This window comes from Nyctereutes procyonoides, unplaced genomic scaffold, assembly GCF_905146905.1.
Source record: "Nyctereutes procyonoides isolate TBG_1078 unplaced genomic scaffold, NYPRO_anot_genome, whole genome shotgun sequence".
NCBI lineage: Eukaryota > Metazoa > Chordata > Mammalia > Carnivora > Canidae > Nyctereutes > Nyctereutes procyonoides.
Genome location: NW_026575052.1, coordinates 70,497,645 through 70,569,733, shown reverse-complemented (window position 1 = coordinate 70,569,733; position 72,089 = coordinate 70,497,645).

Sequence of the window (72,089 nt, the reverse complement as noted above, 5' to 3'; positions counted from 1 at the left end):
GCTCAACAGTTTAGCACCGCCTTCGGCCTGGGGCATGATCCTGGAGACCTGGGATCGAGTCCAACACCTGGCTTCCTGCATGGTGCCTGCTTCTCCCTCTGCCTGTGTCTCTGCCCCCCCCTTAATAAATTAATAAAATCTTAAAAAAGACAAATAAATTTGTGATTAATTAATTAGCAAAGTAAAGTATTAGGTTTTTATAATTACTTTACAATATTCAATCTCCCAATATGGCACGAGTATTTGTTAATAAGCTTGTTATTAATTTATAAATTAAATAAACAAGTTATAAAAACATAATCCTTTGCTTGTTTTGTTTCTTCTAGTAAAGGCCACATAGCCAAGAAAATAAAAATTTTATGAAATAATTGATGAAGGGGAAATTTTCAACATGTATAACCAAGAAATAGTTAACAAACGTTTAATGAACTAAAATGACTAATACATTTAATGACTAATACATTTGAGAACCTGTTGTGTTTACTTATTTATTTAAAAGATTTTAGGGACACTAGGTGGCTCAGTGGTTGAGCGTCTGCCTTTGGCTCAGGGCATGATCCTGGGGTCCTGGGATCAAATCTCACATAGGGCTCCCCTTGGGGAACCTGCTTCTCCCTCTGCCTGTGTCTCTGCCTCTCTCTCTGTGTCTCTCATGAATAAATAAATAAAATCTTTTTTTTTTAATTTTAAAGACAGAGAGAGAGCACAAGCAAGGGGAGCAGCAGAGGGAGAGGGAGAAGCAGACTCCCCGCTGAGCAGGGAACCAGATATGGGGCTCAATCCCAGGACCTCAGGATCATGACCTGAGCCTAAGGCAGATGCTTAGCCAGTTGAGCTCCCCAAGCGCTTCTATAACTTGTAGTATTTAAATGTAACTTTTGATAAATGGTCTTGAGTATAACCGTGTTTTCCAAATCTGCCTTCTGTCATATCATCAGTCTCATGTCTTCTTATATTCAAAAAACAAGAGTTAATTACCAATCTGCTTTCATGGTCCATTAGAAATGCTCCACACCCAGATTACACAGTGACTAATTTTAGATTTCTTTAACTGGGAATTGTAGCTCAAATTCAGTTTCCATGTTGGCTCTGTTCTCATGTAATAACTTCCAGCAGAGCCAAATCACAAAATACTTACTAACTTCAAGTGTTAGAATCCACGTTCATCTTTGCCTTGTTAACTTTTTAAGGATCTTTTTATTTATTGTTCCAAGAATGTCAGGTTCTTTGGTTTCCTGCTTTCTTAAATTGCCATATGTCTCTAAAGAGGTTGTGTGTGTGTGTGTGTGTGTGTGCTTAAAAAATCAGAATTAGCACAAAGGAATGATAGATTTGTCCTCTTTGAATTCATCAAACTTCCGACTTAGTGGATTGCAAAGCCAGAATATGAAACCAGCAAGGCAACTATTCTCTCTTTTGGATGATCCAGCTTTATATAAACTCTGACCTCCCTCCATCTCATTCAATTGGCATTAAGTGAGCAGAAGACAGGTAGTTTTCATGAGTGTTCCTAGAAGCAAAGGTGTCTGCAGAACTGTGGAGAAGTGTCAGCCTGAGAGCCCGTCAGACCTCTAAGGAGTGATTTATCAGAATAAAAATGAAATAGGCTCTAAGAGAGGAGAAGTTTCCATAATATATAAGGCACCCAGGCAGATCAGGTAGGGGAATGAGGTACCAGAGCGAGGATTCTGCTATAAGCATATGGGGAATGTCTATTCTTTTGCTTTTCCTTCTGGGAATGCCATCTTTCTGGACAGAATGTGCAGCCATGGGTCAGACATGTTCCATAGGCTAGGCCAACTAGAGACTATCCTGAGGCATTTTGAACATGGGACCAATAAGAACGAGTCTGACATGTTCTTGGGCGTGAAACCTGGGGGATTTGTGGTACTTCTTGCTGCTCTGTGGAGAAAATCAGCCCAAGAAGCCAAGATACAGAGACACAGGTTAGGGGGAGGGTCTGAACCAAACTTCTTGGAATATGCTTTTTTTGCCTCAGTTACTTTGACTTGGGTTTCTGTCACTTGCAACCTGGAGAATATGCTGAAAGGTAAGGGAGAAAAGTAGGTTCTAGTGCCCTGAGAATCAGATAGATAATGATCAGAAGAACCTGCCTAGACCTGGTGTTGACCAAAACAGTACCAAGATACCTAATACTAGTTTTGGATTGGAATTGATGCTAGCTAGGTCAGCATTGCCGCCTGTTAAGTTCACAACCCCATTGAGTAAAATGGCCCAAAATACCCTTTCCTAAACCCAAAGGTCCTGTGCAGCCATGTTTGGTTATCAGGTGACTTATACATCCTCATCCTCATCGAAACCCTCACTCTTACCTCCTTAGACAAATTCAAATGTGAAAGTGTAGTGTTTATGAAATAACACAAATCCCCAAGTGAACTTTAGAAGACTAAGAAACCCATCCAGAGAATATGGAGGGGAGGACTTTCCTCTGTTCTGGGTGCATCTTTAATGTAGAGTGGTAGACATCAGCGAAAGCCAGCGTCTGCTCATGTTCAATCTGGTCTTGATTCCCCACCCACTCCTCATTCTTCATAGTCTCTTTGAGTCAATTTCCTTACTCTCATGATTAGTCCCCACCATTGTGCTTGCTGATGGCTCCTGAATTTGTATTTTTACTAGTGAATTCTTTCTTGAACTGAAGATCTGCATACCTCATTGTGTTTTGGACATTTCTTCTCAGTTCCCTGGGAATGTCCAAGTCAATGCATCTAACAGGTAAACTTTTCCTAAATTTTTCATATTCCCTGTGGCAGAGAGTGGTATCACTATCTACCTGGGTGCTTAAGCCAGAAACATATGAATCATTGGTGACTCCTGCTTTTTACCCCTATAATTTATCAGTCAGTATGGTTTTTCCACACCATCTCTTTATTATTACTCAAATGCCTCTCCTTCTCTCCACCCTCACCACTATGTCCTCAGTCAAGATCCTTATTATTTCTTGTGTGGCTTATTATAACAGCTTCTTAACTATTATTGCAGCCTTGATTATTCACCATTTGATACCATTCTTCTTTCTGGAGTTAACTTTCTCAGTTTGAAGGTCTCGTAGTGTATTTAAAAAATCTTTCATGACCCCTGTAGACAAAGGACCGTAAGTTCTTCTGCATGGCTTTTCCTCTTCCTCCAACATGATCTTTAGCCAGTTGTTTCCCATTATTCCCAGCCATGTGAGTTGCACCCCGAATGGGCCACACTCCGGCTTGCCTCAGTGAGCAGACTGCTCCTTCTGTGACTACTGATTCCACCCCATCCTAGGTCAGCCACTCCCTTCTGGGGAAAGGTTTTCTTCACCTCCTTACTCTGTAGATGGCTCCACCATACATTTATCACAGTGTCATGCTATCATCTGCTTACTTCCATGTCTTCCCAAATGTGCTGTAAAACTCCTTGAAGCTAAAAGCAGCACCTGGCTATTGAATGCATAAACAAATAGGGTCTTTTAACCAACCGATGAGTTCAAAGATGAATAAAACCATGAAGCATTTACTAATTATTCTGTTTGGAGTTTACCCTCTGGGCAGCATCAATTCTGAAGCAATAAATAAGAAAAATGAAGATGGCAGTGCTATATTAGTATTGATGAAAGGCTGCAAAGGAGGATCCTCCTGCCATTATCTGCCCACTTCTAGCAGAACAGATTGGTGGGTGAGAAAGATGGAATATGGTAACTTGAACTGACATAAGCTGGGGTGGGAGGAAGGCAGTCATTTCATTCTGATGGAGTAAAACCTGCATAGAGACTCTGCTCCATTGTTTACCTTTAAGCAGCTCTAATGAACATTGGCAGGTGTCTGAGTGAACAACTTGGAAAGCTTCTGAATGTCCCCCCAAAAAGATTGGAAAGCTTTTCTAGAAGCAAGCCAGAAGAGGTGCTATGTGGGATCCTTTGAGGACTCCAACAGAAAAGTAGATTTCATATGGATTTTTGTTGCTCCCAACTCAAAGGAGTTGGCCAGGTAGTTATTTTCAATCTGTTTTCTGTTGTTTTATCTATTTAGGCTTTTTCTGTCTTGATAACAGACATATATTTTAGCAAAATGGCATTTGCCTTTCTTTGTGGGTCAACATAACTATTTGTAGGATTTTTCTCCTGGGACCCCAAGCCAGCTCAACTACCTGAAGGAGATACCACAGTCTTTACCCTCCACAAAGGGGAGCTAGAGACACACTTGAGGGACGTGAATCAAGAGATCTATCATACTGGTCAAACAACGAATTTCAGAAACATTTATTTGGCATCAACTCAAAAGTTGCTTCAGAATTTCTATTAAAAAGGGGATTAGGGGCACAACTTGTTAGTAAAGGGGAATGGGAAGGGGTTGAAGGAGATGTGGAGATTATGGAATGGCAGGGTAAAGCTAAATCCCTCTGGAGCCCCCTGTTTGTGTTACTATGGTAACTATTTTCTTAGTAAATTGTGCTGGACATTGTGGGAAATTAAAAAAAAAAATCTTGATTACAATGATCCTTGCCCTGAAGGAAATTAGAGTTCAGCCAGGAGAGACAGAAAAACTAACAGGTTTAAGCCAGGAACACATGGCTCATTCAGCCGGTAGAATGTGCCACTCTTCTTCATCTCCAGGTTGTGAATTCAAGCCCCACTTTGGGTGTGGAGCCTACTGAAAAAAAAAAAATAATTAAAAAAAGAAGCTATTAACCCAGAATAATTTTCTAGAGGCCAGTTTGTGCAGCTAATTGACTGGAAATTCTGGGCTTAATGGCACCATTTAAATCCTTCCTGGTCCCAGATGCAATTTGGTACCACTTGGTGGTTGGTCATGGTGTCTGTCCGCTGGTTAAATATCAATAGGGATGATTCTGGGTCATGGGTGTGGCTGGACTTTCCAGAGATCTCTGAGTCACTCAGTACCCCTTTTTTCAACCCAGTGTGGAGAGTTTGGGCTGAGAGATTACTGGGGATACAGGATGCTCCTCTCACAGCCTTATCTCCTAAAACAGGGTTGCTACAATCTCTAAACTCGGTCTTACCTCCTCGTCTCATCTATTTTCCTTTCAGAAAGTGAGAGTTTCACCTGCCCTGTTTGAAAAGTGGGATTGGGACAGCCCGGGTGGCTCAGTGGTTTAGTGCTGCCTTTGGCCCAGGATGTGATCCTGGAGACTTGGGATCGAGTCCCACGTCGGGCTCCCTGCATGGAGCCTGCTTCTCCCTCTGCCTGTGTCTCTGCCTCTCTCCCTCTGTCTGTCTCTCATGAATAAATAAGTAAATAAAATATTAAAAAAAAAAAGAAAGAAAAGTGGGATTGGGTACAGATGAAGACACTTGCCATTTTTCAATTGCATTATATCTGAATTCTCATTATCCTGGGACATGATTCTCAAGGGGATTTTCTATAATAATGTTCTCTCTGAGTTGAAGGAAATCAGAGTCCTGCCCTGAGGAGAAAGAATTTATATATAATTAGTGCATATATGTGTAGATATGGGGTGGTTATTATTCATGATAACGAAGGATTGTTGAATCTTTACTATATGTCAGGCATTGTTCTAAGCAATTTGTTCATGTTGTCTCATTTATTCCTTACAGTGGCCCAGTGAAGTCTGACCTGTTACCATCTCCATTTTAGAGATGTGGAAATTTGGGTATAGATAAACCAATTTGCCCAAGAGCATATAGCCACTCAGTGGAGGTATAAACTCAGCCAGTCTTACTCTGGATACCATGTTTTTAACCACAAAGTTATTTTGAAGGGAAACAGTACAGGTTGTCTTGTTTTATTTTGCTTTAAAACTAGCTCAAACTCACAGCTTAGCTCAAATTCACAGCTGGACAATAATAATTAAAATCTGAGCAGCGAGCTTTGTTATAAACGGGAAGAGTACCACTGGGGGTAGGAGAGCCCTGCAAACACTTGGAATTTTAATTTCCCATTTCCAAAGAAATTCTTATTTGATTTTTAAGTCCAGCCTCTTATCTCTTCACAGAAACATTTGGCAACCATCCTTGTTTTTTTTCTCTCCCTAAAAATTGCAGCTTTTCTCTCTTAATTTCTTCTTCTTTCCATTTAGGTATGCCCATGTTTACTGCATCTTGGGGGAAAAAAACCATTGAGTGAACCATCCCCTTGGCTGCTTCCTCTAGCTTTTTAGAAAGACCTGTTTCTTCCTTTCACTCTCCCTCTACTTCCTTAATGTTTGACTCCTGAAGCTCCTGGTAATCTCTTTTTACTTATTTAAGGTTTATTTATTTATTCATTTGAGAGAGAGAGAGAGAGAGAGAGAGAGCAAGTGGGGGAGGGGCAGAAGGAAAGGGTGAATCTCAAGCAGACTCTGTGTTGAGCAGGGAGCCTGATGGGGGTGGGGAGGGGGCTCCGTCTCAGGACCCTGAGATCAGGACTTGAGCTGAAACCAACAGCCCAATGCCCAACCGACTTAGCCACCCAGGCGCCCCATCCAGGTAATCTCTTTTTGAAGTTCAAAGGCATTTGCCATTTACATTGCTCCTGTCTTTTTCAGCTTCTGTATTACCACAAGATCCAGCTCTTCTGCTTCTTTTTTTTCTTTTCCTTTTTTTCATCTCTCATCTTTCTCCTACCCACCTCCCTGTGGGTTTGCCCAATGGGTATTTCTTAGAATGTTGGTATCCTTTGTATGGTTCTTCCTTTTGGAAAGGTCAAGGTCATCCTTTTTCAAAGTTTCACCTTTTCCTTTTATATTGGCTACTTTATATCTGTCTCTACCTTAGTTATTTCCTCTTACCCAAGTGTATTTATTTCCAAGGGCTTCCTGAAAATTTCCATGTAAGGATTCCACTGCCACCATTAGGCTCAAAGTGAACAGGACTTAGTTCATAATATTTCCCATGTGAGTTCTCATGAGAACAATGTAATAGAAAACACTTATGCAGCATGTTCACTATACACTAGCCTGGCACCACTCCAGTTATCATCCTGACTTCACAGATGAAGGAACTTAGGCCTAGAGATTTAAAGCAATATTCCCTCAATTGACATCACATGGCTACAAAGTGGAGGAGCCAAGATTCACTCCAGCCAACACTTGGTATTTCTATGCCATGTTTTCTGATTTCCCACAGTCAAAATTGTATTCATCAATGTTCTTTTCTTCCAGCCCAATTCTTAGCTTTTTGCTTTTCTTTCAAGATGTTTCTGGTGTCTATGTAAGTCAGGATCTGCAAAGGCACACACAGCCTATTCAGAAAGAAACAAACAAAACCCAGTGGTATGGTTAAGGAAACCAGCAAGGGATGGGGAGCTCCCAGGTGTTAACACACTGGGATGCTGTCACCACCTCTAGTCTTGAAAGAGCAAGAGGGTTAAACAATGTTGTGGGAGTCCAGAGAAATCTAAATCTATGCAAGTGGGACCACCTGCCAGTAAAGCATGGGGCTGTGATAGGAATGGAGAGAATAAATACCCCAACTCTCTCTCTTAATGGCCTCTGATTTTTCACTTGTGCTTAATTAAGTACCTCATGCCTGGATCATTGTTGCTACCTTCTCAATGATCTAACCTCATTTTCCTCCATTCTATCCTGCTGCCTTATCACCAGATGAGACTCTCTAAGATGCCACATTCACTATGTGATTTTTCTTCTCAGAACTTTCAAAGGCTTGTCATTGCTTCTTATTCTATTATCAACAGTCCTCCAAATCCTGAGTCTAATCCCTCTTTCAAATGTTCTGTTCTGCATTTTGCTAACATTTTGCTCCAAATGGCTTCCTTATTCCTCTCCTCCTTTCTATAAACATACCACTCTCATACCTGCAGCAAATGCTATGGTTCATATCATTCTTTAGGCCTGAAATGCATTTTTTGGTCTTGTATCCAAACGCTATACATCCTTCAAGACTCACCTCTTCTGTAAAAATTTATGTCTGCTCCTGTGTACATGGGTTCCTCTATCTTCCCAAGTTTCTGCTGAACTGTGGATAACACCTTACCAAGTAAGTCTTTTCTAGATGTTTCATAAACATGTGCCTTGTCTCCCCAAACTGATGGATAAAGATCCCAAAATCAAGAGCACAGTTAATGGTTTATTGGTGTGACTCTCATTTTCTAAGCTATACTAGTTTGGAGGGGTACAATTAAAGCAATGTGGGGGATGGTAAACATGCCAACAGACAGCAATCTATTCTCTAAGCCCCTTACTGTACAACTGGTGTAACCCTAGCTTTTAAGTCCCTCCCCATCCTGGCGGGGTCCTGGGTACCCTCATTTGCTTCTAGAAGCGCTTCAGAGTAAATGCCCAGGGGCATCTCTGCTGTTCTCTTTCTTTGCTTCTGTAGGACTGCAGCCTATAGAAAATTGATCTGTACTCTGTAGGTATCTTTCAACTTTCCTTTTTGTGACTTTTCATTTTCATATGGTTGGCATTCTTCTTATTCTTTTGGCATAAACCATTCTGCTTGCCAAAAGTTGCCTGTTGGGATGGGGTTATTTGGTTCATAAGCCAAGAGAATTCCAATCTACTGACCCCTAGCTCGTATTTCTGGCTAAAACTGATCCGTGTCAACTCTTCCACAATATAGGGCAATGCCTGGAAGATAATCTCATTTCTAATGTTTGCTCAGGAATCTCAGTGCTGGAGCTGCCTGTGAGCTCTTTCCGGCCAAGAGCTCTCTCCTTAGAACAGTGTGGCATGCTTGAACATAGCTGAGTTCCTTTAATGACCATTAACAACTTGTTCTCACAGGACCCTGTCCATCTGTCATCTACTGTGATGTCTATATATTGATTTTTTTTCTCTTTGCTTTTCCAATCTCATACTGTAAGACTCTAGAATTTCTTTTGTTGCTACTAGGAAGCTTAAAACTTGACCTTTTGTTTTATTTTTATTTTTAAAATGTTTCAAAGATTATTTATTTATTCATGAGAGACACACAGAGAGAGGCAGAGACATAGGCACAGGGAGAAGCAGGCTCCCTGCAGGGAGCCTGGTGTGGGACTCCATCCTGGGACTCCAGGATCACACCCTGAGCCGAAGGCAGGTGCTCAACCACTGAGCCGCCCCGGTGTCCCAAAACTTGACCTTTTAATAGTTAAGTAAAGGCAGGATGAGTTAGTGAATATAAATGGACTTATTCATTGGTCATTGGGATGGATTCTCTGACCTTATATTAGAAGATTTTCTCATAAAATTTTTTTTCTATCCCATATTTTTCAATGAATGTTCCCTAAGGTGATAGGTTCTCTGATAGCTTAATCAAAACTAGAATAGTTTTTTTTCTTTAAAAATGAACCCTAAGAAAGGCCATATTATTTCAAAGGAAGGAAGAATTTGCATAGTGAAATCTATTCATAATGGATATATATTGGGTTCATCTGAATGACATAGGTACAGTTAAAAAAATTACTTGCGTGCCCATTAATTTTGGAGCAAAGAAACACAATGCTCAACCTTCTCTAATCTACTGTGGTTTGTAATTAGGTGATGAAAAGCAGTCTCTTCCAGATTCAGCAGCTGCTAGCTATCTAGATGTTTCTTTCCATCAAGTAAAAGCTATATTGCTTTTTTGGAGATGATCACAGAAATGAAAAACATCACCAGACTAGCTAAATCAAGACATAGGGAATGGAGGAGAAAAAAAAAAGAGAGAGAACCATTTAGAAAAGCAATTGAGTCCATACAAGAACATTCCTTTTGAAGATTTTGACATCCTGAAGGAACTTATCTGTCTACCTCAACTCTGATAAAATTGCATGATGTGCAAGAGGAAGCTAGAGCTAGAGGAGGACAGAGGAGGGGGTCTGGGCTGTTCCCTTTTGCAAACACAAAAACCTTCTTTTGTTAGAATGGAGACGAAAAAAAAAAAAAAACCAGAAGCTGAACTTGGTGGGTTTGAGGACTTGCAAATGCAGCCAGCTGAAACTTTGTAAACATTTAGCATAAAACTCATTTTTAATCTCATAAACTTAATTTTTTCCCCTAGCATATGGGATGCATAAAAAGGAAATAAAACTTTAGTAAATTGAGCCTTACTTGTGCTTTATAAAAAAGAAATTGAATTGCTCTAATGGCAGCTGCAGCTGGCATTCAGCTTCGAACAACCAGTGTAAATCTAGTTTTTAGTGCTTGATTTAGTAAACACTCAGCTGCAAACAGGCTTCTAAAACAACTCTGAATGCAGGGTTTTCCGTAAAGGCAGTTATGTAACCTCTGTGTGTTATGCCTTTAAAATATGTGAAGAATAGCAGAAACCCTGATTGAGATATCTGACAATTATCCTTTACTCTATATTTAAATCTGCATAGAGTTTGCTACTCATTATACACAGCACTAGCACAAATGGATTCTAATAGGCCATAAATTTCAATGTATGTGTAATTCTCATTAATAATGTAAAAAAAGTAGAGTGCTAATAACCAGCTCGGACGCCAGAGTTGAGTTGGCCTCCTCATTTGGTTATCTTATCTCCAAGTGATAATCACAGCCTGTGTTCGATTTTGCCCTTCGCTGAGCCTTGTCATGCTCCCACACGTTGAGAAGCCGCAAGAAACCCCGTTTCGTATTCTGTTTAGCAAAGGCTGCACGTGCCCGGCTTGCAATTTTTGCTAAAAATAGAGAGAAAATCTTGTCCCTGACAAACAAGATGAAACATCCAACTGGTTTTAAATCGACGCACAAATAGCTGTTAGGATTCTAATGCCAGTTTATCCTAAATATTTCTTAGTGACCTGGGTTTAGTGGAGAGTTTTGTGTTTCGCTTGTTGTTTTTCCAATCACTCCCTATATTCACTGGTAGACAAAATGAGGGTTGGCACCTTATGGCATTTCTACTAAAGGAATCTTTTATAATAATTCTGACTCGGATGGTCAAGGTTAACCCTGGGAACAATTTGGAATTAGGATAAATTGGTGCCTCTTTCTTCCTTCCTAAATGTCTTACAGTATCTCAGGCTTATTTTTAGCTGGCTGCCAACCAACCCTGTCTAAGGATCTTTCTATTTCTCAGGAGGCATTTCCAATTTTAAAAGAGACCCTTGAATGTAGAGACGTCCTTGGGCCCCAGATTCGTGTTGTTTGCAAGCCAAGATCTGGGGTTAATCTTCTGGGCAGAGGGCAGGTTGTTCTAAGGCTGGCTCTGGGCTTTAGAGAAGGAAATTCACATACACCCTCTTTCTTTTTCCCACCATCTGGTCGTTTGGCTGCCAGCAACTGGAGCTATTAAACAAATGGAGACTTTATGAAATTTGAAAACAAGACTGCCACACAGCATGGTAGGTGGAGAGAGTCACGAGCTGCTGGTTCTACTCCTGGCTCTGCTGTTACCAGCTGAGTGACCTTACGGAAGTCACTCAAACTCTCTGAGCTTCTGCCTTTTCCTACCTTTCAGGACTGTGGCAGGGCTAAAGAAAAATATGAGAAAGTAGTTTGGAAAGCTCCAGAGTACTACACAACTCCGAAGGACTTGGATTATTCAAGGCAGCGATGGTTACATATCAGTGAGGAGTATCTTACTCCTCAGGAGAGGGTAATCGTCATCTGTACCATCGTGTTTCAGAGAAAGTATGTGAGCCCATAGCAGATCCTGTTACGACTGTGGGTGAAATTCGGGATCCTGGAGAAGATTTGATCCCTTGACTATTCAAACAACTAAAAAGGATAAATGTACTACAGAAGTCAAGTGAAAATATTAAGGGGAAAACAGATGGGCTATTCTGGATGTAATCTGTTTCCACCTCTCCCCAGCCAGGACAGGCATTCAAATAATATCACATCTCTTTCTAATATTCAGGATTAGTCCAACATTTTTGTGGTTCTAAAAAAAATTTTAATTTTTGAATTTAAAATCAATAATTCACAGGCATGTAGTTTAAAAAGTTGAATAGTAATTACAAAATTCACTTTCCTGACTTGCTCTTTTTCCCTTCCCTAGTCCCCTGCCCCCAAGGCAATAGCTTTTAATTCTTTTAAAGCTCCCCTGACCTTTACAACTTTCCCAAGTTCTATAAATGACCCATATATCGCTATTTCTTTGTCAATTTTAGACATTATCTATTGAATTCCTGCCACGAAAGACAGAGCTTGCTCTTGATGCTGCTGTCATTTTGCTTCTCCTTTCTCAACTTCCCATCATATTTCTATTACAATTTTGGTTAAATTAGTATTAAGATTATTCTAATATTCCTTATAACTGAGCATGGTCACATGCCATGGTTATTTTTCCTTCCTTCCTTTATTATTTTCATAAAGTTAATAATGCTTGTCTTTCCTTTGCTGAGTTTTCTTTGTGTCTATTTTTAATTATTTCTGTTTCTTCTAACAGCCTATTAGTGAAACTCTCCACAAAGGTCTAACACAACACACGCAATAGCTAACCTATCAGTTCCTATCTGTGGTTTTTGAGACATTGCCACTTTGCGCCTCCAGTCTGGCTGGACTGTGGTCATCTCTGCATTACATTTGTTCCCATTCCAAACTGGGTGGACTTTCTGAACTCCCATCTTGCTCTTTTTTCCCCCTTTTCTTATTTTTTATTAAAGGACATCCTCTAGTAGTTTCATCTGGTAGGTGTTATAGGAGCAGAGGAAGTCAGGATAACAGCCTTTGCCATGCCAATCTCTCGAATCACACTATTTCATTCATTCTTTATACTTGTGTCCAGTATTCATGAGAAATCTCTCTACCATTGTCTTGAATATTGTTCTTTTTATCTCTCCTGTTTTGAAGGGACTTTTTCTTGTATCTTATATCTTCTTCCTCCATGTCCTCTCTCACTCTGGTGAGGGTATCAATTGCTGCCTGAGATAGTATGTGTGAAAAGCAAATTTTTTGAGATATTACACTTCTAAAACTATTCTTTACCTCACCTATAATTTATGGCTGAGTATTGAATTCTAAGTTAGAAGTTATTTCCTTCAGAATTTTGAAGGCACTGCTCACTGTCTTCTGGATTCCAATGTTGGTGTTGGCAAGTACAAAGCCCATGCAGTTCTTGGTCCACAGTGTTCTGAACTGATGTGCCTTAGGGCCAGTCTATTTCTTCCCCCATGCTGGCTATGAAGTGGGCCTCTCAGTCTGGAAACTGATGTCCTTAGTTCTGGGAAATTTTGCTTCTAACTTCCTCTTCTCTGTGTTCTCCATTCTTTCTGGTAATGTGATAATTCTAATGTTGGGGATCTTCTTTTTTTTTTTTTAAGATTTTATTTATTAGAGACAGAGAGAGAGAGAGAGAGAGAGAGAGAGAGAGAGAGAGAGGCACAGGGAGAAGCAGGCTCCATGCAGGGAGCCTGACATGCGACTGGATCCCGGGTGTCCAGGATCACGCCCTGGGCTGAAGGCGGCGCTAAACCGCTAAGCCACCGGGGCTGCCTGGGAGATTGCTTCCTAATTGTCTTATGTCTCTAGCTGTCCTGTTTATCTTTTCCCCTGTTGTCTCTGTTTTCTAAGTCATTCAGATTTTTAAGAATTTGTACCATGTTTTTAATTTTGAAGAACACTTTTTGTTTTCTGAATGCTCCTTTTTACAGGATTCTGTTCTCACTTCAGGAATGTGGTATCTTTTCTTGTTCTTCTGAGGATACTAGTTGCAGTTTTGTTTCCAAGCCATTCCTCCTCTTAGATTGTTTCAGCTTTCTCCAAGTTGCTCTTTTGTTTGCTTTGATCTTTATCTTCCACATTTGAGGGCTTTCCTATGTGTCTTCCCTTGTTTGTCTGCTCATGATCAAGATGAGAGAACTAAAACTCTGAATAGAAACTCTACAAGTGTGCTTGGGGCTTGTGAACTTTGACCGTGACCATGGGGTCATCTTCACTTGGGTCATTTGTAGGGGAGCTCTCAGTGTTAATATTTTGAAGTCTTTCTCCTTTCCTCTTTTGTCATTTTGCTAGTCTTAGTGAATTTTTTCTCCTGAAATTTCTAGCTTTATGTAGCATCAGGCACTGCAGTATCTTATTATAATGCTGTGCCTTTGAATAACTTTTGTTGTTAACTAAGACATTGTGAATCTTGTTCCTTTTGTCTTTTACTGACCTTGTGAGCTACTTAACCATAAAATGTGGTTTATTGCATAGTGTCTCTTGGTATTATAGTCTTTCTGAAAAGAAGATTTTTCAATTGCAAATAAGACAAACAATGATGTCTTTAAAACACAAGAAGTATTTCCCAGTCTCCTTACTTGAAACACATGATTTTCATCAGCTGTTTTTCTCTCCTTAGCAGCAACCATTTGGAAAATGACAGACTCAACTCACACCACCAACATGCACTCTTCCCACTGTCTGCCTTCCTTCCAAGCCAACAGACACACTCCTACCTGCAAAGGAAATCTAATCAATGATCATCCTCCAATTGTCAGACCCTACCAGTGGCACATTCATCAGCATATGCATTACAGATGTCATAGGGTGTACCCAAATTGAGACAGATGCCTTGTCTCTCTAGCTATTAAGAAGATCTCTGATATTAGACCTTGAGCTTCTCTGTCTCCCCCAACCTTTCCCCATCTTTAAAAAGCCCATAATGACATTAATTTTCAGGATGGTCATGAGTGTTAAAACAAATGATCAGGCTGGAGGCTTTTTTTGGTCACTACTTTAGACCAATCTCAGCACCTGGGGCTTTTCAAGGAGGGTTTTGAGGGTCTTGAAGCATGCTTACTATGCAGGTGGCACCCAGTGCCCTAATACACAGACTTCAGGCTTAAAACACAATACTTCAAGGTATTTCCTTCTGAGGATGATTTTGTTCCTTATGAAAATTTTGTTGCAAAAAAGAAAGCCAGGTTATGATGAATAATTGCATTTGATTTTTAGTATTGTTGTAAGGGACAAATGGAAACAAAGTGCTGTGTTCATTCTCTTCCTTCTTTTCAACTACAGGGTCTGTCAGATGGACTCTAATGAATGGTTTTACACTAGACTGCAAATTCCTTGTCTGCAAAATGAGGTAAATGACACTTCACAATGTTGAAGAGACAGTTCAGTGAAACTATGATCTTAAAGTATCTGGTACATAGTTGGTGCTCAATTAATATTAGTTCCCCTCTCTTCTGTTTAAACACTTTTTTGATCTTATTATATTTATTTTAAAATATACTTGCTATATTTAAATGTGTATTTGTTACAAAATAATATCAAACAATTCTTTTTCATAATCTTCTATATGTCCTTGTGGGCTTTTATACCTTGGCCTGAGTCAGTCTTTCAAGGAGGTGCAAGTTACAGGCTTCCATGGGTAACCACCACTGTGATTCAGAATGGTTGCTCACTGACCCCGATGAGAGCACTGCGTGGGGCCAAGCAGTTCTGTTATGAATGCATGCATGTTGTGATTAAGTTTTCTTTTATTTTTTATTTTTTATTTTTTTTGTGATTAAGTTTTCTTTCCAAGATAACATCGATCTACTTAGTAGTTTAGTCAAAATGGAACCTCATAGTCCTTGTAGCAGCATTCACTCCATCTTTCTGTGTATTCGTAATATCTATTATTCTACCTCTCTATACATTTGTTTCCAACTTCATATATTTACCATAATATATGGATTTGATTCATTATGAACTTTTGAGAAACACTTTGTGTTAAATGTCTAATTATTTGAACTTTTAAATGAGATCCTTTATTAAAATCCAGCTATATTATATCCGTAGGACCTATGCTAGCCATGGAAACTTCAGCCAACTTGCTATGCATTTATCTAACAGTACTGGGATGGATGGGCAATATAGTTATAAGGATCATATGGAGTTGCAATTTGAATTTTTAAGTGGGTCCCCACTTAACTGTCTGCTAAAGACCTCTGCCACACTTTTTTTTTTTTTAAGAAAAAGAATCATAGGATATTTGAGACAGAGTTTCTAGTACAGCTTTTTCTTAAGGAAGTTCATTGATTATCAAAGGGTAGAAAAAAGGAGGTTGCCAAAAGGTCGGAAAAAAATGCCACTGCCTGTGTGTGGTCCTGTATGGATTGCATTTCCAAGCAGAGTGTTAGAATCTCCCCAGGCCTTGATGGAAACAGGGTCTGCCAGGAGCAAGAGAAGGTGGTGGGTGACCTTTAGGAAACTCCTTTGTAGAAAGCTCTCATCCTGGGATCCCTGGGTGGCTCAGCGGTTTAGCGCCTGCCTTTGGCCAGGGCGTGATCCTGGAGATCCAGGATTGAGTCACACATCAGGCTCCCTGCATGGAGCCTGATTCTCCCTCTGCCTGTGTCTCTGCTTCTCTCTCTCTCTGTCTCTCATGAATAAATAAAATCTTAAAAAAAAGAAAGCTCTCTGTTGGCAATTTGAACACCAATAAAAAATAAATTTATTATTAAAAAAAAAAAAGCTCTCATCCTTAGGAAGATGAAGGTCTTTGTGACTATGCCTTGTGCAAAGTTTTTGGTAACTCCTAGTATTCAGCAACTGTTACACTTAGAAATACAGTAACCACCAGTCCATAAATACTGGTTAAATACCAGTAAGAAAATGTGTGGAACAGAAAAGTAGAGTATCTAGCAGTAAAAAGCAAGTCTCAGGGTTAAAAGGACAGATTTCAGTACCATCACTTTACTAGTTGGGGGGGGGGTCCTGTATAAATTTTTTTATCCTCATTTTTTAACCTAAAAAATGAAGATAATAATAGTTTTCAATTTATTGGGTAATGACTATCAAATGAAATAATGATTTCACATTACTTTACATAGTGTCAATATATATTAAGATTTTTTTTTAAATTTTATTTATTTATTCATGAGAGACACACAGGGAGAGAGAGAGAGGCAGAGACACAGGCAGAGGGAGAAGCAGGCTCCATGCAGGGAGCCCAATGTGGGACTCAATCCCGGGTCTCCAGGATCACACCCTGGGCTGAAGGCGGTGCTAAACCACTGAGACACCTGTGCTGCCCATATATTAAGTTTTAAATAAAAATCCAAACAAGTGTTTTTTTTTGTAGTTTTAATTATTACATAAACATTTCATTAGACATTCATTCAGATACCTATGTATGTGAATTCATGAAGATATAGAAACCATTTTTACATAAATGGGATCAAATCATACATGCTATTCCATTATCTGATTTACTCACTTACCTATATAAGATTTTCCAAGTCAAAAATAAAAACCTCTATCATCTTTTAAAATGGGTATAATGTATTTTATTTAATGTATTTATCATAGTTTATATAACCATTTTCTTACATGTAACCTCAATTTGTGCCCATATTTTTTAATTAAAAATTTTGGAAAGGAAATCCTTAAGGGTGCTTTTTTTTTTAAATACATGTTAAAATACATGTTCTCTATAAGGTAAGTTCCAAAAAGCAAGATAACAGGATCCTTAAAACACTCTGATTTTAATTGAATTGATCCACTTTGAAAAAGTTGGTCATCTATACTTGAGGCCGATCCAAATTGTGGATTTGATTATTTTCTCAAAATGTTCCTCCCTAACATATCACACATTCGTGTTTCATTTATTTTTTATTATATAAGTAATACATAATTTTGGGGTAAAAATCTATATAAATACAGCAAAACTATTTACAATGCCAATCCCCTTATAAACAAACCACTGCTATTAGTTTCTATACCAGTAAATGAAGTTACTATATATAGACATACCATGGTCTAACCACGTTTCAAATTATGGACATATAGAACATTTCCAAATTTTTCACTTTTGCAAGTAAGATGCCAGTTAATATCTTTATACATGCTTGTTATGTGTGACTATGTCTCTAAAACAGATGAGAGTGGAATTATAGGGCCAAATGTACACATGAATAAAGCTTTAATAAAATGGTGCAAAATAACCTTCCAATGAGTTTTACAAATCCTTATGTATGAAAATAGTCATCTCCCCACTCCTTTGTCAATAGGATGGCATCAGTTTAAAATAATTTTTGCCAATTTGATGGGTGAATAAAAATGCCATTTTAAACATATTTTAAACTAATAAATCAAATGATTTTCAAAGTTCGGTGTTCTTTCCACAGCTATTACTAATTTTCTATTGGGTTTCTTATTGACTGTTGCTTGTTTTATATGTATTTTTATATACCTATGAAGATGAGTGTGTCCACAGAGCAGTTCCTGCTCTTTTATATATGTTGCAAATATTTTTTCTAGTTTATAGTCTGATTTTTAGCTTTGTTTATATGATCTTTTCTTGTATGGTGTTTGTGTGTATGAATGCTTTGTCTAGTACAAGATAATAAACACATTTTTCCTTGAATTTTAACTTTGTATATTTTAATAGCTTAGATATAAATCACATATCATGCAATTCTCTTGTTTAAAGTATACCATTCAGGGGTGCCTGGCTAGCTCAGTAGGAAAAGCATGTGACTCTTAATCTCAGGGTGGTGAATTCAAGCCCCATGTTGACTGTAGAGATACTTAAATAAAAACCTAAAAAAAAAAAACTTAAAAAAAAAAGAAGTATACCATTCAGTAGTTCCTGGCATACTCATAGAATTGTGCATCATTACCACAACCAGTTTTAGAGCATTTTCATCAATCCAAAAAGAAACCCCATTTCCATCCCCTCATCACTCCTTTGTCTTCTCAACCAAGGCAAACGCTAATTTGTTTTTTGTTCCTGTATTGTTACCTCTTCTGGACATGTATAAGTGGAGTCATGTTATATGCGGTCTTTTGTGACTGGCTTCTTTCATTTAACATAATGTTCTCACGTTCTAGCATAATGTTCTCAAAAACTTGAGAACATTAACATAATGTGTTATGTTGTAGCTTTATGTTTTTAGAGTTAGATCTTAAATCCATCTGGAATTTATTGATTTTTATAAGTTGAGTAAAAAATCATATATATTACTGATCTTTTAAAAAAGCATAGCCAGTTGTAACAATATTTAAGATTCAGTCCATCCTTTTGACACTAATCCAAAGTGTCTCCCCACCCACGTGTATGGACTGGTGTCCGAACTCTTTATTCTTGTGCCTTTAATACATGACTTTAAGGGCTGTAGCTTTACAATATAGTTTTGCTACCTAGTAGGACAAGTCTTCCCTCATTTTCCTTTTCCCAAAATTTTCTTGGTTTTATTTTTCCACATTTTCCCTTCTCTTGAAATTTTGGAATAAGCTTGTTGTGTTTCATCAAAATCCTACTTAAATTGTGATCAAAACATCATTTATATAGTATGAGTAGATCAATTTCTGAAGAAATTTCATCTTTATAATATTGGGGCTTCCTATATTTTAATGGAATTTATAGCTATATTTTTTATTTGTTAGAGGGAATAGAGATATTCCACCTGGAATTAACTTTTCAATTTGTTATTGATATCTAGGAAGGTCACTGTGGTAGGAGCTGCAGAGGGAAGAGGAGAGTTTGATAAAAAGATAATGAGATCTGCTTTGATGCATTCTTCCTGAAAATGTTGATGAGAAATGAAGATGCACACACCAAATGTTGCACCACTTATTTTGGTGACTTTTAAAGAATGGCAATGGGAAGACAGATGACCCATGAGACCTTTTGAAGGAGAATTTGGCATTTGGACCAAGAATGTTTGAAACGATTAGATTTGAAAAGAGCAGAGCTTCTACCCTAGAGTTGCAAATTTCTTTTTTAATAAAGAGGAAACAAGGCACAATCAACTGTTTAATTTGACTTAGTTCATGTTGAGAGGCTATTGGAATAAATAATTCTTGAGCTCATGGATGGCCATACTCTCTACAGCCTGCCCTTCTCTAAGATCTGGTTGCAGATTATTCCATTATCCTAGGTTTCAGCATGGCTCTAGGTGACTTGAATTTTCTAGGCAACCCATGTGGTTAAACTGAAGATGAAAGTGGCCAGTTTCTCTTCTCTGTATACACAAACTCTTGTAAGATACCTGATTTCCCAGTTTTTCCTCCAACATCTCAGGAAACCCTCAGAGGCATCTCGGTGGATTTCTAAGCATTGTCTTCTTAGGTTTCTTACGGAACCTGACATCTCTCCCTCTCTGCCTTGGTGACTTGATGCACTGTTCCCTCATGCCTGCCGTTGATGGGTAACTCATAGCCATGTCCCATTTTTTTGTGTCCAGCACAGGGTCATGCTGCCTTTAAGTTGAGCCACACTGACTTTTGACATCCTGTTTCAAATATGCTGAAGCAAATTCAGCAAAGCTCTGCTGCATTCTCTACCAAAATGGGGAGACTCTTTCCTTTCTCTAAACACCATGTAACATTCTTTCCTAGCCAGAGAAGAGCTGTCTCAGGCTCTCAATAAATACCTTTCTGTACTGGATTGGGTAGCTGGATGTGCTAAATGACTGAATTGTGCCCAACATCTCCTTCTTCTCCAGTTGTCTAATTTTGTGTGGGGCCTAGACCTTGAACCAAGCTTATGTATCAGCATCTTCAGTTTTGGTTTCATGCATACATAGACCTCTGGTGTCCCACCTCCAGGGCCTTTCAATAAGACCAGACCATCTGAGTCCTAGGATGACTATAGTTTAGGTTCAAGCTGGAACCCCTTCTGCTCATCTAAGGAAATGATTCAGAATCATGCATTAAGTTTGAATCATCCTAGTAGGCTTGTGTCCATCTGCTCATACTTGTAAAGAAAGAGACAAATTGTGGTTTTGGACATATGGCTTTTGCTACTAAACCTTATTGTCTTCTCTTAATGGTGAAAGTGATACATTGTTTAAAGCTAAGGAATTATATAGCATGTGACTAAATGTACAATTAAATACTATAAAGGTTATATTGATAATTTGATGCTCAAACTAATGGAATAAGCATGAAGGCAGGAATGGATGGAACATGAAGAAAATTGTGGACATAAACCAAAAAAAGCCAAGTTTATTCCTTGATTCATCCTTTTTTTTGGGGGGGGGCGGGGGTTAAGAGTGGCAGGAAGTTGTTGGAGAGGGTGCCTGGATGGTCATTCCTCTTCTCAACCAGCAATGAGCCTTTTGGTAACTACTTTCCCAGTATTTGTCTCTGTCTTTACTTCAAAAGGATGAAGAGGTGTGGTGCCCTCAGCTGCCCAAGCCTGCAGGACCTGCTGTGGATGACACTCATTATGACTTCTCTGGTTTGGATTTATCTGACAACATAAGATGTAATTTTAGAGAGTACCACCTTGATGATTTTAAAGAGTTGTAAGAGTTGTGCAATAGTAGGAAGAGATAGAAAGGTGAGTGTCAGACATAGACCTGAGAAGCATGCTGCTCTGATTCAACCTCTGCTTTTAGGCAGGACTTCCAGTTGGTTGTCCATTCCAGTCTAATGTATATCTCAAAGACTCCTGTGGTTACATATCCCCATGTCTCACAGGCATTTTTATTTAGGAAGTGTTTTCTGGGCAGCCCCGGTGGCGTAGTGGTTTAGCGCCGCCTGCAGCCCAGGGTGTGATCCTGGAGACCCTGGAGCAAGTCCCACATCAGGCTCTCTGCATGGAGCCTGCTTCTCCCTCTGCCTGTGTCTCTGCCTCTCATTCTCTCTCTGTGTCTCTATGAATAAATAAATAAAACCAAAAAAAAAAAAAAAGGAAGAGTTTTCTGACTTTTGAAGCCTAAGTCATATATTCTTGTTCCATCTACAGGAAGATGACAAACAGTTATTGAGTCTTCCCTGCTCCAAATTGTATGTGGAATGGAATGTAAAGTATAGAAGCACTAACGTCAGACAGACCTAAGTTTAAGCCCTGGCTTCACCACTTACTAGCTGTGTGACCTTGGACAAGTCATTTAACCTTTCCGAATCCTGCTTTTTGTAGCTCTACAGTGGAGATCTAAGGCCCATCTCAATGAATAGTTAAATGAATTAAATGAAATGATAGGTGTGAACATGGCTGGCATGCATTATGTGTTCGACAAATGTCCTTGACCTCTATGCTATTTTCAGATATGCCCTATGTCCAAGAAATTATTTTGCATTGATTCTGCTGCTTATGTAGCAGGTGACATCAGCAAGGAAAGAGTTCATTACAATTAAGGAAGTCTTTGGAAATCAAGTTACAGCCTGAAGATTGGACTGATATCCAGAAGATGGAATTATTTTGCAACCTAAGATTAGTTCAGTGAAAAAGATTAATGAGTCACATTATAGAATCAGCTCAAGCTAATGACAAATGAAAATGTTCTGGTTTTTAGCTGGAGTTGATTTAATAATATTTGTGCAATAACAGCATTAAATTCAAAGTCTGTTCTAGTGAATTGGCCTTTACCCAGAGCTTTCCTCTCAGAGGTGAGGTCATTCTCCTCATCTGATTGATTGCTTTGGGGGCAGCCCCCTTGATGGTGCAGTTCCAGGGCTGACAAGAAACCCTCCAATTCTCAGACACCTTGATCTTTCTCCTCTTTCCTGTTGATGTAACTATGAGGTGATCGAAGCTTTTATTTACCTATTTCCATGAATTAAGTCATCTGCAAGAATCATAGATGAAGCAAGAATCAGGAATTAATACCTTAATTGGTATTAATTTTTCCGATTAACCCTGGCAGAAAGTACAGTTCCAGGGTAAGTTGTTTTGGGGGAAAAAGGTCAGAGCGGAGACCCAAGACCCTTGGGAAGAAGTGGGTAACATACAGGGGCTGAGCAACTACCAGTGATGGGTTATATATTACTCCAAGCTGCCAGAACACTGTTTATGTTTTAGTTTGTATTTGGGTCAATTATGCCTTGTTTTGACATTACTGTTTCATATTTCTGTCATTCCCACTAGGCTATAAAAATCTTCAAGGGAAGGGAGCTTCCCTTTCATATCTGACTTTCCCTCAGAATGCCTTCCTTGTGTCTAGCAGGCATTCAGTAAATGCCTGTTGAATGAATAAGTAAGTCAGTGGAAGTAAAGGGAATATTCAAAGTGAAGTGAAGAGGCATTGAAGAAAATCTGTTCTTTTTCCTTTTTTTAACCTCGGGCTGAATGTCATAATTCTCTGTTCATTTGTTGCTTCAGGTAAACTATCCTTTTGTGAAGTTTTTTTCCATTTTCTGCCTGCATTTAGGTCTCTCTGCCCCCTTCCTTTTCATCTTCCGGCCCATCACCTCCAATATATCTGAGCAGGCTCACCTTGCATGTGAATTCTATGGCTTTCTCTGCTGCTTTCTTCTCATTGAAATCCTAGAGTCCACTCTGATGGTGTTCACACTGACCAGGAAGAAATCCACCGTTTGACCCTAAAATCACACAAGCAGGAAATATTCAGGGATCATCATGCTTATGAAGTGTTTTATTTTTAAGTTCAAATTACAGTACAGAAATCAATTAATTCACTAACAGAAGCAACCAAATATCGAACACACCAGCTATATGCCAAGACGAGAAATAGTGTTGCCCAAGATATATACTGCGGGGGACTATTGAAAGCTCCTGGATGAGTAAAAATTCTGTTGCCCTGATCAATTTTTTAAAATTTTAAAATATTGGAATGGTTTTCTATTACAGAAAAATTCATTTCAATGTTTCTTTTATTGAAATGGATTGTGTTGGTTCATTCTTTTTTTTTTCCCTATGAAAGAACAATATATTCAGAAACTTTTTATATTTAAAATCTTTATCATGGGGTAATTGTATATTTCCATGCAGTTTTTAAGAAATAATACAGAGAGACCCATGTACCTTTCATGCAGTTTCACCCAAAGGTAACATTTTTGCAAAACTACAATACAGTATCACAACAGGGGATTGACATTGATGTAGTCAAGACAGAGAATATTTCCATCACCACTAAGATCCTTCATATTGTTTTTTATAGCTATGTCCCCCTCCCACCATGCACACCCCCTTCTTAATCCCTGGCAACGACTAATCTGCTCTCCAGCTCTATATGTTTGTCAGTTTCAAGATGGTTATATAAATGGTATCATACAGTCTGTAACCTTTTGGGATTGGCACTTTTCACTCAACATGATTCTCCAGAGATTCATTCACGTTGCTGTGTGTATCAGTAGTTCACTCCTCTTTAGTGCTATGGCATGGTTATATTGAAGTTTGTTTAACCGTCCATCTGTTTCTAGTTTGGGTCTATTACAAATAAATCAACTGTAAATATTTGTGTATAGGTTTTGCTGTGAGCCAAAGTTTGCATTTCTCTGGGATAAATGCTCAGGAATGTTGATTACTGGCTTGTATGGTAGTTGCATGGTTCATTTTTAGTTTTGCTTTTTTTTTTTTTAAAGAAACTACCAAACCATTTTCCAAAATGGCTATACCATTTTACATTCCTACTAACAATGTGTGAGTAATCAATTTCTTAGCTTTTGTGGCAGCATTTGGTGTTATTATTTTTTCTTTTAGCTATTCTGATATGTATATAGGGGTTTCTCATTATGGCTTTAATTTGCATTTCTCTAATGGCTAATGATGTTGAACACCTTTTTATATGCGTATTTGCCATTTTTATATCTTCTTTGGTGAAATGCTTCTTCATGCCTTTTGCTCATGTCCTACTTGGACTTTTAATTTTTTTTTTAACCATTGAGTTTTGAAAGTTCTTTATATAGTCTAGATATTAGTCCCTTATCAAATATGTCATTTGCAAATTTCTCCCCCCCCCAAACTGTAGTTTGTCTTTCAATCCTCTTCAAGTCTTTCATTGAGCAAAAGGTTTTACATTTTATGAAGTCTCATTTATCAATTTTTACTTTATGGATTGTGTTTCAAGTGTCAGGTCTATGAAATCTTTACCTCAATCCTGAAGAATGTTTCCTATTTTTTTCTAAACAATTTACAGTTTTACATTTCAAGTTTGTGATACATATTTAGTTATTTTTTCTATAAAGTGTAAGACAGATTGAGTTTATTTTTTTTGCCTGTGGATGTCCAATTTCTCCAGCACCATTTGTTGAAAAGGCTATCTTTTCTCCATTGAATTGCTTTTGTACCTTTGTTAAAAGTTGTGTGGTGCTATTTCCAGGTTCACTAGTCTGTTACATTGGTTTATGTGCATATTCCTCCACCAGTATCATCCTGTTTTGAGTACAATACCTGTACAGTATGTCCTGAAATCAGGAAGATGAGTTCCTCTTACTTTATTCCTCTTTTTCAGAATTATTTAGCTGTTCTAATACCTTTGCTTTTATATATAAGGTTTGATATGATCTTGTACAATATTTGCAAAAAATCTTACTGGAATTTTGATAGAAATTACATCAAATCAATCTACGGAGAAATGACACCTTTACTCTGTTGAATCTTTCAATCCATGAACCCTATATATCCCACTGATCTCAACCTACTCTGATTTCTCTCATCAATGTTATGTAGTTGTTACCATATAAGTCCCATACACGTTTTTTAGATTTACACTTCGTGTTTAATTCTTTGAGAGGTTGTAAATGATATTGCATTTTCATATTAGGTATCTATGTGTTCGTTGCTTGTATTTACAAATACATTTGATTTTTCTCTACCTTTATTGAAAAATAATTGAGATACATCACTCTTTAAGTTTAAGGCATATAGCATGATGGTTTATTTTATATATATTGTGAAATGGCTACCACAGTAAATTCAGCTAACATCTATCTTCTCATGCAGATGCAATTAAAAAAGAGAAAAAGAAAAGATTCTCTTCTTGTGGTAAGAACTCCTATGATTTACCTTAACAACCTTCCTATATATCACACAGTAGGGTTAGCTATAGTCATCATGTTGCTCATTTCATATTTTGTGCTTATTTATCTTATAACTGGAAGTTTGTACCTTTTGATCACCTTCCTCCAATTTCCCCTCCCACCTTCTGCCTCCCCTAACCACAAGTCTGATCTCTCTTTTTAATGAATTTGGTTTGTTTTTTTATAACTGATTTCTACATGTTTAGCTTATACCTAGTGACCTTGCCGAACTTGCTTACTAGTTCTAGGAATCTTTTTTGTAGATTCTTTTGGTATTTATACATAAAAATCATATAATCTGCAAACACAGGCAGTTTTATTTCTTCCTTTCTGGTCTGTATGTCTCTCTCTCTCTCTCTCTCTCTCTCTCTCTTTTGTCTAAATGCACTGGCTAGAACTTTTAAGCACTATGTTGAAAAAGACTGGCGAGAGCGAACATCCTCTTCTTTTCAATCTTAGGAAAGCTTTCAGTCTTTTACCAGTAATTATAAGGCTGGCTCTGGATTATTTTTAGATGTTCTTAATCATGTAGAGAAAGTTTCTCTCTATTCCCAGTATTCTGAGGGCTTTCACCATGAACATGTGTTAAATTTTGTCAGTGCGTTTTCTTTGTCAATTAATAAATCATGTAAATTTTTTCTTTAGTCTGTTATTATTGTGAAATATGTAGGTTGATTTAAAAATATTGAACTAGCCATACTTTTCTAGAATAAACCCATTTGGTTACAGTACCTAATTCTTTTTATATATTACTATTTACTAACATTTTGCATCTATATTAATGTAGTATATTATTCTCTAGTTTTATTTGTACTATCTTTGTCTGGTTATGGTACTAGGGTAATACTAGCTTCATAAATATGTTGGGAAGCATTCTCACATTTTCTATTATGTGGAAGATTGTGTACAATTGATGTTAAATCTTCTTTAAAAGTTTGGAGAGGAGTACCTAGGTGGCTCAGTGGTTGAGCATCTATCTTTGGCTCAGGTCCTGATTCTGGAGTCCCGGAATGGGGAGTGAATCCTTCCATTAAAAAAAAAAATAATAATAATAAAATAAAAATAAAATAAAAGTTTGGTAGAATTCTTCAGTGAAGTTTCTAGATCTGTAAATTTCTTTTTTGAGGCTTAAAATTGTGAATTCAATTTCCATAATTGTTAGAAGGCTGTTCAAAAATCGTTTATATCTTATTAAGTTGTGTTTGTGGGACGCCTGGGTAGCTCAGCTGTTGAGCGTCTGCCTTTGGCCCACGGCGTGATCCTAGAGACCCGGGATCGAGTCCCACGTTAGGCTCCCTACATGCAGCCTGCTTCTCCCTCTGCCTATATCCCTGCCTGCCTCTCTCTCTGTGTCTCTCATAAGTGAATAAATAAAATAAAATCTTTAAAAAAAAAGTTGTGTTTTGATAGTTTATGTTTTTCTTTCCTTTTTTAAGATTTTATTTATTTTTAAGGATTTTATTTATTTATTTATTCATGAGAGACACACAGAAAGAGGCAGAGACATAGGCAGAGGGAGAAGCAGGCTCCTTATGGGGAGCCTGATGTGGGACTGGACCCAGGACCTCAGGATCGCATCCTGAGCCAAAGGCAGATGCTCAAACACTGAGCCATTTAAGCCCCCCTATTTGTGCTTTTCAAGAAGTATTTAATGTCATCTAAGTTGTCAAATTTATGTATGTAGAGTTGGTAATGTCCCTCTATTACTTTTTGACTGTCTGCAAGGTCTGTGATGATATTCCATGTTCTAGTCCTATAAATATTCGTGTGTCTCCCTCAGTCTTGCTACAAGTTTGTCATTTTTTTCAATGAGCTTTTTGTTTTACAGTTTTCTCTTTTCTGTTGTTTTGTTTTCAATTCATTGATTTTTGCTACCTCTATATTCCCTTCCTTCTGCTTCCTTTGGATTTATTTTTGGTTTTCTTTGTCTATGTTTTTAAGGTGGAAGCTTAGATTATTAACTTGAGACTTTTCTTTTTTTCCCCTGATGTTTGTATTTAGTGCTATAAATTTTCTCCTTCACATTGCTTTAGTTATGTCCCATAAATTTTAATACATTGCATTTTCATTTCATACAATGTATTTTTAAATTTACCTTGACTTTTTCTCTTTGACCCATAGATTACTTAGAAGTGTGTTGTTTAATTTCCAAATGTTAGAGATTTTCTTGTTATCTTTCTGCTATTAATTTCTAGTTTGACTTCATTGTGGTTGGAGAAAACACTGTGAAACTTGAATTCTTTTAAGTTTTTTGAGGTTTGTTTTATAGCCCAAGATTTGGTCTATTTTTGTCTATCTTTCATGGGGAGTTGAAAAGAATGTGCATTTGGTTGCTGTGGGTGGAGGGTTTATAAATGTTAGCTGGGCCCTATTGGTTGATGGTGTTATTAAGTTCCTTGATATCCTTGCTGGTTTTTTTTTTAAGATTTTATTTATTTATTCATGAGACACACACACACACACACACACACACACACACACACAGAGGCAGAGACACAGGCAGAGGGAGAAGCAGGCTCCATGCAGGGAGCCCGATGCAGGACTCGATCCCGGGACCCGAGGACCATGACCCCAGCCAAAGGCAGGCACTAAGTCACTGAGTCACCAAGGGATCCCTCTGCTTGCTGGTTTTATGTCTAGTTGTTCTATTAATTGTTGAGAGTGAGATGTTGAAGTTTCTGACTATAAATTGAATTTGTCTTTCTCCTTTTAGCCTTGTCAGTTTTTGCTTCACATTTTGCAGCTTTGTTGTTTGGTGCATGCAACACATTTAGGATTACTCTATCTTTTTGGTGGAATGACCCTTTTTATCATTATATAATGTTCCCCTTTGGCTTTGGCAATTTTCTTTGTTAAATCTACTTAGTCTGATATTAATGTATATATGAAATATCTTTTCCATCCTTTTACTTTCAACCTGCTTATTCTCTTATATTTGAAGTAAGTTTCTTATAAACAGCAAATAGTTTGGTCATTTATTAATTCACTCTTCCAATATCTGTCTTTTCATTGTTTTTAAAACACCATTTATATTCAATGCAATTAGTTGCTATGTTGGGGGTTAATATTACTATTTTATTTTTTGTTTTCTATTTGTTCCCTCTGCTTTTCATTTCTCAATTTTTCCCCATGTGAATTACTTGAAAACATTTTTAAATTTTGTTTTGATTTTTCTATATAGTGTTTTTGAGTATATCTTCTTCTGTAGTTTCTTTAGTTATTCTCTAGGCATTATATTTAATAATTAGGTGTCATCATTTACCAGGCCAGGTGAAGTATAGAATTTTTACCTCTCTTTACATTCCTTCACCTTCCCTTGTTTATAACATGTAGTTGATTCTTATCATCATAGTATTTAAGTTTTATAAGGTCTCTATGAACACTAAATTAGCAAATACTAAATCACTGCTCTTAGGGGAAATACAAAGTTAAATTCCTTAAGACCTCAGGTTACATTTTCATCAACTGACCAATACATAACTGTTTTATGTATGTTTCCATTTAAAGACATCTTATTTAATATATATTGTTGATTCAGTAACACTGAACTCTTGGGTGACAGCAGTATAACTCATGCCTGAATGAAGCTTATCTAACAAATGTATAGTCTCCATAAAGCACATTACAACATTTTTGCACTTTGTTTTTTTTTTAATTTTTAATTTATTTATTTATGATAATCACACAGAGAGAGAGACAGAGAGAGAGAGGCAGAGACACAGGCAGAGGGAGAAGCAGGCTCCATGCACCGGGAGCCCGACGTGGGATTCGATCCCGGGTCTCCAGGATCGGGCCCTGGGCCAAAGGCAGGCGCTAAACCGCTGCGCCACCCAGGGATCCCCCCTTTTTGCACTTTGGAACGTGAAACAAAACTTCAGCATTATACTTGGAAGCCATTTTAAATAGCAAATTCATAAATAAAAAGCACAAAAATGTCACACTAGGTAGATGGAGAAAACATTTGTGTACAGCATGAGAGTTGAAAAGGAGAGTGTCACTTTGTTTGACCTCAGCTTTAAACATGTATGTTGATGACTCAGATTTGCAGCCATTCAGCACTTGTCTGCAAATACTATAAAAATTAATTAACAAATTTTAATAAGACTATGAATTTGCAAATATAGAATCTGTAAACAATGAGGATATATGTAATTGTTTTAAATACTTTTTCTATGTATATATAGAATCACATCAGACAGTGCTATGATTTTTGATAAAATCATAAAACAATTTGGAAAACTCAAGAATATAAAAAAAACTTACTGTATCTATTTGCATTTTTGCTTACTTAGTTCTTCCTTACTAATGTTCCAAGTTTCTTTCTTTTATCATTTCTTTTTTGTTTAGAGAGTTTTTTCTCTCCATCCTTTTAGGGTAGGTCAGCTGGTGATAGATTCTTTTTGTTTTCTTTAATCTGAGAATGTCTCCATTTCCTCTTCATTCCTCAGGAATATCTTTGCTGGGTGTAGGATTTGAGGTTGTCAATTCTTTTCTTTCAGCACTTGAAGAATGTGTCATTTCCTTCAGACTTCCATGGTGTCTGATAAGAAATTTGCTGCTGTTTGAATAGTTTCCTCCTAACTGTAAAATGTTATTTTTCTTTGGCTATTTTCAAGGTTTTTCTCTGCCCAAGTTTTCGGAAGTTTAATTATGAAATGTCTTGGCATGAATTTCTTTGAGTTTATCTCTTTTGGGGTTGATTCAGTTTCTTGAATTTGTAGCATTATGTTTCCTTCCAGATTTAGGAAGTTTTCAACCATTATTTCTTCAAGAACATTTTTAACCCAAACTTCTTTCTCTTTTCCTTTTGAAATCCAATGACATGAATATTGGATAGTGCCACAGGTCTGAGTCTCTCTTTAGATTTTTTTCTCTGTTGTTCAGATTGGATAATTTCTAATGTACCATCTTTCAGTTCACTAATTCGTTCCTCTTTCCTCTCCAAGCTGTTGTTGAGTCCATCCCTTGGGCTTATGATTTAGTTATTGTATAAATTTCAGTTCTAAAACTTCCATTTGGCTCTTCTTTATTATCTTCTGACTCTTTTCTGAGACTTCCTATTTTTCTTGCCAAGGCTTTCTGTTTTTCTCATTTCAATGCATTCGTAATTCCTTTGAAGGATTTTTGCTGTGGCTAATTTAAAATATTTGTTAAATAATTCCAATATCTCTGTCACTTGATAGGGGTAATCACTGATTGCCTTTTCACATTCAGTTTGTGATCTTCTTTATGGGGAGGAGTATTATGGTAACAGCAGACCTCTCCACAGAGACCTGGCAGGCCAGAAGGGGCTGGCAGGATATATTCAGGGTCCTAAACGAGAAGAACCTGCAGCCAAGAATACTTTATCCAGCAAGGCTCTCATTCAGAATGGAAGGAGAGATAAAGAGCTTCCAAGACAGGCAGGAACTGAAAGAATATGTGACCTCCAAACCAGCTCTGCAAGAAATTTTAAGGGGGACTCTCAAAACTCCCCTTTAAGAAGAAGTCCAGTGGAACAATCCACAAAAACAGGGACTGAATAAGTATCATAATGACACTAAACTCATATCTTTCAACAGTAACTCTGAGCATGAACGGGCTTAATGACCCCATCAAAAGGCACAGGGTGTCAGACTGGATAAAAAAGTAGGACCCATCTATTTGCTGTCTACAAGAGACTCATTTTAGACAGAAGTACACCTACAGCCTGAAAATAAAAGTTTGGAGAACCATTTACCATTCAAATGGTCCTCAAAAGAGAGCAGGAGTAGCCATCCTTATATCAGATAAACTAAAATTTATCCCGAAGACTGTAGTGAGAGATGAAGAGGGACACTGTTTCATACTTAAAGGATCTATCCAACAGGAGGACTTAATAATCATCAATATATATGCCCCAAATGTGGGAGCTGCCAAATATATCAATCGATTAATAACCAAAGTTAAGACATACTTAGATAATAATACACTTATACTTGGTGACTTCAATCTAGCGCTTTCTACACTCGGTAGGTCTTCTAAGCACAACATCTCCAAAGAAACAAGAGCTTTAAATGATACACTGGACCAGATGGATTTCACAGATAACTACAGAACTTTACATCCAAACGCAACTGAATACACATTCTTCTCAAGTGCACATGGAACTTTCTCCAGAATAGACCACATACTGGGTCACAAATCAGGTCTGAACCAATACCAAAAGACTGGGATCATCCCCTGCGTATTCTCAGACCATAATGCCTTGAAATTAGAACTAAATCACAAGAAGTTTGAAGGACTTCAAACACATGGAGGTTAAGGACCATCTTGCTAAAAGATGAAAGGGTCAACCAGGAAATTAAGGAAGAATTAAAAAGATGCGGGATCCCTGGGTGACGCAGCGGTTTAGCGCCTGCCTTTGGTCCAGGGCGTGATCCTGGAGACCCGGGATCGAATCCCACGTCAGGCTCCCGGTGCATGGAGCCTGCTTCTCCCTCTGCCTGTGTCTCTGCCTCTCTCTCTCTCTCTCTCTCTCTGTGACTATCATAAATAAATAAAAATTAAAAAAAAAGAATTAAAAAGATTCATGGAAACGAATGAGAATGAAGATACAACCGTTCAGTCTGTGATCTTCTTGGTTCTTGGTATGATGGACATTTTTGATTGAAATATGGACATTTTCGTATAGTGTTAGGAGTCTCTGGATCTTATTTAAATGTATTTTAATTGGCAGTTTCTGACAGTTCTCTGGAAAGAAAAGAAGAAGCAGTGCCATATTGCTGCTAGGTGGAGGTAGCAGCCCAGATTCCCTATCGGGCCTCTGCTGGCTTCAGCGCAGGGAGACTTCTTGTTACCCCTGAGCTGGGATGGGAGTTCTGGCGCCCCATGTGGACTGCATGGACACTGCAGTGGGGCTGGCCTTACCGTTGAGCCAGGGTGAAATTTCTGACTCTTCATTAGGCCTCTGATATCCCCCTCAGTGGGATATATGCATATGTTTTAAATAAATATATATATATATATAATTTATCTCTAGAAAAAAGACATGATTAAATTTCCTTGATGAATTCCTAAACTTTTCATTTCTATCATCTCCTTTTTGATAAATTCTTTTATTTATAGTAAGTCTCTTTGCTATCCGGGCCTGGCAACTGCCCAGATGCTCTGCCTTCACCCATAGTGCATTTTTATATGCACAGCTACAGTTTTCTCCTATCTTTATTCCAGTATTTTCTGCTTCCTTTGCTCCTCCTCTATTTTTTGGCTTCTCATTGTTACCTTTTGAATGTTTGTCTGTTTTTGGGTGCTCTTTTCAGAGTACTTTGCCTTTAAAATAAACAACAACCAAGGAGGGGGTTTAGTTAAAGTGATGAAAGTATAAGTCAGTGCATCTCGATCTGAGGCATTGAGATTGAGCGCAGGGGCCATCTCAAGTTGGCCATGGAAAGGTCAATAGGAGAGACTGGGTAAGGAGCAGATTCTGAAGGCAGAAACCCCTTTCCTCTGATAAACATGGCTAGAAGTATCTTAAAGGATCATCAAATGCTGGTCTTGTTCATGGTATTTTAGAAACTGACATGTTAACAGCTCATAGCATGATCTCTAATTTCACTTTCGCAAATTTTATTCATGGACATCTTTACCCCCTTGTCGATCTCTGGGATTCTCAGAAGTATCCTTTCATTTAATGTCCCATCCCCCTGTTCTGCACATTCTTGGGCTTCTGGATGGCCAAATAGGATTTGAGTGATTGATTAGCAAGTTTTACTAATGATTTTGATTAACTTTTTTTTGTTAAGCGCATAATTATCTTTTCTTGGTAGTTAGGATTTAGTCACAGTATTCATACTTGACATAATTTTGGATAAAGATTACCCCAGTTAAACTCAACTATATTTATAATTTCCACATGATTACAGAACAATTTATCCAAACCTATAGTACTTCTGTCTTCTGAGGGAAAAAACTGTTTTGTTTTATTTTAAATTATGAAGTAGCTTTTGTTTATGAAAGATTACTATTAACACAGGGTGTTGGTTTTAAAAATAATGTTTTCTAACAAATTTTTCTGGATAAAATTGGTAATGGGTCTCAGTCTAAAATACAGTAATCTTTTCTTTGGAGAGGCATTTGAATGAGTTGGCCTTTTGGATCCATTTATTAAATTAATCTCTTTTCAGGATCCTAATCATGGCATATCTGGCATCTGAAAAAAAAAAAGAGTAAAGTGTTCCTGTCCACTTATGTTCAGACCCCAGTAAAGCATATTTGTGGACCATGGCATTCAGCTGGTGTCTGAGCAGGTCTCCTTTTATCCCCTTAGCAAAATGAAGTGGTTATCTGGATTTATCCAGGTCAACAGAGGAGTGAGGCTGAGCCGGGCTTTAGCTGATCCTTCTTTGAGTATGTGGGCAGCTGTGTGGCTCCCTGAGCCCTTGCTGAGAAGAGCGGAAGCACCAGAGCACCGCCCCGGGGTGTGGTAGTGACAGCCCCTTCTCTGGCTGCCGGGATGGAAAGGAGCGGCTGCACTTTGGAGAGTGTGAATTCTTTCAGCCACGTTCTTTTGCAAGCTCGCTCTTGGAGGCACTAATGATGAGTGTGAACTGCTCTCTAGAACTACTTTAAGGTCATCCTAATTGGCTACTTTGTGTTATAAAGCTTTTCAAAGAGACTAACTACATATTCTTTTGCTCACAGCTGCATATTAATAATGCTTCCTTTGGAATTTGATTAAAGCAGCATCAACTCTGATATTTGTATGATTTGATAGTGGTTACAGAATGATCTAAAGTGAAGCTCCCAGCATGACACAATTCCCCCAGCAACCGAGTGGGGCTGGTGGGTGGAGGGGTGGGCTTTGGCACTGACCACTCCCATGCATCTGCTCTGCCGGCCACCTGGCTGTTGTGGATGGCAGCTCATGGGCAGGTGAGGGAGCCACGGCCAGGGGGACTCATCCCCATCAGCAGTAATGCTGCTGCCTAAACCCTTTCACTCCCTCCGGCTTGGTTTTCCCACAGACACTGCTGTCTGGGACTGCTGATAGGCCAAAGAGGGCTGGAGGTCATCAATCCGGAGACTGCTCTTAATTATTAAAGGATCAACACGTCTTAAGGCACACGTCCACGGGAGGCTAGAGAACTGGGTCTCAGGGAGACAAGGGTTGTCCTTCTCTTTTAAATTTAAATTAGCAAAACCAAACACACAGAGCAGTGATGGGGGGGGGTGTCTTTCCTATATTCTAATTCTAAATTTGGAACGGAAAATATTGCACCTCTTGCTCTTCACACTCAAGCTGCTGTGTAATAGAGGAGTCTGTCTGCAGACAAATGGGCACCTAAGGAACTCAACCCTGCGTCGGCCCCACACCGTGGAGCACTTACACCAAACGGCACCGAGCCTGAGCCAAGCCTGGCGTGACTACCAGGAATTAGCACTCTTATCCTAAATTAAGCTCCTCAACATACAATTATCCGTCCCACACATTGAACCTATCTCCAAGGTAAATGTTTCTGCTCAGCTAACACTGGTTCACAGTATAAAAACAATCCTCCTCCCTCTGCTCCCACCCTCATCCCCCTCACCACCACCAGGCTCGTGGTGAGGCCTTGCTGGGTGCTGGGTGCTGGGTGCTGGGTGCTGGGTGCCAGGTGCTTTGGGCCGGGCTGCCCTCACATTTTTACTGTGGTGATCACAAAACACTAAAAGTGGGCCTGGGAGAGTGTTGGCTGTGCCTCTTCTCCCCCTTTTTTTCTTTCTTTCCATAAATGGAGGGAAAGGTGTTAGGATTTGCTAAGAGCACTAAAATTGGATGGAAGAGGGGAAAAGGTAGGGAACTCTTCAGTTGAAACACCTCCCAATGTTACCAAAGGAAAAAAAAAAAGACTTCATAAAATTAATGGCTGGCTGGTTTATCTCCAGATGCATATTGCTGATGGGATGATGAGACTGTTCTGAAAATTTGACTACAAGGACTAATTGCAAGTATCTGTTCCAAATCCAGGGAGATTAGGTTTCTGGGAGTCTGCAGGAGTATCATAGCAGCTTCCCCATTTAGTTATTGTAATAACGTTGCACATCTATAGCAGAGGAAGAGAACAGAGGCCGACAATTCACCCTGAAGAAACAATAGAGCAAAATGGCCAGTGAACACAGAAGCATGGGTTCAGACAAATTGATAGGCCTAAAATTCAAATGAAAGCAATCTATTTCTGTCTATCAAGTTTGCAAAGATCTAAAAAACAGTCATAGCCCGTGTTGGCAAAGGGTGCTGAGGAGCTGCTAGAATGAGATACCCTGGTTTTGCTTCTTGGCTCTACCTCTTACTAGCAAAGGGGACTCAGGCATGTCACTTATTTTCTCCAGGACTATTTCCCTTCTGTAAGATGCAGATAATATTAGTAACCATCTCATAGGGGGCTTAAGAGATTTCAGTGAAATGATGCTTATAAAGTGCTTAGTATAACATCTGACACATAGCAAGTGCTCAATTAATATTAGAATTCTAATGATTATTATTGGAAGCTAGAAACCCAATACACTGATGGGGAGTATAAACTGGCAAAACCTTAAATAATAATAAAAACTTGACATATATGTGGAGTTTTAATACCCTTAATAATGGGTATACATCTGAGTTAGGCACTACACTTCTAGAAATCTATTTGGAGGAAATGAGACACAATAATATGATTACAAGGATATCATTCATGGTATATATATTTTTATAATGACAAAATGGAAGCAATTTAAATACCTAACAGTAAGGAAGTGGTTAAAATTAGGGTTTGCACACCTACTAGAGTTTCAGTCAGGTCTCTCTAAGAGCTGCAGAGCATGATATTTTTGAGGACTATTTAAAGGCTGAGAGGAAATAATACTATGTGAAAATAATGGGTTTCAATAGTCAGTGAGACTGCTTGTGATTTGTAGCTTTTATTAACACTTATTTGTAATTTTAAATTTGTAATCAGTCAACAAATACTTTTTGGGCATCTGCTGCCTATTGGGCACTACAGTGGGTACCATGGATAAGGTAGTGGATAAGGCAGAGTGCTGCCCTCCTGGAACTTCTGGTCTCTCAACTGAAAATGTGTTCCTTTTATAACAAGGAAGACTATTAGTAAAATAAAAGAGGAAACTATATTAGTTGGCTAGGGTTGCCATAACAAAGTACCACAGGTTAGGTGGCTTAGACAGCAGAAATGATTTTTCTCACAGTCCCATAGACTTGCAGCCTGAGATCAAGGTACCGAGAGGGTTAGTTTTATTCCGAGGCCTCTTTCCTGGGCTTGCAGGCGGCCATCGTCTCCCCGTGTCTTCAGCTGGCCTTTCCTCTGTAACTGTGTCCAAATCTCCTCTTCTTATAAGGCCACCAGTCAGAATGGAGTAGTGTCCACTCCGGGGACTTCATTTAACTTAATTACCTCCTGAAAGATCTTATCTTCAATGACAGTCATATTCCAAGGTACTAGTGGTTAGGACTTCAGCACAGGGATTTGGGTAGGGAAGACAATTCGGCTCATCATAGGAACCATCTGATAATATTTCTTGTCTGGCAATTACTCTTTTGAGTTATATGGTAAAGCAACCATGTGCCTCTTCCTTTTCCTTTCAGCGGGGACATTGTTAGCCTCTTTGGAGAGCCTCTTCAGGAAGACTAAGAACACATACCTCTCTTTGAAAGCCTCACATGGGCAGCTGTGGAGATTTTAGTTTAGCAGAAGGTGACCTCAGATGGGAAGTCCTAAACCATCTGTAGATGATTATGATGTTATGGAGACATTCAGGGATTTCCTTGGCACTTCAAGTTTGAGTGAACTTTAAGTATGAACTTGAGACTTCTAGTGAGTCCAGGGTCCCTACCTCAGCCCAGAACTAAGCCTTTCACATGGACCGCCCAGGGAGGACTTCCTGAGGGTGGTGTCCCAATGTCTAACCAGATTCAGATGCATAGTCTGAAAATGAAATAATCTTCTGGGTGTGGCAAGGGCCATCCAAGGAGAATGAGTCATTGATGAAGAACAGTAAAACGGGAAGCTTCTTTTATTATATAAATCCAAATTTACTTTCGCTAAAAGAGAGATGAACAAAAGAGGGGATAGAAGTTTGTTTTCAGCTGGAGGATGATCACAGTGTAAGATTAATATAGATGTGGAAGTGAACCTACAGTCATCAAGTTCATCCCCTTGTTTTAAAGGTTGGGAAACTGACCCACCAGAGCCACCTATGTTTGCCACAGGTCACATGTACGATGGGCAGCAAAGGCTGATGGGCTGATCTCAAGTTCAAGGATCTCAGTCTTGATCCAGTGACATTTCTGATACTATGACGGATGGAGGGAGCACATGTGCTGGAAGAAATGACGGACCAGCTACAGACTGATAGGCACTCTGAGTGCTCTCTCTGGTCTCCTGTTATTGTTGTTCTTTTACCTTCAAAATAAAAGTTAGATAATATGACCCCTTTTAACACTAACCTCCCACAAGTCTTCCATGGGTGTCACTCATCCGACATACAAGCCATCAGAGTTGGTAGGTGGGTATGGATGTATTTGCCAGAGAATGATTCCAGCACACTAACGCAGGAAACCTTAGTGTCATGTCTTGTCTAAGGAAGACTGAGAATCTGGAGGTTAAATAAAAAAACAACCCCCCCAAAACAAAAAAACAAAAAAACAAAACCACACACACAACTTATAAATTTGGAAAACAAACGATAGCAGTTTTCAATCTTGTGTTTGCTGCCACTTACATTAGAGAGTGAGCTTCTACTCTACCTCACTTCTCACATAGTGATTAAACGCTGATTCATTTCATTTGCTTTTTCAGATTCCTGCAATGCAATTCTTGCCTTTATAAGTAAAACATCTTCATCCCATTTTCTTCTCCTCTTGCAATGCTAAGCTATAGTTTTCAGGGTGCCAGATGTCAAGGGATTGATGAAAGTTATTTTAGCTTCACTTTTTGATTAGTTTTTAATTTTTTTCCTTCCTTTTTGTGTTCTCTTCAGTGTGTGATTAGATTTGTTTTCAAAAGGTGGAACCTTAGCAAAATTTTCATTAGCATTCCCCATGCACACTTTAATTAAATAAAGGAAACTCATGCTTTGCTTAAGCCATCAAAGAAATGAAAAGTAGAGTCTAATGCTAAACATGCTTGTACTATGCATGAATTTAACCAAACCCTCTTCTCCACTATAAGAACAGAAAGAAGGCCATAGACAACACCTACTCACAGAAAAATTCATAAGTAGCATGGTTCCAAGACTGTTTCCAATTATCTCATGTCCTTTTTGGTTTTAAAGGACAAAGATCTAAATGAGGAGTTGTACCTTCCTGGATGAAACAGAGCATTAATTGCTGACATTTTTACATGCTGCTGTAGAGTGTACGTGAGGTGTAATGCATATATTTCTACAAGGTTCCTATGTCAATTGTACAATTTTTACCTGAGGTTTTTGTACTAGTTCTTTTACTAAATTGCTGCTAATTTCATTTATTTTACAAAAGTTGAAATTTCAACCATTAGGCATTCCCTCAAATATACGGAAACCTAATAAAATGTATTTTACTTGTCAAACCATCTTTTATCATGCATAGTGATTATGGAAATAGGGTTCTGAGATTTTCAGCTTCTTTTTTATTTCAGCAACAAGAGAGGACTAGCTATTTTATTTTGATATGAACTCTCATTTTCTATGACTTTAAATGAACATAATACATTGCTGTGGTATCAGATCCAAGACCTATGTTTTGAGTTACCTTCACATGATCACTTTAAAAAAATTACTTTAAAAAAATCTTTCATTTTTGTGTTCTTTTGGCCAATGTGACTTAGAAATTTCTCAGATTGGTGAGTAAATCTTAAAATAACTCTCCCATGTGCCAAAGAACAAAATCTTACAAAAACTGCCTGTTGGTTTGCTGTGGTTCCTTGACAAAGAATCTTGAACTAACCAGGAGTCCAGTGAGAGCTGAAAAGAATTGGCAGTCATAGCACATGACCCCTGTCCTTAGTCCTAACTCTTTCCACCTCCTGTTGTAGGTCTCCAGCACCTTGTTCTTGCAAGTGTTGGCCATGGAACCCAAGAAGTGAAGAGCAATTGAAATGTCCATGGAGGGGGTTCCTCAAAGAGTTAAAAATAGATCTGCCCTATGACCCAGCAATTGCACTGCTGGGGATTTACCCCAAAGATACAGATGCAGTGAAACACCAGAACACTTGCAGCCCAATGTTTATAGCAGCAATGTTCCCAATAGCTAAACTGTGGAAGGAGCCTCGGTGTCCCTCGAAAGATGAATGGATAAAGAAGATGTGGTTTATGTATACAATGGAATATTACTCAGCCATTAGAAACGACAAATACCCACCATTTGCTTCGACGTGGATGGAACTGGAGGGTTTTATGCTGAGTGAAATAAGTCAATTGGAAAAGGACAAACATTATATGGTCTCATTCATTTGGGGAATATAAAAATTAGTGAAAGGGAATAAAGGGAAAGGAGAGAAAATGAGTGAAAATATCAGTGAGAAAAAAAAAGAAAATATCAGTGAGGGTGACAAAACATGAGAGACACCTAACTCTGGGAAATGAACAAGGGGTAGTGGAAAGGGAGGTGGGCGGGGGGTTGGGGTGATTGAGTGATGGGCACTGAGGGGGGGCACTTGGCGGGATGAGCACTGGGTGTTATGCTAAATGTTGGCAAATTTAACGCCAGTAAACAAATTTTTTAAAAATGAAATGTCCACAGAGCAAAGAGTGGATGGGACCCCATCTAAATCAGTTCACAATGATTGCATATTATGACCTGAAAGTAATTCACTAATTCATAATGAGAAATCACTGTCAGAGAGATTTGAAATACTTAGAATGAATCTACAAGTCCTTCTCCTTGCACAGACTGACATGGGAAATCAAATAATAATTACAGAATTGCTACATGAGTATGGAATTAGAAACTGAGGAGTTAATGGCATCTGGCTAAAAGAGTTGAACATATCCATTTCATAAAAGGATGCTCTTACTAATGGGACCACAATATGTGAAGTCCATTAGCTAACTCTCCTTTATCCCTGGATATGCTCGGATAGGCATTCTACCATTTACCTTAGTGACTCACCTTTTTCTATGTTTCCTAACTGACCAGTTCCTTTAATGATTTATACATTCTTTATTTAGACATATCAATACATTTAATAGTATCATGGTGAAATTAGCCCAGCCCAGGAGCCATGTTGTCTCTTTAAAATGATGGTCATTCGTCCATCAAATATTTATAGAGTATCTCCTGTGTGCCAGGGCTTGTATTTCGCATTAGGCATATATCAGTGAGTGAAGACAAACAAGTTATACAGTCTTGTCGGGGGAAATAACTAAACAAACAATGATAGTCATGTGTGCAGGTGTTACAGAAGGAAAAGAGCAGGACCTCTGTGAAGAAGGTGGTCTGGCAGGAGCTGGCTCTCTTTGTCATTGAGCTTAACACATACCCATGGCTGAGGATTCACAAAAACTGAAGGTGAATTAGAAAGTAGGACAATTGTAGACCTGGATGCTGTTTCATGCCAACTCTGTAAGTCACCCAATTAACAATGCATATCAGCTACAAAACGGCATCTACCTTTCTTCCACCTAATGAATCTCCCTAGAATCTCTTTGTGGTCCATCTTGGGGCATGGCTTTCAGACCAGACTGCCACCTATTTCTCTTGAAACCTTTTTCTGGGATCAGTTCTTGAAAGCATAGGAACTTGTGGGAAATTAATTCTAGGTAGCATCATCTGGCCTCTGCAGCATGGGGCGTCATCCAAGTGTAGAACTTCTAGAAGCCAAAAACTTTGAGCAGCTGTTGCTCAGGCCTGGCATGTGTAGAACGAGTGTTGGTTGGCCCATAGCAACCAGAACTTGGTAGCAAAATGGGCTGTGAGGCAGTATATCTGAGGGAATCTGAAGTGCCTCATAAAATATAGCTATCTGTTGGGAAAGTTCAATAAAATTATACATAAAGGTATCTTTAAGTCTGAATGGAATTTTTTAAAAATGATTTTATTTATTCATCACACACACACACACACAGAGAGAGAGAGAGAGAGAGAGAGAGAGAGAGAGAGAGGCAGAGAGAGAAGAAGCAGGCTCCATGCAGAGAGCCCAATGCGGGACTTGATCCTGGGGCTCCAGGATCACACCCTAAGCTGAAGGTAGATGCTCAACCACTGAGCCACCCTGGCATGCCTGAATGGGAAATGTTTTAAAACTGAGTCAGAAGACTTTGAAAAGTTTATTTTTGTTGGGCAAAGAAACATGACATTTTAGAAGCCTGTCAACTGAAGCTTATAGTTCTTATGTATTGACTCTAAAATTTTTTGTATGATAATTTGCAAATTTGGATACTTTATCACTAAAGTTTTTAATATACATATATCATTTACATCACTGATGAAACAAGGGTGGGTTTGATGAAACAAGGTAGTGCTTCACTAAAATTGAAAACTATAATTCTAAAAGCTGGTTCTGGATGAGACTAACATTTCACTCAGCTTCTTAAATATTTTTAAAAGATTTTATTTATTTATTCATGAGAGATGCAGAGAGAGAGAGGCAGAGACATAAGCAGAGTAAGAAGCAGTCTAGTTTCTCTGTGGGGAGCCTGATGTGGGACTCAATCCCAGTACCCCGGGTTCACATCTGAGCCAAAGGCAGATGCTCGACCACTGACCACCACCCCTTAAATGTTTTATTAATAAAACTTAATGTTAGAATTATTCCTGTTGGTTATAATGACTGGTAGTAGGGAGGGGAGAGATGAAACTTGATCATAATGTTCCTTCGTGGTTTGAAATAGTACTTTATATTATTTTTAAATCAATGAATTATCAATTAGTCAATTTTCATGACTTTCTTGTGGGGTTTAGATCAATTTGAATTTCTTGGCTAACTTCGAGTGAAAACGAGCCATGTGGCACTTTTAGAAAACTAGACTAGGAATGATCACAGGCAGCTTCACAAAGGAAATAATGGTGGTCTATAGCCATCCTTTGTCTCCATTTCAACACTCACAAAAACTTTTTTTAAAAATAAATTTATTTTTTATTGGTGTTCAATTTGTCAACATATAGAAAACACCCAGTGCTCATCCCGTCAAGTGCCCCCCTCAGTGCCCGCCACCCAGTCACCCCCACCACCAACCCACCTCCCCTTCCACCACCCCTAGTTCGTTTCCCAGAGTTAGGAGTGATATTTCCCACTTATTTTTTCTCCTTTCCCTTTTATTCCCTTTCACTATTTTTTATATTCCCCAAATGAATGAGACCATATAATGTTGTCCTTCTCCGATTGACTTACTTCACTCAGCATAATACCCTCCAGTTCCATCCACGTCGAAGCAAATGGTGGGTATTTGTCATTTCTAATGGCTGAGTAATATTCCATGGTGTACATAAACCACATCTTCTTTATCCATTCATCTGTCGATGGACACTGAGGCTCCTTCCACAGTTTAGCTATTGGGAACATGGCTGCTATAAACATCGGTGTGCAGGTGTCCTGGCGTTTCACTGCATCTGTATCTTTGGGTAAATCCACAGCAGTGCAATTGCTGGGTCGTAGGGCAGGTCTATTTTTAACTCTTTGAGGAACCTCCACACAGTTTTCCAGAGTGGCTGCACCAGTTCACATTCCCACCAACAGTGTAAGAGGGTTCCCCTTTCTCCGCATCCTCTCCAACATTTGTGGTTTTCTGCCTTGTTAATTTTCCCCATTCTCACTGGTGTGAGGTGGTATCTCATTGTGGTTTTGATTTGTATTTCCCTGATGGCAAGTGATGCGGAGCATTTTCTCATGTGCATGTTGGTCATGTCTATGTCTTCCTCTGTGAGATTTCTCTTCACGTCTTTTGCCCCTTTCATGATTGGATTGTTTGTTTCTTTGGTGTTGAGTTTAATAAGTTCTTTATAGATCTTGGAAACTAGCCCTTTATCTGATAAGTCATTTGCAAATATCTTCTCCCATTCTGTAGGTTGTCTTTTAGTTTTGTTGACTGTACCCTTTGCCGTACAAAAGCTTCTTATCTTGATGAAGTCCCAATAGTTCATTTTTGCTTTCGTTTCTTTTGCTTTCGTGGATGCATCTTGCAAGAAGTTACTGTGGCCGAGTTCAAAAAGGGTGTTGCTTGTGTTCTTCTCTAGGATTTTGATGGAATCTTGTCTCACATTTAGATCCTTCATCCATTTTGAGTTTATCTTTGTGTATGGTGCAAGAGAGTGGTCTAGTTTCATTCTTCTGCACGTGGATGTCCAATTTTCCCAGCACCGTTTATTGAAGAGACTGTCTTTCTTCCAATGAATAGTCTTTCCTCCTTTGTCGAATATTAGTTAACCATAAAGTTGAGGGTCCACTTCTGGATTCTCTATTCTGTTCCATTGATCTATGTGTCTGTTTTTGTGCCAGTACCACACTGTGTTGATGACCACAGCTTTGTAGTACAACCTGAAATCTGGCATTGTGATGCCCCCAGATATGGTTTTCTTTTTTAAAATTCCCCTGGCTATTCAGGGTCTTTTCTGATTCCACACAAATCTTAACATAATTTGTTCCAACTCTCTGAAGAAAGTCCATGGTATTTTGATAGGGATTGCATTAAACGTGTAAATTGCCCTGGGTAACATTGACATTTTCACAATATTAATTCTGCCAATCCATGAGCATGGAATATTTTTCCATCTCTTTGTGTCTTCCTCAATGTCTTTCAGAAGTGTTCTGTAGTTTTTAGGGTATAGATCCTTTACCTCTTTGATTAGGTTTATTCCTAGTTGTCTTATGCTTTTGGGTGCAATTGTAAATGGGATTTACTCCTTAATTTCTCTTTCTTCAGTCTCATTGTTAGTGTATAGAAATGCCACTGACTTCTGGGCATTGATCTTGTATCCTGCCCCACTGCCAAATTGCTGTATGAGTTCTAGCAATCTTGGGGTGGAGTGTTTTGGGTTTTCTTTCTTTCTTTTTTGTTTTGGGTTTTCTATGTAGAGTATCATGTCATTGGCGAAGAGGGAGAGTTTGACTTCTTCTTTGCCAATGTGAATGCCTTTTATGTCTTTTTGTTGTCTGATTGCTGAGGCTAGGACTTCTAGTACTATGCCGAATAGCAGTGGTGAGAGTAGACATCCCTGTCTTGTTCCTGATCTTAGGGGAAAGGCTCCCAGTGCTTCCCCATTGAGAATTATATTTGCTGTGGGCTTTTCATAGATGGCATTTAAGATGTTGAGCAATGTTCCCTCTATCCCTACACTCTGAAGAGTTTTGATCAGGAATGGATGCTGTATTTTGTCAAATGCTTTCTCTGCATCTCATGAAAGGATCATATGGTTCTTGGTTTTTCTCTTGCTGATATGATGAATCACATTGATTGTTTTATGAGTGTTGAACCAGCCTTGTGTCCCGGGAATAAATCCTACTTGGTCATGGTGAATAATTTTCTTAATGTGTTGTTGGATCCTATTGGCTAGTATCTTGTTGAGAATTTTTGCATCCATGTTCATCAGGGATATTGGTCTGTAATTCTCCTTTTTGGTGGGGTCTTTGTCTGGTTTTGGAATTAAGGTGATGCTGGCCTCATAGAATGAATTTGGAAGTACTCCATCTGTTTCTATCTTTCCAAACAGCTTTAGTAGAATAGGTATGGTTTCTTCTTTAAACGTTTGATAGAATTCCCCGGAAAGCCATCTGGCCCTGGACTTTTGTGTCTTGGGAGGTTTTTGATGACTGCTTCAATTTCCTCCCCTGTTATTGTCTTGTTCAGATTTTCTATTTCTTCCTGTTCCAGTTTTGGTAGTTTGTGGCTTTCCAGGAATGCGTCCATTTATTCTAGATTGCCTAATTTATTGGTGTATAGCTGTTCATAATATGTTTTTAAAATCATTTGTATTTCCTTGGTGTTGGTAGTGATCTCTCCTTTCTCATTCATGATTTTATTAATTTGAGTCTTTTCTCTCTTCTTTTTAATAAGGCTGGCTAATGGTTTATCTATCTTATTAATTCTTTCAAAGAACCAACTCCTGGTTTTGTTGATCTGTTCCACAGTTCTTGTGGTGGTCTTGATTTCATTGAGTTCTGCTCAAATCTCTATTAACTCTCTTCTTCTGTTGGGTGTAGGATCTATTTGCTGTTTTTTCTCTAGCTCCTTTAGGTGTAAGGTTAGCTTTTGTATGTGAGTTCTTTCCAGTTTTTGAATGGATGCTTGCATTGCAATGTATTTCCCCCTCAGGACTACTTTTGCTGCATCCCAAAGGTTTTGAACGGTTGTATCTTCATTCTCATTAGTTTCCATGAATCTTTTTAATTCTTCCTTAATTTCCTGGTTGACCCTTTCATCTTTTAGCAGGATGGTCCTTAACCTCCACGTGTTTGAAGTCCTTCCAAACTTCTTGTTGTGATTTAGTTCTAATTTCAAGGCATTATGGTCTGAGAATATGCAGGGGATGATCCCAATCTTTTGGTATCGGTTCAGACCCGATTTGTGACCCAGTATGTGGTCTATTCTGGAGAAAGTTCCATGTGCACTTGAGAAGAATGTGTATTCAGTTGAGTTTGGATGTAAAGATCTGTAGATATCTGTGAAATCCATCTGGTCCAGTGTATCATTTAAAGCTCTCGTTTCTTTGGAGGTGTTGTGTTTAGAAGACCTATCGAGTGTAGAAAGCGCTAGATTGAAGTCAGCAAGTATAAGTGTATTATTCTCTAAGTATGTCTTTGGTTATTAATTGATTGATATATTTGGCAGCTCCCACATTCGGGGCATATATATTGAGGGTTGTTAAGTCCTCCTGTTGGATAGATCCTTTAAGTATGAAACAGTGTCCCTCTTCATCTCTCACTACAGTCTTCGGGGTAAATTTTAGTTTATCTGATATAAGGATGGCTACTCCTGCTCTCTTTTGAGGACCATTTGAATGGTAAATGGTTCTCCAAACTTTTATTTTCAGGCTGTAGGTGTACTTCTGTCTAAAATGAGTCTCTTGTAGACAGCAAATAGATGGGTCCTGCTTATTTATCCAGTCTGACAGCCTGTGCCTTTTGATGGGGTCATTAAGCCCGTTCACGTTCAGAGTTACAATTGAAAGATATGAGTTTAGTGTCATTATGATACTTATTCAGTCCCTGTTTTTGTGGATTGTTCCACTGGACTTCTTCTTAAAGGGGAGTTTTGAGAGTCCCCCTTAAAATTTCTTGCAGAGCTGGTTTGGAGGTCACATATTCTTTCAGTTCCTGCCTGTCTTGGAAGCTCTTTATCTCTCCTTCCATTCTGAATGAGAGCCTTGCTGGATAAAGTATTCTTGGTTGCATGTTCTTCTCATTTAGGACCCTGAATATATCCTGCCAGCCCCTTCTGGCCTTCCAGGTCTCTGTGGAGAGGTCTGCTGTTAATCTGATATTTATCCCCACGTAAGTTAGGGATCTCTTGTCTCTTGCTGCTTTAAGAATCTTCTCTTTATCTTTGGAATTTGCAAGCTTCACTATTAAATGTCGAGGTGTTGAACTGTTTTTATTGATTTTAGGGGGGGATCTCTCTATTTCCTGGATCTGAATGCCTGTTTCCCTTCCCAGATTAGGAAGGTTTTCAGCTATGATTTGTTCAAATACATATTCTGGACCTCTGTCCCTTTTGGCGCCCCCGGGAACCCCAATTAAACGTAGATTTTTCTTCCTCAGGCTGTCACTTATTTCCCTTAATCTATCCTCATGATCCTTTGTTTGTCTCTTTTTTCCTCAGTTTCCCTCTTTGCCATCATCTTGTCTTCTATGTCACTCACTCGTTCTTCCACCTTGTTAACCCTCGTCGTTAGGACCCATAGTTTGGATTGCATCTCATTCAATTGATTTTTAATTTCTGCCTGTTTAGATCTAAATTCTGCAGTCATGAAGTCCCTTGAGTTCTTTATGCTTTTTTCTAGAGGCACCAGTAGCTTTATAATAGTGCTTCTGAATTGGCTTTCTGACATTGAATTGTAATCCGAATTTTGTAACTCTGTGGGAGAGGACTGTTTCTGATTCTTTCTTTTGGGGTGAGGTTTTCCTTCTAGTCATTTTGCTCAGTGCAGAGTGGCCAAAAACAAGTTGTATTGGGAAAAGGAGAAAAAGAGAGAAGAGAAAGACGGAAAGAAAAAGAAGAAAAGAAAAAAGAAAAAAAAAGAAAAGAGAAGAAAAGAAAAAACGAAAAAGGGGGGGAGCAAACAGAAATCAAAAAACAAAGAAACAAACAAACAAACAAAAAAAAACAAGCTGGAGTATCCTCTGATTCTGTATACTGTAAATCCCTCAACTTCCCCTGGAACTTTCCAGTGCTGCTTGGTCAATAATTTGTTTTTCCCCTATCCGTCTAGCTGGTCTTCTGGGGAAGGGGCCTGCTGTGCTGATTTTCAGGTGTTAGCACTTAGGGGAGCTGCTCTGCCCCTGCCTGCTGCAGGGCTCAGCGGGGGTTGTTTACCCCGTGGGGCCCCAGGAGGAACAACCCCAGTGGCTATGGCAGCTCTGGAGCCCTGGAGTCAGCCCCCGCAGTAACTACGGGGCTCTCGGTCCGCAGGGCCTGGAGGCTCCGGGGCGGGGCCGCTGATCTGCTCAGCTGGGGCAGGAGCGTCCTCGCTGTCCTGGGCCCTCCCGGCCTCTGCCTGTCCCGGGGGAGGCCGGATCCTGGGCTGTGTCCCGGCGCCCTGTGCTCCGGGGCCTGCGCTGTGGGATTCGCGCTCCCGCCCCGCAGCTCCCTCCGCGGAGCCGCCGCCCGAGCCCCTCCAAGCTGCTCCGGCCCCTCCGTGCGCGCTGCAGCCCTTAGGGAGCTCGGCGCACTCTCCCGGGGCGCAGGTGTCTGTTAGTGTCCCAGGGAGCCCGAGGGCATCCCCGCCCTCCTGGGTCCTGCTCTAACTCCCTTCAGGCCCCTTTCCGCCCGGGAAGGTTGGTGCAGCTCCTGCTTCTCCGGGACGGGGCTCTCCTGTCCTGGGGACACTCGCCCCGGCCTCAGCCCGGCTCCTCGCGGGGCCCCTCCCCCTCGGAGGCCTTTTGTTCCTTTATTTCTTTTTCCCCGTCTTCCTACCTTGATGGAAGCGCGAACTCTTCTCACTGTAGCGTTCCAGCTGGTCTCTCTTTACATCTCAGGCCGAATTCGTAGATTTTCAGGATGATTTGAAGGTTATCTAGGTAATTTGGTGGGGACAGGCGATTTGGGGACCCTATTCTTCCGCCATCTTGCCCCTATTCCACAAAAACTCTTCAGATATTAGACAAGACTCTTTAGACTTTAAGTGACAGAAATCTGACTTGAAGTATCTTAAGCCAAAAAAAAAAAAAAAAATCTATCAGCTCTTTAATGGAATTCTAGAAGATTTCCCATGTGGCTGAATTCAGAGACCAAGTGATATTGTTCAATCTCCCCATCTCTACCTTTTATGAACATGTTAACTATTTCTACCAAATCCAGCCTGAGATGCGCTCAGCCCTAAAACCCCTCACTGAGCATTGTCAGGGGATAGGATGTTTCAGTTGACCAATACTGAGTAAGATGGTTGTCAATCCCACTGTGTAATAATGAATTAACTTTGCCCAAAGAGAGATCTGGCTTTTGTCTTGGCCCTTGGGACATGATCTCTAAACCCTTAGAATTTTGAAGTGATGGGAGTGTCTTCGTTATCTTTGGTAGGCTCCTTGCACCACATCTGATGGTTTATTTTAATGAGGTGATCAAAGTGAAGGGATGGCCACACTATAAAAGACCAACCATTTGATGAGAAAGTTGTGGCTTGAAGCCATGAGATAGCAGCTTAAAATCAGGGGGAGGGTGGTGGTTAGAAATTGAATTCAACCATGTGGACAATGAGTCAATCAGTCATGCCTAAGTAATGAAATCCCACTGAAAAGGAGACCAAAGCTTGGGTGAGTTTCCCTGGTTGGCAATATTCTTTAACTGTTGTAACATTTTGATGCTGGAAGTGTAATGTATCCCCGGGGAAGACAGAAGTTTCATATTTAGAACTGTCTCACACTTTACCTTCTGCATCTCTGGTTCTAATTTGTATCATTTTACTATAATAAAACCATACTTCTAGTAAACTGAGGATGGCCATGGGAGCCCCTAAATTTGTAGTCAGCTGGTCTGAAGTGAGGTTTGCCTTGGGAAACTCTGAACTTCTGGCCCTCAAGTGAGGGCAGGCTTGTGTGGACTGCTCCTTCAGACTTTAAAGTTTAGCCTTCTCATTGTAGTTGGTGTCAGAAGTTTTGAGGAGACTTGGTAGTACTCTAGAGGATTGTGCTCTTAACCTTGGGTTTGTCTACCTATGGTACCTACCAGTGCAGAATGGCAGTTTCTGAAAGGAAAAATGCTGGGTAAACAAAAAAGAAGAAGCAAAACAAAATAAATTAAAAACAAAAACAAATGCCCAATTAACTCCCTTTTTAATGTGCCCCATCACTGCCCAAAATACAGTACCTATAACAATGCCCTGGGGCTACAGTTATGGACTGAATACAAATGTATTCCTCCCAAATCCATATATTGAAGCCCTAGTCCTCAGTATGGTAGTATTTTGAGACTGGCTTTTGGGAACAATTAGGTTTAGATGAGGGGATGAGGATGGGACTCCTATAGTAGGATTAATGTTCTTATAAGAAGAGAGAAAGAAATCAGAGCTCTATCTCCCTGCCATGTAAGGTCTTAGAAAGAAGGTGACTGTCTACCGTCCAAGAAGCAGTCCTCATCAGAAATTGAATCTGTTGACCCTTTGATCTTGGACTTTCAGCCTTCAGAACCATGAGGAACAAATGTCTGTTGTTTAAGTCAACAGGCCTGTGATATTTTGTAACAGCAGCCCAAGGCAACTAAAACAGCTACAGAGACCTTTCAGGAAATACTTAACCCAAACCTGTAACCTTGGACAGCACTTTATGTTTTGTACCTTCCCTAATGACCAGTCTTAAAATAAAAATTTGAGTTAAGTTGCTAGTTACTGATAATGAATTAATATGCTACCTTTCTTCTAACATTTGCTTTTGAAAGTCATTGAGTTTTTTTTAATTTTTTTTAATTATTTATTTATGATAGTCATACAGAGAGAGAGAGAGAGGCAGAGACAAGGCAGAGACATAGGCAGAGACATAGGCAGAGAGAGAAGCAGGCTCCATGCACCGGGAGCCCGACGTGGGATTTGATCCCGGGTCTCCAGGATCGCGCCCTGGGCCAAAGGCAGGCGCCAAACCGCTGCGCCACCCAGGGATCCCCAGTCATTGAGTTTTTAACCTAAATCACAGAGTCATCTAGAATGTAAGCTTCAAGAGGGCAAGGAGTTAGAAAGCTGTCTGGTGTCAGAGTGGTCAATGAAGACAAATGAGACAAACACTCAAGCCTTTATTTACTTGCTGTAATAGTGTCAGCAAAAGACCACAAAGATAAAGAAGGTGCTGGCTTCCCCACTGTTCATTGTACTCATAAATGGAGCTGGGCGAGGACCAAATAAATCCACACTGCTGAGGGAGCACTGAGCCCTAGGTTCCCACCATTTATGGAAGGAGGAATTAGAGGCAGGAAAAGGAGAAGAGCAAGGAGTGGAAAAGTACTGAGTATGAGTCAGAGTGGAGGAAGAGGTCTTCCAGTACCCTCCCGGCCATCAGGAGGTTCCCTGGGAAGCCTGCCAGGCTAAAACCTTATAATTAGCTATGGTCAGGCCTGAAAGATCACATGTAGGATTTTGGCTTGAAGTGGGACTCCTCAGGACCCTTGCCTGTTTGCTCCCTAATGCTTCATCAGTACCTAAGACAGAGCTAGGCACAGAGAAGGCACTCAGTAAATTGTTATTTTTATAGCTGACAGCATAGAGCCACTGAAGATGCTCCGGGAGCTCTTCCATTGGCCCTAATGTCACTGAATGTTAGAGCACCTGTCTCCAAAATTGATGAGCTCCAAGAACACATCAGATGCCCAGTCCAACCAGGTCTCCAACACAGCAGTGAACACTGGAACCGTGGCATGTGGTTCAAAGTAGAAAAGAGAAAAGAGCTGGCAAGAAAAAAAAATGTGAAGAAATGAATGGATGGTTACTGGAGGTTTGGGGAAGTGCTCTTTTGTGTTCGTTGCATGAAAAATGTAGCTTTAGAATTCTAAACTCTCATGTGAGGAAAGCAAATTAGGTTGCAAAATTTATAACAACTCCCTGCACCTTCTGCCATTTGGCTTTTGGGCTCATTCACAGTATAATGGTCATGATGCACTTTGTTCCCAGAGGTCACCAGAAGAATGCTCTTTCTGTTTTGGATTATAGCATATTCTCATTTAAGATGGGCCTATCCTGGTCTTTGCATGCTGCTCCCCCATCTGTCCTTCCAGTTTGTGCATTTGCCCAAACCCAGAGCCATAATTCACCACTCCATAATGTGGGATGTCTGTGGTGCTCAGCCTTAACTCACTACACTGAAAGGATCAAAGAAACTAAACTTCTCTAAACAAGAAAAGCCTGCTCTGTTGAATGCTTCTTGGAAATTTGCATATTTTCATTTCTTCTCCTTATAAATTATTACCAGGAAGTCAAATCTTTGTAGTCTATAAACAATATGATGAAGTGCAATTTTTCTCCCTCTAATGGATTTGTTTTTAAAGAAACAAAGCTTGGATTCAAATATTTCAAAGATGTTTGCCATGATCCTGTGTTATTTAAAACTCATTCATTAAACATCTGATGAATAGGTCTATTACATTTTTTTAAAGCTGATTGAATGCTCATTTTGGAAGGATGGGATGAATTATCACACAATGATTTCATTTCAATACATCTTTGTAGGTGTCCAGTGTTATATGGAATTGAATCACAATGTGCTCTACAAATTGACAGGCCAGCAATCATTATTTTTCATATAAAAGCAGGATTCTATCTTTAATCTCATCATATTTTCAGTGGTAGAAGAGATGGAGGTGGTGAAGCATTATTATTTTTCCCCGTACAGAAAATTATGTCACAAAATAAATCATGTTCAGGGCTGTCATAATGGCCGCAACAGTTATAGTGACAGAAAAAAAGACTAGTGACAGCTATCCTTCAGTGCACAATGAAATAGTGAACAATTTGTTAAATATCCCTGGAGTCAATTAAACTGGCATATGATCAGTTTGGTGGCTGCCAAGCCTCAGTGGGAGCCAATTAGAATTCACCAAAAATGAAAATGGATGAATTTGGAAAAACAGTGTTAGATTTATGGGAGAAAGCAAACAAGTCATTGAGCCAAGAATAATGTTGGTGAGCATCCTCTGAAGAATATTGGTAAACAGAGGACTCTATAGTTGTTCCATGTTTACAGTGTTTTGAATATTTCTTCTGTAATATTTTAAGCCATTACTGCAAAGGAATTAAATTAGTTGGATTTAGCCTACACAACATGAGAGAACCATTCTGCAAATTGCAGCCATTATTAATTTTGTTCCAGAAGCAGCCTTGCATGAAACATTAGAGTGATTTTTCTTTTCTTTTTGCATTTAAACTACAGATAAACACTGCAGATTGCTCTAGATGAATGCTATGGGGACACTGAAGACTGTCTGACAATTTCTTTTAAAGTCAGATACTTGATTGTGAAAGATGTTCGAACAATCTAATGATGTATGTTCATTAGTTCACCACCATCAAGGCGAGTTACTACTCCATATCTCTGATACTGATCATGTTTTTGCGGTCGTGATTGAGTTGTTGAAGGAGAAACACTCCACGGAGTGCTCTCGACTGTGTCCATACCAGCACCAACTTTAAATATCATTGGCTTACTCAGCAGCATCAACGCCCACAAAGCGAATAGGTTAGATCCATCCCAGAGACTTTTCTCCAGCAGTAAATGGATTTGCCCTCTTTAGAGCAGGCAGCGGAGTTCCAACACAATTATTCTTATTGGAACAGACTAAGGAATTTACTTCAAATGAGGTTGCTGGTTGTCCTGTGGAAACTGTGTCAGAATAAATATCCAGCTACTCTTCAGAGGCATAATTTGTTCATTCTCCCATGAAACATTTGTGCCACATGAGCTGTATATAGCCAACTTTGTTTAGATGGAGGAAAAAGTCTTTCACTGTAGCCAACCTCGTATATAGCTCAGGTAGGGTCCCATTTTCATGAAAGCAGTCTAACATTCGGTTCTTTGCAAGGAGCCATTTCCATACGCCAGATGTCCTGAAGCAATAACCCTTTGTTACTTGTTCACAATCAGTTTTATTAAGGGAAAAATTCCAAGTGACAGATGTCACCAGTGAATGTCCACATCAGTTTAATGAAGACGTGGCTTTGAAATGCATCATTGTAGGGTAATTCTTTAAATGGAAAGCCTGTACTGTTACAATTTGACAAGATAGGATACTTTGTAGATTTACAGGAATAGGTGCAGACAATTTGTCATGTGGCAGAGCATATACTTTATCCTTCTTTGACTCCAAACCTCCCTAAACTTAAGATAGTGCTTGAATATAATGACTACTCAGGAGGTACTTAATAACAAAAGAGATGATGACTATGGCCCAGTGCTTTTTATAGGGTTGTTTGGCAGCTGAAGGCCAAAACTGGGGTGACTGGCATATACCATAATAAGTAGGAACAGGATGGGATGTACTATTAAGAGCCAGCAAAACTTATGAAAGTGAAAACTCATTCATTCTTTTTAACTACAGTGTGTGCCTACTAGGTATAAAATATTAGGATAGAAATTCCAAGTGATATCGAGCTACTCTGTGATAACTTGAATTTCTTGATGTGGCTTAGGCTGTGGATGGTGGCGTCTCCTTTCTTTGTATTGAAACTTCAAGTCTTCCAACTATAAGTTTCCAGTTAACAGAAGGTCTTGATATTACATACTAATATTATATAAGAATCTGGAAATGAAGTGTTTAGTGGTTAGCTGTGCCTACAGTGGAGCCCTTTGGCAGGGCTTCTTCCACCGGACTCAAGGTTAGATAATAGAGGACCCAAGGGTAGTAAAAATGACCTTGGAAGCATTTACATAGGTCATTCCTAACAGCAACACCAGTATCTGTATTGAAAGCAACCAGCAAGGGCACTTAATGCTTATTCCTTGTCCATTGACTCTGTTTGGAAATGTCAACACCATTTTGTATTTGTCTGAGAGAGCCTCCGTTTGTATATGTCAAGCTGGGACACACTCTTCAGTGGACCTCATAAAGTAATGCTCCTTGTCAGAGACATGTGCCCTAATATCCTGGACTTGACTGTTCAAGAGGACTTGAGTGTGAAGTGGTCATTTAGAAACAGGTCCAATCGTTCTTCTCTTTGTGTGCCTTGCCCCGGTAACACAGGTGTTTCTATCTTTTGGTAGAGACTACTCTTTTCCCTTAGACATCCTAATCTTTTAAACATTCAACATATTAAACTGAAGGCTACAGTTGAGCCTGTTCTTTCATTGGTAGCAGGGATGATAGTGGAACAGAGCTGGTTGGGAATATCTCCTTTTCAAAAGTATGGCTCTTTCTTTTCTTTTCTTTTCTTTTCTTCTTTTCTTTTCTTTTCTTCTTTTCTTTTCTTTTCTTTCTTTTCTTTTCTTTTCTTTTCTTTTCTTTTCTTTTCTTTTCTTTTCTTTTTATCCCCCATTTGGTATTTGATTAAATCAGTGCTTCCAATTTATCCGCATATCGGCAAAGCCAGTCAATTTTTGCCAGGGCCTCTCCATCTTCTAGTAAAGTCTCTAGGACAAAAGAGAAGATTTATCATGAGAAGATTATAAAGGTTCACTTTGACATTTCAAGGGAGACTGATTATATGTATTCTTTTCATGAGATGCTGAAAAGCTATGTGAATATCAGCTATGCCCAAGGAACTACCAGATCTTGATGTTAGACTATTGAATCCCATAATTAGGGGAAAGGTTTACTTTTCAGATTGCTCTGACCTGAATATTTGCTCCCCTCCCATTCATATATTGAAACCTAACCCTCAAAGTGATGATATTAGGAGGTGGGGCCTTTATGGGGTGGTGCTTAAGTCATGAGATCTCTTATAAAAGTGACCCAAGAGAAAGCTAGCTTGCCCCTTCCACTATGTGAATTTACAGTGAAAAGGTGTCATCTGTGAATCAGGCAGTGGGTTTTCACCAAATACCAAATCTGCTGGCGCTGTGATCTTGGACTTCCCACATTGCAGAACTCTGAGAACTGAGTATTTGTTGTTTAAAAACCACGCACTTTATAGCTTTTTTGTGATAACCCCAAACTGACTAAGATGCTTCATAAGATTCCTAGCATGTTGTGAATAAACAGAATTTAGAAAAAATATTTTACTTATTTGAGAGACAGAAAGAGAGAGAATGAACAGGGTTAGAGGCAGAGGGAGAAGAAGAGGGAGAAGCAGAGTCCATGCTGAGCAGGGAGCCCAATGCAGGGCTTGATCCCAGGACCCTGAGATCAGGATCTGAGCTGAAGGCAGACGCTTGATGGACTGAGTCACTCAGGTTCCCAAATGAACAGAATTTTGAAAGCTTTAAGCACATATATAATATACTGATAATTGGGAAAGTGAATACATTTTACAATTTGTTGTTGTTGTTTAGAGAGAGAGAGCAAGTACAGTGGAGGGGAGAGGCAAAGGGAGAGAGAGAATCCCAAGCAGACTCCATACCCACGGAGCCCAACCAGGAGCATATTCTCACAACCCTGAGATCATGATCTGAGCAGAAATCAAGAATCAAATGCTTAACTGGCTGAGCCACCCTGGTGCCACCAAACTCTTTTCCTTAATGTTTTTCTGAATCTCTAAATATCTTCCTGTGCAAAGAAATCATTTGCTTTCAAGACTGGGGCTCCATGGGTTATATAAGAATATATGTTATTTACTATTGTTAACCATGTAAAAAATTAACATGTGAAAATTCATGTATAATTAGTTAGAAATTATTTATTCAATAGCATTCATCGCCTGGGAGGTACTAGGTGCTTCTGTGTTGCCAGGTCACTGACAAATCACTGTAGTTTCTCCAAGTAGCCTATATGAGTCCACAGAACCTTCCAGATGAAGGCCCAGCAGGCCTATCAAGAGGATGATGTCACATTGTAATTGTGCAATCTTGCAGCAGAGAGCAAGTTAAAAGGCATCCTGGACCTTACTAGGAGATCTGTTTCTGAAACCCTGACAAATCTGAATTTGGTAGCAAAAGGGGGGGGTGGTAAAGAAAACTATCTGTCAATTTAAAAAAAGGGTTGTGTAACCATATTGGGGGAATGGAGAATTAAGAATGCTGTTAAAGAGAGTGCCTTTTTTTTTAAAGCATCAAATTGGTGTCAAAACTAGAGATGAGGAGTGTCCCGGGAACATCTGAAATGAGCATGAGTCACGAAGTCTTAAGTACACTACTCATTGACAATAAATCTCTTATAAGTAAATATGTAAAAAGGGTGCTCATTTGGAGGAAAGTTGATGGCAAACTTCATAATGGAGACATTAAATTCATACCACACAGAAACACTGCCCAGTCTTAGCATCACTAAAATAACTGGTACAACCAGTAACTCATGCCCTGTGATATGATACAATAGGACTCTGCATCCTCTGTGAAGTAATCTTGTCTCCAAAATGCAACCTGAATCTAATCAATTTTCTAGACCTGACGTTCTGTTACAGGAAATAGGAGGAGAGAAGAACCAGTTAGTTGACATGATGAGGAAGCAACTGGCCAAGTTTAGAATGTGTGACATTCCGAGGATATATGTATGACTCAGCTTCTCTAGCAAACTAATGGCACAAATAAAGGGAGGGAGAGAGGGGTGTGGTTGTAAGATTGAAACATCTAACATATTAATTAAATGCTGTGTGTGGACCTTGTGTTGAATGTGATAAAAAAAATAATCCAACTGGAAGAAAAAAGATATTTTTGAGACAATCAGAGAAATTCAAATATTGTTCGGGTTTAAATGCAATTATGGAAATTATTGTTAAAGTTATTATCTGTGATAATGGCAAGGTATTTGTTTTCTGCTGCAGTATGTTACAACAAATCCCAGATATTGTGTTATTTTATATCTAACACTATAGTATGTATTTCTAACTAACAAGGTCTCCCTCTCTATTTTTAAAAAAGAAACATAACAGGGATGGAGGGAATGAAGCATATATAGCACAATGTTCATTATGGCTGAAGTTAGGTATGTGTAGGTTTATTACATTATACTCTATCTTTGACTATTTGAAAATTTCCATAATAAAGACCATAAAAGGGGCACCTGGGTAGCTTAGTTGGTTAAACCTCCAACTCTTGATTTGGGCTCAGGTCCTGTTATCAGGGTTGTGGGATAGAGCCTTGCATCAGGCTTTATGCAGGGCACGGATCCAGCTTGGAATTCTCTCTCTCCGAGGGAGACCTCGGCCACTCCTCCTCCACTCACATGCGTTCTCTCTCTCTCATAAAAAAAGTAAAGAAAGAAAAAAGGGGTGCTTAGGTGGTTCAGTCAGTTAAGTGTCTGCCTTCGGCTCAGGTCATGATCCCAGCGTCCTGGAAATGAGCCCTGCATTAGGTTCCCTGCTCAGCTGGGGAATCTGCTTCTCCTTCTCCCTCTGCCTTCCACCCCCCTCCCTACACATGCACCCATGTGCTCTCTCTGTCTCTCTCTCTCTCTCTCTCTCAAATAAATGAATAAAATCTTTAAAAAAAAGAAAGCAGAAAAAAAGAAAAGAAAAATGGTTTTGGATAATAGAAAATATTCTATAGGCAGCAATTTATCAGGGCAATATTTATTTTTCAGCTAAACCCTTACATTTCCATTAACTTATTCCCACTTCTGCATGAAGGGATATTCTGCTAAAATAACAGTTACAGCTATCATTCCATGGGTGCCAATCACAGTAACAGACTTCACATTTCTGACACTCTGAGAAATTACATAATTCATCTGAAACCAAAATCTTTTAGGTGTGACAATGCATTGCTCTCCTGTCCAAAAATCCTAAGAAAAGCCATAGCCTCTGCAGTTTGTGCAGTGTACAGATTTGTGTGACAGCCATTAATAATATCAAGAATGCTTAAGAGAGAAGGGAGAAGAAATGGGTAGGAAATATCAGAAAGGGAGACAGAACATGAGAGACTCCTAACTCTGGGAAACGAACTAGGGGGGTGGAAGGGGAGGAGGATGGAGGGTGGGGGTGACTGGGTGACGGGCACTTAGGGGGGCACTTGACGGGATGAGCACTGGGTGTCATTCTGTATGTTGGCAAATTGAACACCAATAAAAAATAAATTTATTATTAAAAAAAAAAGAATGCTTAAGACACGAGATGTCACTCTTAGGGCTAGACTTTGGGTAGTTGCCGATAATGAGACAAAACTCTTTGCAATGACATATTAATGACAGTGCCAGAAAGTCACCAAACCAGCACTTCTCAGTGAGGAGCACATGATTAAAGAATGTGAGTTGAAGATGGAGAAGGGGGAACAGACAACTAAATAGGGCAGTGAGGACACCATTCTGGCTCCATTGTTCTTGGCCAAGGTCTTAACCAAGAGAGAACAGATGGGTAGCTAATCGCACAAACAGGCTGGACTTTTACTTAAATTATTTGTAATTTGCTGCCTATCTTTGTGGCAAAATAATTAGGTTTAATTACTTTCAAACCAAACTTAGTTGCTTTTATATATTTTTATTTGAAGACTCTCTTCAGTTTTTATTAAGGACAGTATCTGGATCAGGTGGACTTCACCCATAGATGTAGTCAACTTGTGAGTGCTGTAGGAGGTAGATTAAGTGATAATCACACTTACAAAAAAGCTCCCAAATTGGGACAGTGTTTCAAAGAACCAACAGTTACACCTGCATTAGAGCAACACACAGACTCATCAGATTGCTTATTCTTATCATCAATAATCAATATAACCATCACAACATGGGCAATTCAGACATATCTGCCTTACTTAACTACTGCAAAGACAATCTAAATTATGTAACTCTTACCATTTAAAAACCAATGCTTTTTAAAGATTTTATTGATTTATTCATGAGAGACACAGAGAGGCAGAGACATGGACAGAGGGAGAAGCAGGCTCCCTGTGGGGAGTCCGATGCAGGACTCGATCCCAGGACCCCGTGATCACACCCTGAGCCAAAGGCAGACGCTCAACCACTGAGCCACCCAGGTGCCCCAAAAGCCAATGTTTAATTACACTTGTGATACATGAGTATATTCTCCCTCCCAAAATCCAAAACACTACTACTGGCAAAGCAAAAATTCAACATTTATCCTGGGGTTATAAAGGAATTCTTCCTGAATAGATCTCCACAAGTAAAGGAAAGCAATTAATTCAAATGAGCTTACTTTTTGCAGCCACTGAAGGGAAGTGTTAAGGATGAGTCCCCTGGAATTTTCCCAGTTTTCTGTTTGCTTCCATGAGGGAGCCTGGCCATGTGTTCCATTAGTTAACAACTCATGTCTGAGGCTCACTATAAGGAATTTCAGGGGTCATGGAGTTTATCGGCCATCTGGAAGCAAGACCAGCAGGGATTCCATTTCTCAGGGGATTTGGCAATGGCATACACTTAAAAAAAGACCATGGAGATATTTTCTGTTTTGTTTATCTAAGATTATTTCTCTTTCTGCAGATTCTATAATCAGAATAGTATCCATTCTACTACTTAAAAAAAAACAGTAACATTTTCTGTGTCATGATTCTAAAACATATTTTTAGCTTTGTTTTTGTTATCTTTTCCTGTAGGGCTCCCATTAGAGTATGCCAATGAGATGAAAAACAAAATTAAAAGCTGTTCTGAGAAATGAGAAATTAAGATTCTTAGAGGCGGGTTTTTTTCATGTAGAAGAAAAATTGCAAATTTGAGGTTACTTTTATTATTGCTCTTCAAAAAATCACAAATAGCTTTTAATTTTTCCCTCTTTTTCTTTTTTAAGTATTTCAGACAGTCTTATTTTAAAATAACCTTCAGTTTAGAAAAAAATACAATGTGAAACTTCAGTATGGCAAAGAAATCTGGATAAATGCATAGGGCACTTATTCCCTGGGGAGTTGGGAGACTAGACTTAACTCCTATATCTGAATTACCAGTTGGTTTTTTTTTTCTTCATACTGTGTTTGCTTAGTAAGAGCAATGCAGAATTTGAGGGGGTTGAAGGTGAGGACAGTGGTCCTTTTTCTACAGAAAGTGGTTTAGTCTGCATTTTGTCAGAAATGTTGAGAGATTCTCAAATGAGCAAACATGTGTCTAGATTCCTTCTCCTCTTCTTTTCTTTTTTGGAGAAATGCTATTGAACACCTGAACTCACTTACTCACTTCACACCAAAGATGCTGAAAAAAGCCAGGTACTTGTCTCCACCCCACTCCCACCAGCAAAATTTGAGACAATGAGGACCAATCACATACTTTCATTGGAACTTTGAATTAAGAGCAACTGGCACATAAAAAAACAGGACATTTCCGGTTCCCAACAGCACTGGCACCTTGGCCATGCTCAGTGTCCAGAGCTGGGAAGAGGGACCCATATGAATTTCTGGGCCTGGATTTCTGGCCTTGCCTGACAATTTTGGGAGCTACTTAATGTGCTTCTGACACATTGGTTTTCTGCTTCCATCACTCAGAGTAGGTTTCTATTGTTAAGAAAGCAATCCTCATTGACCCAGGCTCTTTCAGAGATTTGGACCTCAAGGTAGTCAAGTGAACCAAAGCACAGAAGCATTTATTTGAGGGTGGGAGCGGCCTTTCTAACATCTGACCTTCTTTCCTGCATCAAATTTCTCTCAGGACACCTTCCTCAACTAAGTACCCCAAGGGAGAATGATGTTATCGCCAACACTTCTCAAGGAACAGAGTCAAAGAGGCATAATTTCAAAGAAGATTAATGCCACTCTTTCCAACCCTTTCAACATTGGTTGAATTCTTCTTCTTTCTTAGCAAGTGGTAGTTCTGGAATAGGTAGCCATGTCTTGAAGTAGGATGTTGGAGTTCACTTAACTAAGCCTTGTCAAAGACAAACTTGTCAGTAGCTGATAGTTACCTTTTCCTGATCACTTTCCACCCACCCGCTGAATCCACTTATGGGTGGTGAAAAGTAGCAACCTGGAACTATGGAGGCCTATTACCTGCTAAGGCATTCTGAGACGGAGCCTCTGAAAATGAGAATATAATTTATCAAGCAGTGTGTGTTCAATGATTCAGAAAGATCCATATGTGCTTTTGTTTCAGCCACTCTAATGAGAATGTGTCAACTTCAGTTATATTCTTCTATTATCAGGCTCACTCCTGACTAAAGCAGAGTGGCTGCTTTCCAGAGAGGCATGTTCTTATTGCAAGGATATGCTAGCTTTGCAGAGAGGCTTCCTTCATCATATGGGATCCTCAGGTTAGGACTGAGCCCCCTTCAGTTGTCAAAAACCAGTATTTTATTTCTGGAAGGAATTTGACAACATTCAGCATCATTATCCACCACCAATTTTTAGAAAGGAAAGAAAAAAGTCTAAGGCAATATCTTCAAGAGTGGGTGATTCTGAGGGGTGTGGAATGGGCTGAAGCCAGAGGCCGAGACAAAACAAGATGTCATACTGTTTAACAGACCAAAAGAAAATGACATTTCTTCCAGTTCCCTGCTGAAATGAAGGTCAAGTCTTCCGGTATAGAGACAACTGGTGTCCCAAGGGGACAGAATATTTTACAGTTACAGGAATGTGTTGTCCATCAAGTAGATGTTGAGATACATGAACGGCTAAGGATTAGTATAAATGTGCCACCGAGGGAAAATGATCCTCGCCCGAATTCAGCAAAAACCCAGACGCTTTTGTATCAAAAGAGAAACCCTGAGGATAAAAACGGAAATTTAGTGTGAAGCAAATAATCCTTTTTTTTTTCCCCAACTCAATACCCCATCTGCCTTAAGGGTGAAAAACGCATGAGAGTCTCCATGGCAGCAGAAACTAAAGCAGGGGTTTGTCCTTAAATAGCTCAATGTGCTCTACGTGGGGGCAGAGCCTAATGCTTTATTTGTGACGATGGTCACTTAAGGGTGCGGTATATATAAAGATGTAAGATGAGGTGATCAGTAGGAGCTCCTCAGAATCTATTTATATGGCATCTCTTGGGGTGTCTGAAACCAAGATTCTTTACTGTGGGATGAGATTTTCATGCTGACTTCTTGCAATGGACAATCTGCAAATCAAAGATGCATCTTCACACATTTGCTTTGTTTTACTGTTTGGTGGTGATCTCTATATGAATCACCAGTCTCGGGAAACTTCACTAACAACTGTCAGCCCTCATGAGGACAACACAGAAGACAGCAAAAACGGAGTCCTCCTCGGAAAAAAGTAATCTCATGGATTCTTGGATGGAAATGCCATCTGTAACTTCCTCCATCCCTCTCTTTTGAGTGATATCTGCATGTTCATTGACTAGTTTCTAGTGTTTATGGTTTCAAAACATGCTGATGTAGTCTTGAGACTGTTGGCAGTTTTAGCAACTTACTAGAATTTTGACAGCGTCCGCTCATTCACCCTTTTATGTCCAAATAATAATAAATAGTACTATATACTAATTGTCAACTGTGTGCCAGTCACCGAGCTGGGTGCTTTATGTATGTTATCCTTCTTTTAAATTTTTTTAATTTTTATTTATTTATGATAGTCACACACAGAGAGAGAGAGAGAGAGGCAGAGACACAGGCAGAGGGAGAAGCAGGCTCCATGCACCGGGAGCCCGATGTGGGACTCGATCCCGGGTCTCCAGGATCGCGCCCTGGGCCAAAGGCAGGCGCCAAACCGCTGCGCCACCCAGGGATCCCTATGTATGTTATCCTTAATTTTTATAACAAACCATCTCTCATTTTATTTATTTATTTATTTATTTTTTCCATCTCTCATTTTAAGGATTAAGGTACTGTGGCATTGAGATTAGCTAAGTAATTTCTGCACACCAGCTGTCTTCTTGTTTGCGATGATATTTGTTTGGTTTCGTTGCATGAGTTCAGGGGGAGTCTTGCTGGCATTGCAGGTTGATTAATGCATGCTGCTGTATTTCGCTTCTTCATGCACATCTTCCTGCCATGTCAGTAACACCTCATTCGATTTTGTAATTGTTTCTGATCCTTTTCAAGTTAAAGCGGCTTACGTCTCCCTTTAGCAGGGTATCAAAGTTGGCTGCTGGCGGTTGATAGGCATTATCAGAGGCTGCAGATCAAAGATGCTTCAACAAATAGAGTGTGCTTTGGCTCCCAGAGATCAAGTAACTTGGGTATTCCTTTCCATCACAGCGATGAGACGTTAGTAAGAATTAACTAATTTGCTGTCTATAAATGGGTGTCTTTGACTCAAAGCCTTAAAACTATGCTAATGTTGCCTATTATCTATTTGAAACCTTCTACTGAAGGTTCCAGAAACCTTAAAAATGTATTGCCTTTGAGCACACAAAATTGTCCTTTTCTTAAAATACTAGGTTTGTTAGGAATGCACGTACATTACTTAGATTTCTTTAAAATTTACCAACATGCTGTCAAATAAAAGAATACATATATGACATGTTTAAACCAAGAATTCTTAAATATGGATACAAAATGAGCATCCTGGGAAAGAACTATAAGATTTTTAAATAAGATTTCCCAAAATGATTATAAAATTTAACAAAGTATATTCTTTGGGACACTAACCCCCCAAGTTGTTCTTTGGAAACAGGAAGTTAAATGGTCATATAAAGCTGGGACACAGCACATGCTTTATTTCTTCTTTGGAGAGTCACAATGCATATTAGCATGTTGCAATTTGTGGCCCTTTGCAGTAGGAAATCTGTGCTTTCCTCAAACCCATTTTTTTCTCAAATGCACTTGACCATGGAAGATTTTATCGGATCATTTACTTTTAACATTCCTTAGACCATGCTTTGGGATATGCTAGACAGTGAAAATGGAAAGAAAGAGACAAGTTTAAGCTTTTCAAATGTGGAGTCTTCTACCAGAAAGATTTTGAGAATGCTGATTCCTGCAGTCAAGTTTCTTGAAGGTTCAAGACTATGAAAGAAATTTTTGGGTTCTTCAGCAGGGGCAAATTTGTACTGATATGCCCATGGTCAGCTCTGGGCCACCTTCCAACAGCCTGGTGTGTAATGGACCAGTTCCCCATCCCACTCTATCTCCACTCCTTGATGACACTCTCTGCAACTAGAAAGGGGATCCTGTGTCCACTCCCCTCCCCCAACCACATGCAAGGGAGAGGACAAGTTCTGTGAAAACTGGATAATCCACCCCTATACATATTTTTTTATAAGAAATTTGGTGCACAAGAGTTTTTTTTATCAAAGTACTAGACATATATACTGTTTTCTTAATGGAAAAATAATACTTTTGTGTATTAAGAATCAGGATCCTGATCTAGGATCAGTCTTAAGGTCAGTTTCTATGCGTTGATTTCTTTAGATCTATTGAACAAGAAAGGAATTCATATATGTCATAATCCATTGCCTTATATTTGTTTTAAAGGTGACTACTGCATTTCATGTCTCATATGCTTCGCCACACCCTGTTATAGCACTCTTAGGAACTATTCCAGGTAGATCATGGCCCTTTTATACTGGTCAGGCCTGCTCCTGAAAAGGAGCTACGTCAGTTTTCATTAGTGCTTTTGCTCATTTAACAAGCAACCAAGTGGAAAAGGTGCAGAGCAGAGTATAGGGAAGCACAGGATGGCTCTACTGTCAATAGATCAACAACTTGAACTTTAAAAGAGATCTCCTGTCTTTCGACTGTCCTTAGAGGGAGCAGATTGGATCAGGGCTTCATTTGTTTGGATTTTCAGGCCATGGACTCTGACCAGCTTCCTGGCAGGACCTTAGTCAGCTTTCAGTTTTTCCAGCAGGTTTTCCCAAAGAGGGCTTTCTAGTCTGGATGACCACACTGTCACCCTTGTTGAGGTGGAATCTGGAAAGACATTCATGAACCTGTGGAATCTCATTCAGCCTAATGTACTTGGAAATGAATTCACTTGTCAGAGAACAATTGACAAAAGAAAGAAAAATGTCGATTAAATTTTGGGTCTATAAAAAGCTGCTCTTAATCACTTCTTAAAATAGCAGTGCTCCATTTGATCATTGAACCCAGAAATGTTCAGGCCTGAAATTTGGTCAGCCTTATTTCAAAGACATGCCTATGAAGTCTGTACAACACTTCACTACCTATGACAAAGCAAAACAACAACAACAAACAAATCAAATGCACACCATACACACCAATTCACTAGAAAAAAAAAAGTATTTTACTTCCTAAGCCCATCCCTATGATTCTTAGTATTATTTGGGAATAAAACTAGCTTTTTCTCCAGTGAAAATGTTTTTTTAAAGAGTTTTTTTTTTTTTTTTTTTTAGCATTTGGGGAAATCTCCAGCCCACAGACAGTCAGGCCTGTGGTATCACATCTGTGTCTTCATGTGTGTCAGTCTTAGGAGATATTCATTGAACACCTCTATCAGTGAGGATTATAAAGTGTGACCCAAGCCTGAAGGGGCCTCCACTGTCATTTCTACATGGCCAAATTAATCAGTTCCATCAATGGTCTCTTGCTTGGGTGGAAAGAAGAAACCGGAAATCTGCTAAAGCTAGGATGACTGTTGAGGTTATCAGGTAGATAGATAAATGGATAGATAGATAGATAGATAGATAGATAGATAGATGATAGATGATAGATAAGTAGATAGATATAAATACATAAATAAACAATAGGGCATGAAAAGAAACTTGTTGCAAGTCAAGTGTCTTGGGGAATAGATTTGACCATAGAGAGTAGCTTACAGAATGCTTCTCAGAGCACTTGGAATCAATCTCCTTGGAAGAGAAGTAACGGCAGCAATGGAGAAGCTGGTTTGTAAAACTGTGATATTGGGGTGATCCTTCAGTGTTGAGCCAGTTGGAGCCAGGGCACTGTCCCTTCACACTATGTTGGTCAGCCATTGGATTGATCTGTCCTGAAGGGCGAGGTGGCTTGTTAGCTGCTGCCATTGCCAAGGGGCCTGAGAGCAGAAGCCAGCAGATCGCCCAACCCTTGGTCCTGGAGGGAGTGTCCACTACAAAACTCTGCAGTTATCTTTCTTAACTCAGCAGTAACTCAGTTAATGACCCTAGGGAATCAGAGCTCTGTTATTTTCAAGAAATATTCATGACTCAGGAGAAGCTGTGGCTCCCCAGGGTCAATGGTACTATTTTCTACAAATTGGGGACAAGCTCTGCCACAACCACAACCTCTGCTCACCTGAGGGGTAAGAAAGCAATATTTAGGTTGGGAAGAGTTTGGTCAATGATACCCCAGCCTTGGCCTTAGTATTCTCTCTCTGCTGCTATGCTACCACACGCCTCCACCATGACACCTTGTCTTCTCCCCTCTACTTCACTTTCTCCCATTGCCCCACAGACTCTTTAAGGCACACATTTTTTTTTGCATATTTAACACTATTTTATTTTTAATAATTTTTTTGTATATGAACATTCCTTTGATAACTTTTGTATTATATTTCACCCTTGGTAATGAAATTCTGACAATGAAGAATGTGTTGAACTTTTTCTTTTGTTATCATGAAAAACAGCACGCGTAGAACTGAAATGCAAACGGAGGACCAGGCTTTGAACCTGGCCCCTCCACTCAACTGTGGTGTCAATTGGGCAGGTTGTTCCCTCTCTGGGCCTCAGTTTCTTCATCTGTAAAAGAGAGATAACAACGGCACTGTTCAGAAATTATAATAAGGTTTTCACAAAACAAGTTCTTAGAATGAAATGAGTTATTTGTGAAGTGCTTAGGATAGTACCTGGTAGGTAGTAAACACTATAGCAATATGTTCTTACTAAAAAGTAAATTAAAATACTCTAGGCATGCTATCCATATTTTTTTATCTGGGTAAGGTGGGGTTTTGGAAGTCAGAGGACAGGTTTAACATTGTTAAGCGCCTGGGGTGCCTGGCTGGTACAGTTGGTTAAGCATCTGACTCTTGGTTTCGACTCAGGTGGTGATCTCGGGGTGCTGGAATCTAGCCCCATGCTCTGAGCTCAGCAGAGATGCTGCTTGAGTTTCTCCCTCTTCCTCTGCCCCTCCCCCCACTCACACAGCCTCTCTCTGTCTCTGAAATAAATGAATCTTAAAACAAACGAACATTGTTAAGCACCTAAATGCCAGAAACCACTAAGGCACACAGATTGCTTTACCTAATCCTCATGATAGCCCTGTGATGCAGATATTATTCCCCTTTTACAGATGAAAAAAATTATGATTTGCAGAGTTTAGGTAGTCCACTGTCATGGAGCTGGTAAGTGGTGAGCTGGAATTTAAACGCAAGATGACCTGGCATTCATATCTTGCTTTGTTCTATTTTTGCTTGGTTCCTCCCATCCCATTCCCACTCCATGTTTAAGATACCCCCTTACAGTGGCTTTCCATTTTGCAGTGACAAAAAATTGATGTACTCAGAAGTGATACAAACCAGAACTTCTAACTCCCATGAGAATTTCCCCTGAAACTGTTAGTTTCATTTTGTTTTTGCTGCAACGTGAAACAAAGAGTAATGGCATGAAAAATATGACTTGACAACATCATTTATAGCATAATTTTTCCCATATTATGAACTTTCCCCTAAAACAATGCCCTTTATGGCAAAAAGATTAGCTTACTTTTGTCCTATTGTTAACTGCAAAAATTATGCGTTAGCTTTTGGGATTTATTTGTATTCAAAGAATTCATGAGCAAATATTCCTACACAGAAGCAAATTCAAAACTGAGAAGATTAATTCATAATAAGTCAAATTTTGATGCTAAAATAGTTTGATCTGAGATTACCATTGACTACAAATTGCCATCTGTGCTTACTTGTTAAAGATGTCAAGTGTAATTAATTCAGTGGACCCACTATTTGACAACCTCTGTTAGTGGGATCTGCAAAATACATACTGTATGTTAATTTTCAAATTAAACCTGCCAAGGGGTTGTTGGCTTTGTGAAAGTAACTGCTTTCCTCATTTGACCAAACTTCGAAATTCCCATAAGGGGAAAAGAAATGATAATTTATTAAAGACTACTGTGTGCCAAGCACTGTGCTAAGTACTTTTACCCATATTAACCTTATTCATCTTCCATGAATTCCTGTAAGGGGCAGCTATTACCTCCTTCAGTGAAGAAAAAAAAAAGGGCCAGAAAGCTTTTTTATAGACCCTATATGATGTGAGAACTCTTATTCTATGTGCAAAACTCATTGTAACAGATCTGTGCAGACCAAATTTCCCTTTCCATGTTCTAGGGGGAAGCAGCAGAAGACAAAGAGAAAAAAGGGAATCACTTTACCACCCAGGTGTCTCAATCACCACCAGTGTTTGAAGCTCTGAGAACTCCTCAAGGGGCTGTGTCCTTACATGAAGGCTAAAAGGGAGAATCTGGTAGATTGATTTTGTTCATGCTTGGTTAGGGAGGAAACATCATCTTGGGTGGAGGCAACAGGTAGTGGGAAGGAGGAGAGATTCTGGTGGGCTAGTGCTGGTGAACAGTATTAGAAACAAGGCATTGGTCAAAGTCATAATAGTAAAGAGAAAGACTTGACCCAGAAAATTGACCCTGAAACTCTGTATCTCTTCCCCCAAACTTTGACCTAAGGCACTGCCTCATTTCCTCATTTCCTGCCTGTCTCGCCATTAGTCTTCCCTCCTCTAGCCTCCACACTTACAGAAGCTTCCATGTGTCCTGGGCTGGAGAAGCTCTCACCACAGGCTGACCTCAGATGGGAGAATGGACAAATGAAGAGGATGGTCTCATCCCACCTCAGCATGGGAATAAAGTGAATTTCTGACACCTCAGCTTGAAACAGAATTTATTTCTCATGATATAACTGTAAGAAAGCTTACTGGAACTAAACTCTAGCAATAGTTTGTGAGAAATGGGTCATTTTGTTAGTTGGTTGGTTTTTAAGGAACTGTCTTGAGGACTTAACCGTGAACAACAAAATTTCTCTAAAAAATATCTTCCCAATTTACTAAAAAATTATTTTTAAAAACATGTTAAACAAAAATCATAAGATGGGGCCAGCTTAAAGTTAAAGAGCAATGGGTAGTCAAAAGAATCTAACAATTTTCCCCAAATTGGAATGGAACAACTAACAAATGAAATTAGAAATGGCTCATGAAAGAAGATACTAAAATTGACCAAAATGGAACACGAAGCTTGTTTTACTTTAAAACAATTAAGTAATTTACAAAATACATTAATGCTCGAATTTACTTCATTGTTTACTAGCCTTTATCTTAGATAATACGCATTTATCATAAAATAAAATGCACATATATGAATTTATTTTACTAATTTCTTTCTCTTCTTCTTCTTTTTTTTTTTTTTTTGAAAGAGTACACACATTAGTGGGGAGGAGCAGAGGGAGAGGAAAAGAGAATCTTAAGGAGGCTCTAAGCTCCGTGCAGAGCCAGATGCAGGGCTTGATCTCATGACCCTGAGATCATGACCTGAGCTGAAATCAAGAGTCAGATGCTCAACCAACTGACCCACCCAGGTGCCCCACTAATTTATTTTCATTTAAAATTTTATGTATTTTCACAAGACGCATATATATAAATGTGTCCTACAATTTTTTTCTGAAACAGATTTATACTGCATTAAATATTGTGTCCAATTTTTCAAGTTAAAAATAGAGATCAAGCCCTCTACTTCTTATAGCCTTGCAATATCTCATTGTACTCTAGCTTTTGTTATTTTCAGTATTGTCTGAATCTGTGCTAAGTGGGTTTTCTTCTGTATTTCTATTTCTGGACTTCTATATTTTTATTGGACCTTAAATTTATGTATGATCACAAACTAACAGAAAATAAATCCTTGCTTACCTTCTAGGCAAGGTATGGTAGCTAAGGAAATGCTTGCTGTTTCTTTAATATTTTTCTACATAATTGGATCTATTTTAGCAGTCTGAGTTATTGCAGCTATTATAAACTGAACAATGGAGGAAGGCCAATTATTCCAAAGCTGCACTTAATGGCTGCTCACCTAGCACAGATATCTCTCTTCAAAATCAACTGCAACACAACATGCATTTTCTGAAGAATTCAAGAGGCAGGCTCATCAACACCATTAAATAGGATCATTTTGAGGTCTAGTGGCAGACATTAAGAATCTTGGACCATCTGTCCTGTTATCCTGCTTCTTTGAGTTCTTGGACAGTTGCACTCTTGATTGTATTTTAAAAGTAATGCAGATTGATGGTTAGGAACTATGTCAAATAATTTTTGTTCATAAAATCTTCTATATGAGCAAGGTATGTTCTCACATGTCCTGTGTTTTCCCAAAATAAGCCTGAAAATTGGCTTGCACAAACAGCCATAAGTATTAGAGGAAATATGCTGAGGTTAAAATCCAAATGAAAGGTACTAGTTGAAAGAGACTGGGAAATTAGGCAATAAACTCAGTTTAGAAATAGCAAGTGAATAACATAAGCTAGTAATATGGCCTCTATGTGTCTAGGGGTGATGCCACTAAAGCAAACCTGACACGTAACAGCTCCCAGGCTATTTGATGGACTCCTCCTCTTTGCCTTAAGAAAAACAGTCACTGGAGGGATATTTGTTTTCAGCACCTCCTTACTTTATGTCATCTACCATCATCATTCACCTCAACATCTTGCTTCAATTTCTTGAGTACTTGGGATCCCTCCCTTCCTTACACCCTTCCTGGCTAGTGTCCCACATCACCAATCTTTCCAGTCTCATCCCCACCAAAATATGTCTGCATGTATTCACTTCCTTTAAAGCATGTCTCCCATTGAGTTAGCACAGTATGACTTGGGAATCAGGCCTGAATTCAAATTCTTCTTGGATAATTAACTGTAAGAACTTGGGAGAAGTATCTATGAGCATTAGTATGTTCATAAGTGAAATGCGTATAACAAAAAGAGTTCCTAATAAGGTTATTGTGAGGATTAAAACATACAGTACATTTAAAGTGGCTAATATGATATTTGAAAAACAGTAGGGCCCAATAAATGAAAGCTATTATACCTGACTTGATGATTCACAGTAAAAGGGAAAAAAACTTTCATATTAGTGAAAAATCTAGGAAAAGAATACATAAATACTCTATAAAAATTATAAAACTTTATTGGGACATATTGAGGAAAATCTAAATAAATGAGGTGATATGCCATATAAAGGGATTAGAAGTCAATATACTAAATATTTGAACTTTTCCCAAATCAAACTATATTCAATACAATACTAAGAAAAATCTCAATAGACTGATTTTCATCTTCATATTGACCAGTGATATTAAAGTTTATGAAGAAATTTTAAAAATCCCAAGAATGTTTGAGACACTCCTAGAGTAGGATAACAAGGGAAGATGATTTATTTTGCCAAATACTAAAACTTGTGAGGCTGTGGCAATTATGACTGTGTAGTATTGTTACAGATAAATAGACCAAGGGAAGAGAATTGGGGTACCTAAGACAGATTCGTGTATATAGTGATATACACGTGTATGACAAAGGAAATGTTTTAGAGCAATTGAGGAAATGACTGTCTAACTGATGCTAAGATAACTAGGTATCTAAGTGGGAACAATGAAAAAAGACCCCTTCCTCACACCACATACAAAAATCAACTTCAAGTGGGTG